At 42.8% G+C, this 72,089-nt stretch overlaps 1 protein-coding gene across 1 annotated transcript; it reads left to right on the top strand.

Moving 5' to 3' along the window:
- Window positions 1-44,665: 44,665 nt before the first annotated feature.
- On the top strand, window positions 44,666-56,228 carry TRIB1 (tribbles pseudokinase 1). Its single transcript, XM_001381288.4, has 3 exons — window positions 44,666-46,198; window positions 48,991-49,283; window positions 53,811-56,228. The coding sequence occupies exons 1-3, from the start codon at window positions 45,854-45,856 to the stop codon at window positions 54,274-54,276; spliced, it is 1,104 nt and encodes a 367-aa protein (XP_001381325.1). The 5' UTR covers window positions 44,666-45,853; the 3' UTR covers window positions 54,277-56,228.
- Window positions 56,229-72,089: the final 15,861 nt, after the last annotated feature.

The following is a 72,089-nucleotide window of genomic DNA, read 5'->3' as shown; positions in this document are numbered from 1 at the left end:
CTGTGCATTAAAATGAGGTATGCTGGGATAGCAATCAGACCTGGGGGTGGGAAAGGTAGATTGTAGCCGAAAGATCTCCTTTCAGTCTGGAGATCAGAATGCTTGATTCTGAGATAGCTAGATAGGGTAGCAGATGGAGCCCTGGAGCTGGGGTCAGGAAGACCCAAGTTCACACCTGCCCTTAGACACTTACCAGCCCTAGGGTCCTGGACAAGCACAAGTAATTTCTGCCTGCCTCAGTTTCTTCAACTGAAAAAGGAGATAAAATAACAGCACTGACCTCCCAGGGTTTTTGTGAGGATCAAAAGAGATACTTGAAGGGTGCTTAGCAGCACATAGTAGGTGCCTAATAAATAAATGCCCATTCCTTTCTCTTCCCTTTCCCCACCTTTGTACTCCAGGCTCCGGCCAGACTTAGAATAACTCAAATCCAATACACTTTTATCTGGTACTTCCTTTCAATGGGTACTCTGGGATACAAAAGATGAAATGAGACTTGGTTCCTGCCCTCAAGGAGTTTGTAATCTACAGGACACAGGTGAGGATGTGAGATGGTGTGGAAGGAAGTGAATGAATATGGTCCTACAGGTAACCTTAGTGCATTTTAGAATATGATAAGAATAAGGAGACTCTGAAGAGCATCAGTTTCACTATCAGGGGCTGGTGATCTTTGGCACAGACAAGAGAAAAAGAAAATACCCTGGAGAGATTGGCAAGGCTGTAATTTTTGCTGAAATTGGGACTCACTAGGACCTCCAGCCTACTTTTTGGGTTTCTACTCAGAGAAACAAAGGGACAGCATCCTGGAAACTAGACTCCCCAGAATTGTGCTTCTCTGACAGTCAGAGGTCTTGGTTGGGCCTCCTTAAGTTCAGTCAGTTCTGCTCTTTGAGGGCCAATTGAGGGGAGGGTATATACTTCTATGAGTAAGGCCAACAAGTTCAATGCTCCATCTCCTGTCACGGTACTTTGGCACAGATTCCACCTGTCTACCTGTTCTCCCCCAATTCATTCCCTCCTCAACTCTCCCTCTTAGAACTCTGTCCTTCATGCTGGAAGAGAACCAAAATGACAGGTGATAACTTCAGACTCATGCATAAACTGGATTTAAGTGAGGCAGAGTTGCACAAATCTGTTGGCCTCCATCTCTTTCCAGATTCATCAAAGTCTTGTGGCAAGACAAAAGTCAAGGTGACAAAAGTGATGGTTCTGGACATGATGGATGACCTTGGTTTCTTCTATATCTAACCAAGCTCTGAGCATGCCACAGCAGTTGCTTCAACCACCTTCATGACCACTGGAACAAACTCTTTTCATCTGATCCTTTTGCTGGAAGAAATCTTCACAACCTCCAGCACATCAGTGGGTTTGACACCTGTTGGTTACCTTCAACCTAGTTTGTCCCATCTGCTGAGTCAGGTTACAGGGGTGTGATTACTGTGTATGAGCCACAGGTGAGAGCTGAAGAAAGCAGCCCTGAAAAGGATCTATGGGGTATTCAGGAAAGACTAGTATCTTAGAGCTGTTTCCTTCAAAGCCCAGCTCAAGTACTGCCTCCTACAGAAGGACTTTCCTGATCCTACAACTCTTTTTTTTTTAACCCTTACCTTCTGTCTTGGAACCAATACTAGTCTAGTGACTTGTCCAAAGTCACACAGCTAGAAAGTGTCTGAGGTCAAATTTGAACCCAGGACCTCCCATCCCTAAGTCTGACTCAAGCCACAGAGCCACCTAGCTGCCCCTGATCCTACAACTTAAAAAAAATTTTTTTTAAATATTTTCCCACATTTACATGATTCATTTTCTCCCCCCCCCCTCCAGGAGCGAACAAGCAATTCCACTGGTTATACAGATGTTATCACTTGATACCTATTTCCATAAATTTCGTTTTTGAAATAAAGCAATCTTTTAAAACCAAAACCCCAAATCATACACCCATATAAACAAATGATAAATCTGTGTTTCTACTCCCACAGTTAATCCCACAACTCTTACTGCCTTCCCGTTTCCCCAAAAATCCTGTGTGGTTTTTTTACTTACTTTGGGCTAGAGATCCCATTGTTTGTACCCCACCAAAGTTTCTAATCTCCCTGAGGAGAGGTACTGCTTCATTTTTCCCCTTTGTAAACCTAGCGGCCAATCACCTATCACCCAAGCAGGAGAAAAATGCTTGCTGATGGATTGACTGATTGCTAGGCTAGCAGTAGATGGCCTCAGAGAGAAGCTGATGCCGCCATCAAGGCTATTGGCCACAGCTGCTGCCTTCCTTTTTCTTTGCTCAATTGCCAAACTTCCTCTCCACGGAAGGAGACTCGCACCAGGGACGAGGACGCCGATGGAGCTGCCCTGGGTCCTCAGACCAGCTTTTCTCTCGTGGAGCATCTGATTAGTCCTGCCATGCCTCTGGCCGGCCCTTGGCTCATGGAGGATCACACCTGACCTCGGAATCACCTGCTGTAGGGCGGTGCCGTGCTGACCGTCTATTCTGACTTATTCCAATCGGGTAATGCTGTGAGTGACCGGAAGCCGGCTCACAGTGTGGAGCAGACTGTCTATTTGGCTCTGGGCTGGCCCGTCATCTTATCCCAGACTGGGAGGCATATTTTAGGTGTGATGCTTTAGGTTTCTCTTCGGTTCCCACGGTGATAGGTCTTTTTTTAGGCTGGGGAGATATTTTAATGCTATCAGTCTCATAACTGACCAATAGCTTCTTGTGTTCAGCCTCTGAGGCACCAAGATGCCTCATCGTCAAAGTATCCGACTGATTGAGTTACTCAAGAAAAGTCAGAACTGTTAATTGTTCCACTAATCCTCATGGGGCCAAACACTGGGATTTTTTTTTTTTTAGCATGAGGCATGGTATGAAGTAAGTGCTTTTTTGGGGGGTACCAACTCTTCTCTGCTGGGACTGGTACCTTTGGAGAGGCATGAATCTTTTTTTAACTCTTACTTTCTATCTTAGAATCAATACTGTATTGGTTCCAAGGCAGTGGTTCTTAGTCTAAGGGAATTTCAGAAGAAGAATGTGAACTGTTTGCTCCTGGAGACTAAGCAGGAATTTTCTGGTAAATATTTTAACAATCAGCTCTCTGTTTTACACACACACACACACACACACACACACACATGCATACATACACATACATACACATATATGTTAGCCAGATGGCTCTGTGAATTCTCTTACTAGATGGTTAACAAAGTGTTAAATAGGGGTTAAGTAGATTAATTAAAAATAGACAAAGAGAATAAAGAATTCCCTTTCACACTTGGAATGGGATAGATTCTCAGGTCCTTTCAATGTGGACAATCAGTATGAATGGCCATATTAGTCTGAATAGAAACTGCCTCAGGATATAGGCCACATTCCTAAAGTGGTAGGAAAGACATTGGTCTTGGGAATCAGAAAGTCTGGATTCAAATCCCCCCATTGACAAGTTGCTTCACCTGAACTATAGTTTACCCATCTGTAAAATGGGCACCAAATCTAGCTTCAGAAACTCCCTAGGTGTGTGACTCTTGGCAAGTCACTTGACCCCCACTGCCTCGACCTTACTACTCTTCTGCCTTGGAGCCAATACACAGTATTGATTCTAAGATGGAAGGTAAGGGTTTAAAACAAAATTCTTTAAATAAAATGCATAGATTAATACTTATGATACTTATTATTAATTACTATTAATACTTATTAATGCTTATCATATCTGATTCAGATCTGATACACAGAAAGAACTCTGTGAATCTTAAAATGCTATGGGAACTTAAGCAACCATTATCTACTTGAAAGGGGGAAAAGATTGACTTGCCGTGAAAAAAACCACAGCAGATGCATTAAATTGTTATACAAATTAGATTTGGGGGTAGCTAGGTGACACAGTGGATAGGGTACCAGGTATGGAGTTGGGAAGACTTGGGTTCAAATTTGGCTTCAGATACTTTCTAGCTGTGTGATCCTATGCAAGTCACTTAACCCTGTTTGTCTAGCAAAAAAAAAAAAAAGTTAGATTTAAGAGGAGAAGAAACATGGTGGAGTGGATATCAGGACAGCTTTGGAGTCAAAAGACTTGAGTGCAGATTCTGCCTTGGACACAGCTGTGTGACCATTGGCAAGTCACTTAATTGCTCAATGTCCCCAGGCATTTTTGTAAGCGAAATTGTAGGTCAGTGAACCTCTACAAAATGATGTTTGAGGGAAGAAAATGGAGTTGTTTTTAGGCCAAGATGGTATGTATAGCCTGAGGTTAAGAGCCAAAAGGAGATACCTAGAAATCAGGTGGATGTTTCCACCCCAGTTTCTTTAATGGCTAAAATAAAAACCTGTTATGCAAATGTCAGGTTGAATCCTACTGAAATGAAGTGATTATAACCAGGAAATCTCAAAAGAAGTAACATAAGGTAAGAAATAGCAAATCAACCGAGGTGATAAATATCTAACTACCATTCCAAAAATATTTGAATGCCTGCCTTTGGGAAGGCACTCTATTTGGGGTCATGGGAATACAAAGGATGAATGAGATATAGTCCCTGCTCTCAGGGAGCTTATGGTCCAGCTTATGGAATGTGCTAGAATTGACAGAACTGTAATAAGGAAGACAGGTTCAAATGTCATCTCAAACATTTACTAGCTGTGGGAGCATCTAGATGGCACATTTTCTCACACAGTGAGAAAAGTCCAAATTCAAATCCAGTTCTTACACTCCCACTTATTAGCTATGGGATTTTTAAAAAACCCTTACCTCCTATCTTGGAGTCAATACTGTGTATTGGTTCCAAGGTAGAAGAGTGGTAAGGGCTAGGCAATGTAGGCAATGGGGGTTAAGTAGTGACTTGCCCAGGGCCACACAGCTGGGAAGTGTCTGAGGCCAGATTTGAACCTAGGACCTCCCATCTCTAGGCCTGGCTCTCAATCCACTGAGCCACCTGGCTGCCCCCTAGCTATAGGATCTTGAATAAATCACTTAACCTCCATTCATCTCAGTTTCTTCATTTGTCAACTGGGGCAAATGGAACCATATCTGTGCACCTTGTAAACCTTAAAGTGATATATAAATGCTTGCTGTCATTATCCCAAATCACACGGGTAATAAATATTTTAACACAGAGCCTCTGATTTTAGATCTAGTATTCTCTCCCCTGAACCTTACTGTCTCTTAAGACAATCATCTAAGGACTATCTGTCCCATCTTTGTCATTTGCTAATTTAAAATCTATGAATTTATATCTTTACTTGGGGTCCCAAAGAAAAGTAAATGAATATTATCAGTCAGACCAAGGACAATAGAGATAATATGTCAGTTAAGACTTTTGGTATCAATCCATAATTAACATTCCTTGGATATTTAACTGACTTAAAGTCCACTTATCTGTAGTAGTAGTAGTCTCTCGGTAACTGAGGATGACCATTGTCTTTGTGCGTTTTTGTGCACAAAGACACTTGTGCATGAAGATTGTCCTTTTAACTATTAGGGTTTACCCTGAAATAGTACTACTGATACAGGATCATTTATATTCATTTGTCTAGTGTCCTTGGGCAGTAAATGTCAGAACAGGACCAAGAGTAGTGCTGAATTATAAGGCAGAATAGGAAGAAAGGAAAAGGGGAGCCAAAACAATATAAAAAGTCAAGGTCAAGGAAAAACCGTGGGTTAGGAAGTCGGAAATACACAACTGCCAGAGAATTTGTATAGTCCTCAGTTCATGCTCTCATCACCTCTCACCTAGAATATTGCAATAATTGCCAAGCTTACACATTTCCCAGTCTCCAAATCTCTTCTTTTTCCAAACCATATTTCACATAGCTGCCAAAAGAACCTTCCTGATGCTCAGTTCTGAACATGTCACCTCTCTGCTCAAAAGTCATTGATGGCTCCTCTTTACCAGTTCTGGATAAAAGATAAACTCCTTAACTTGGTATTCAAGGACTACTACAGTCTGCTTTAGCCCAATTTCCCAGCCTTATTTCAACATATTAATCTGAATATTGTATATTTGAGCCTACTTGAACAACTCACAGAATCTTGATCTTCCCTATCTCATCTTCATTCATTCGGGCACATCATTATCCAAGACTAGGAAAAACTTTACCTGGCTAAATCTTCACCTTCTTTAAGACCCATCGAAAATGTAATTCTCTGGTGCTACATGGTTTGTACCTTTATTAAACACTGAATTTTGAAATGTCTCTGTGTACTGCAATATGAAACCATGGAAAACTGATGCAATGGGCAAATTGTGTGGAATATGCCAAGCCTCTCTCCCAAGGCCCTAATTAACCCATAGCAAGTAAGGATGGGGAACAAAGTGGGCTGGCTCTGTCCCTTGTCTTCTGCATGATTAATCAGGGGAATTTCTGTTTGGTCAATAGGCAATTCTCTCTGTCTCTCTCTCTCTGTCTCTCTCTGTCTCTGTCTCTCCCCAATCTATAAGCTGATTCTTTGAGTTAGAAAGGCAAGTTGGGGAAATCAAAGAATTATAGATTTTGAGCAGAAAGGGACCTTACTGGCTCTCCAGTCCAACTGCTTCATTTTTTCAGATAAGGAACTAAGATTCAAAGACAACTTGGTCAAGGACACATAGCTAGGAAGTGGCAGAACTGTGATTAGCAAGTAATAATAATAATAATAATAATCTGGAGATTCCAAATCCATTTTTCTCTCTACTGAACCCTACTGGGTATGGAATAATTTGTTCCAATGGCTATGAAGGAAGCTGAAGCAGGCGCCATGGAAAGCTTACAGTTTGCTAAGATATAGAAGATGACAAAATCATTAATTTCATCCTGTGCCATCACCAGTTATTCAGACTTTTTTGCCACTGTACTTTGATGATTTTGGAAGAGAGAATAAGGCTGGCAACTTTGTGTAATTCTGCCTCACTTGAATCCAATTCACTTGAGAGTCAAGATGTCATCTGTGATGTTATTGGTCCTCTTCAAATTGTATATCAGGGTCCCTAGAAATTCTCTAATATTCTTAGAGTGCCAAGTGGTTAATGAGAGATAGAGGCAGTTTCCTCACTGGGGATTACTTCAGTGGGTTAAATTGCAAGTCTAAACAAAAACAAAAACACCCCAATTAAAACTACTGACAATGATAGGAAGTCCTGGTTCAAGTCTGGCTTTAGATACTTCCTAGCTGAATGACTCTGGGCAAGTCATTTAACCCCAATTGCTTAGCTCTTGCCACTCTTCTGCCTTGGAACCAATACATAGTATCAATTCTAAGACAAAAGGTAAGGGTTTAAAAAATATCCCCCACCAATATACTATAATCTTCTGAATTGGCTTTTGGGCTATGATGAGAGACAGTTCTACTCAGAGCTACATAATCTCACATCCCAAAATCTGTTAACCTAGTAAATAAGAATGCTAGAGTTAGCAAAAGTAGAAGTCCAGGCTCTGACACTCAGTCTGTGTGACTGTGGGCAAATTCTTTAATTTTCTAGAGCCTAGGTTCCATTATCTGTAAATGGGCATTAACTGCATTGGAAGTAATTGTCTTGAAAAACAGTTGAGAGAAAAGCATTTTGTAAACTGCAGAGAACAATAGATATGTGAATTGTTTTTTTTTTCTGTTTCATAGGTCTTTGAGCCTCAGTTTCCTTATCTGTAAAATGGGCATAACAATTCTGGCAGAATTTATTTTGAAAGATAGTTGTGAGAAAAGCCCTTTGTAAACTGCAAAGTGGCATAAATATATGAGGCATTTTTGTTCTTTGGCATTTTTTTTTCTATCTGTTTCATGTGTTGCTTATTCCCCTGTTGACACTCTGGATTATGAATCATGGAACACCATGATCTCAGAAGAATCCAAACTGCAGGTGACCTAAAGGGCAATGGTGAGACACATAGTTTGTGTAAGTAAGCTGCTGCCCATTACTAACAATGACTTGCATGAGAAAAGTGGTATCAAAGGCATCATCAAGGATGAGTATGACTAGGGAAGGAGGTGTTATTAGTCATTTAGCAAGAGTAAGGAAGAGCATATGGACAACCCAGTGCTGCACTGATAGCTCTGAAACTATTAAAAGAACCAGGGGGAGCCCTCTGGCACATGTGGATCATTGATGGGAAATCTATGGAAAGACAAGGAAGAGGAGAAGTGGGACGTTTGTGATCTGTCTTGATGGAGGGAGGGTGCCCACTGATGAAATCAGAAGACTGAGAGGTAGAGTGAAATAATGGCTATTTAGTTGATCTGAGAATCAGGAAGGCTTGAGTTCGAATATCACCTTAGACATTGATTAGCCTGGGTAATCATGTCTTCAAGAATTCCATCATCCTACAAGATCAAAATCAGCCTTGGTACCCAGACTTTTGCAGTGCCTTCTGATGAAGGGCAGAACAAGGAGTTCATTTCCCACCAGAAACTCACCTGGACCTTGTTGTCAAACCAACTCTGAAATTCACATTTCTTCTGTATCCCCTCCCCTGGGGGCCCCATCCTCCCTAGAATTATAGAGGGTGGAGGGTGGACATAGAAGAATTCCTTCTAGGTCCTTGATTAAAGAAGTTGCCCAGGCAGGCCTGGAGTCAGAGGATATAGGGTTCAAATCTGGCCTCAAACACTTCCTAACTCTGTTACCCCAGGCAAATCACAGCCCCACTTGCCTAGCTCTTGACACTCTTCTGCCTCAGAACCAATACTTTTAGTATTAATTCTAAGATGGAAAGTAAGGGTTTAAAGAAAAAAACCAACGACAAAAAAATTGGAAAATGAGGGGATGTTCCTCAATTGGGAAATGGTTGAACAAATTGTGGTATATGATAGTGATGGAATATTATTGTGCTATAAGAATGGTGAACTGCTTGATTTCAATAAGAGAGGAAAAGGCCTCCAGTAACTGATGCAGAGTAACATAAGCAGAACCAGGAGAACATTATATACAGTAACTGAAACATTATGGGATGATCAAACATAATAGGCTTTGCTCCTGATAGCAATGCAATGACCCAGGACAATCCCAAGGAACTTATGAGAAAGAACACTATCCACATCTAGAAAAAGAAATGTGAGAGTAGAAATCCAGAAGAAAACATGATTTATCACTTGTTTATATGGGTATGTGATTTGGGGGCTTGGTTTTAATAGATTACTCTATTAAAAATGAATAACATGGAAACAGGTTTTGAGTGATAATTCACGTATAACCTATTTGAATTGCTTGTCAACTCTGGGATGGAGGAGGGGGACAAAATGAATCATGTAACTGTCGAAAGAAAAGAAAAAAATAAAGAAAAACCCAAGAGATGAGTTTTTTTTTTAAAGGGACTGAGGCAGATGCCTCATTATTTCCCATCTGGCATATTCAACTCCAGCCCCCTGCCCCTCTCCCAAATCTCAAGCACTCCCCCCTTCTCAGCTTCTGTTGTATGTTGTATCCTCCATTAGACTGTAAGCTCCTTGAGGGTAAGGACTGAATTTTGCTTTTCTTTTCATCTTCTGTTTTTTTAGCACAGTGGCCTGTGGAGGCACTTAGTAAATGTTTATCACTTGACTGACTGACCTGATAAGTTGAATTAAAATAAGAAAACTCTTACCAATTGCATAGCATGTTCACATCTATTATTTCATAGGGACTTGATTAGAACTCAAAGAGTTTGGCAGGCTAGGAGTCGCTTCCTCCATTTTACAGATTTGGAAACTGAGGCCCAGGAAGATTAAGTGATTTGCCTTAGTTCACACAATGCATCGAATGGGAGGGGAACCTAAGGGTCCTGGTTGCTTTACACAGTGATGATTTATAATTTTTGAAAACCATTTGACACTTCCCATCAGCTGCCTTGTGCTAGTAGCAAGCTTTTCACTTATGTGTATCTTAGCTTCCCAGTGATCTTTTCTTTACCTTTTCTAGTGTCCCCAACTAGATTATAAACTCCTTGAGGGCAAGGATTCTGTTTTAGACCTTTTTCTATCACCAGTGGCCAGAGCCATGGTAGAACCATGCTTTACATCTTGCAAATGGCATATAATAAGATTATAAAATAATAATGTAAGATTAGAAACTTCTTGAGGGCAGGAACTTTCCTATCATTGTGCCTCCCACAGTCCATAGCATAGTACTTATTTCTTAGTAAGTTCTGATCCAGGCTCTGCCATTACCTGGGACTGTGGAATCTTGGACCTTCACTATGGTCCAACTCGATATGCTTCATCTCAAGATTGAGATGACCCTGGGGTCTTTCCAGCTATTCTAGCACAAGCCTAGTTCTGACAAATCTTGCCAAGATGGAAAGACTTTTGGTGAGGGTCTTCATCCCCTGAGGATTAGCCTCACTGAGTCAGGTATGCCTAATGCCTGTCTGGCCCCTGAGTAAGGAGTCTTTTGGTCATTGCAATCCCTGGTTGCTTGGCTACGGAACTGTTGACAGTTTCTGATCTGTGTGGATGGAGGGAGTAGAATATGTCAACAAGAAGACAAGCCCTTGAAGCCACAAGGAGGGCTCTCCGACGTTGTCTCTTCCCTTGATAATAATGGGGTTGAACAAATCATCTTAAAGCTTTCTTCCAACTCTAAACCTGATGGTTTTGTGATCCCAAGTTACTTCCCTTCACTGGATCTCAGGATGGAGCACAGAACAGTAGAAAGAGCTCTGGAGTCAGAGACCCTGATTCAAATCTTATTTCTGATTCTCCCTGCCTTTATGAATTTTTTTTAAACCTTTACCTTCTGTCTTAGAATTGATACAAGTATCAGTTCCAAGACAGAAGACTGGATAAGTGCTGAGTAATTGGGGTTAAGTGACTTGCCCAGAGACACAGAGCCAGGAAGTGTCTGAGGTCAAATTTGAACTCAGCTCTTCCCAACTCCAGGTCTGACACTCTATCCACTGAGCTACCCAGCTGCCCCTTAACTACACAAGTTTGAGTAAATCATTTCATTCCCTTAGGCCTCAGGTTCCTCATCTACAAAATGAGGGAGAGAAGAGGTTGAACTATTGAAGATTAAAATTAAATTCCAATAACTCTAAGTATTATATGTTATAAGATTTATTAATAATCACTTGAAGTAGAAGAAATAAAAGGACAAAAGCCTGAGTAAAACCTGCTTTCCCAGTCACAATCAAGGGAAAAGAGAGAGAGGGCAGAGCTACACACAATGTATATCTTCCCTATGTTAGTACATAATGTGAGAAGGAACATGGGAAGCTGGGATTTTGAGTCCTGGGGAACAGATTCTAATTACACAATGATCACTAAATCCTCTTCAATTTCTGACATTCTGTGATTTAATAATAAAAACTCAGTAAGTCAATAAATATTTATTAACTGCCTACTTTTAATAACTATAATTCAGTAAGTCAATAAACATTTATTATCTACTTTTAATAACAATAACTCAGTAAGTCACAAATGTTTCTTAATTGCCTACTTTTAATAGTAATAACTCAGTAAATAAATGACATTTATTAATCACCTAGTTCTAATAATAACTCAGCAAATCAATAAACATTTATTAATCGCCTACTGTATATTCTAAACTCTGGAGATTTAAAAAATGGCAAAAAACATTCCCAGCTCTCAGGAAGTCCTCACAGTCTAATGAGAAAGAAAACACACAATCAGCTATGTATAAATAAGGCATATATAGGATAAATTGAAAGGAATAGACAGGGAAGACTAGATTAAGGGAGATCAGGAAAGGCTTCCTGTAGAAGATGGGATTTTAGTTGGGCCTTGAAGAAGCTAGGAGGCAGAGATGAGGAAGAAGAGCATTCTAAGGCTATGGGACAGACCTAGATGCATTAAGGCATGTCATGCTCTGAGATTTGCAAAGAACTGTATTTTTGTTGTCTAACTTGCTCAGTGGGCATCGAGGTGGTGTAGTGGGGCCTGGAGTCAGGGAGACTTATCTTCCTGAGTTCAAATCTGATTTCAGACTCTTACTAGTTGTGTAACCCATAACTCATTTATCTCAGATCCTGTATAAAATGAGTGGGAGTAGGAAATGGCAAACCACCCCAGTATCTTTGCCAAACAAGGGCATGAAGCTACTAAAAACAACTGAACACCAACAGAATGGTCAACTCTGTGAAGGAGGTGCTATTATTATGTCCACTTGGAAGATGAGGTCATATAATCAGTGTCAAAAGTACGTTTTAAACTCATCACTTATCACAGGTCTTTAGAGCTGGAAGGAACCTCTGAGGCCATCCAGTCCAACCCCTCTCATTTTGCAGATGAGCAAAATGAGATCCAAGGCTTGTTTAGGATCACACAGGTAGTTAGTAGCAGAGATGAAATTTGAACCCCTGATCCTTCAGGTCTAGAGTCTTCCACTTGACCACACTCCCTCCAATCCTAAATAGGTCTTCTATTCTTCCCTCTCGATTGCTTTGTTTCTCATTTTTATCTAAAGTATGAGAGATAGTTGGATTGGTTTATTTCTGTAGTCCCTTTCAACTTGGAGGTTTTATGACTAATTCTAGAGCCATCCCTGTTCCATCAGGCATCCACTGGAAAAGAAAGCAATTCTGCTTTTGGAGTCAATGGGAATGTGGAACTCAGAAATTTAGATGGGGAGGAAAACACACACAGCTTCATCTCATGGTTAACTGGATCCTCATCTTTCCCACCCCTTTCTTTGGAATTTTAAGCTGAATTGCCCTCCTCGAATAATCTTTTATATTTCAGCAGTTACTCACACTTATTCATATGCCGACAGGGAAACAATGGTCTACAATTAACTTACTGTTTCCTGACAGGATCCAAACTAAGGGAACTGTACTGTGAGTCACTGTAGAAGGGAAGTCACCCTCACCCTCCTCTGGAATTCAGATTTAGAGGCTCAGGTTAGAATTCCAGGCTCAGGCAGGAGATAGCCCTCCTTCCTAGGGCAGCCCTGAGGAGGCAGAATGTTGAGACGCCCTTCTTCCTCCTAGAGAATTCAGATGCCATTTTTAAATGTTCTTGTTGGCCCCCAGGAGCTCTGGTGGCCGCCACTGCCATTAAAGATGATGAAACTGAGCCTGCCCCAAATAACCCCCGGACTTATTTCATAGAATGGGTCAGGCTCTGTGTTGTAACTGGAAGGAAGCAGTTAGATGGGGGATGCTCCTTTGTTTCTCAGAATTGGCCTCCTCACCAACTCCAGAACTGGAGTTCCCTTAGAGGATTTGAAACTGACCTCCCCAAAGATAAAGAGCTGGGCCAGGTGGAGCACTGGCTCAGTGGGAGAAGGGTGAGGGGAGGGTTGAGTGCAGCTGCAGGTGTCCTATGGGCCACTATTGGAGCTGGAAAGGCTTGGATAGTCCCAGGAGGGGTCCAGGAGAAGGAGAAGAGGGAAAGGAGGAGCTCTCGAGCAGAAGCAGCCAGGCAAACCTGGCCCCACAGGCCTGAAGGATGACAGACTTAGCCACTAACCACATGGATGTCCCCACAACTTCTCCATTTCCCTTGAAGCTCCCACCATGTGGCTTGCCCTTCTGATCTCTCCCAGTGTCAGTTCTCTTTTAGAGACCCCCTTTCTGGGATGATGATGATTACACTATCATCCTGACCAGGCCCCTTTCAACCTCACAGCTTCTCTACCTTTTGGGCTTTCCTCAAGCGGAACAAGTCAGGAATAGAGCAGCCCCCAATGTGAGTGGTAAGAGAGGAAATAAGTCTCTTTGGCTTTGCTGCTTTTTGACAGCTGTGATAGGTGTGGTAAGAAAGAAAGAAAGAAAGAAAGAAAGAAAGAAAGAAAGAAAGAAAGAAAGAAAGAAAGAAAGAAAGAAAGAAAGAAAGAAAGAAAGAGAGAAAGAAAGAGAGAGAGAGAGAGAGAGAGAGAGAAAGAGAGAAAGAAAGAAAGAAAGAAAGAGAGAGAGAGAGAGAGAAAGAAAGAAAGAAAGAAAGAAAGAAAGAAAGAAAGAAAGAAAGAAAGAAAGAAAGAAAGAAAGAAAGAAAGAAAGAAAGAAAGAAAGAAAGAAAGAAAGAAAGAAAGAAAGAAAGAAAGAAAGAAAGAAAGAAAGAAAGAAAGAAAGAAAGAAAGAAAGTTAGGAGGAAGGAAGATTGGAAGGAAGGAAGGAAGGAAGGAAGGAAGGGAGGGAGGGAGGGAGGGAGGAAGGAAGGAAGGAAAGAAAGAAAAACCTGACCAGAAGAGGAGTTTGGAAATTACGGGCCAAAACTAGGGAATATTAAGGGAGACCTGAATTGTAGTCCCAGTTTGCTTTGTGATTTGGGCAGGACACTAATCTGAATCTCAGTTTCCCCTCTCCTCTCCTCTCTTCAATCTGATGGCTTTCTCCTCTTCTTTCCTTTTTGGGACATGTCCTTCCATTTTCCTCTTCCTTTCTTCTTCCTCTAGCTGCAGCCAAACCATGAATAAACTCCTGGATATCTAGAGTGGGAGTATCTCCCTTTATAAGAAGAGGGGATATAGTCAAAGGAATTTTGAATCCTGACTCTACCTTATGAGTCCTTGGATAAAACAGTTAACTTTGGAGCTTTTCTTCTTATATTCACCCTAAGAACCTTAGCACTATCTGTTCTCCTTTAGGGGGAATATTGGCAAGGATCTATAAGGAAGCTGAATAGGAATAAGCATTTATATAACACATTATATACTAGGTATTGTGCTAAGCACTTTACAAACATTATTTCAGATCCTTACAATAACCCTGGGACCTAGGTACTATTATTAATTCCATTTAATAATCAAGGAAACTTGAATACTATGGAAATAGATTTTGAGTGATATACATGTATAACGCAGTGGAATTGTTTGCCAACTCTGGGAGGGGAGAGGGAAGGGGGGAAGGAAACAAAGGAGGCAATTAACCTGCTTATCACTTTTTGTAGCTCAGTAGTATTCCACCACAAAAATGTACCACAGTTTGCTCAGTCATTCCCCAACTGGTGGGCATTCCCTTGGTTTCCAGTTCTTTGCCACCTCAGTGAGAGCTGCTATGAATATCTTGGAACATGTAGGTCCATTTCCTTTTTCCCCTGATCTCCTTACTTTTAAAAATAATTATTACTTTATTTATATTTAAAATTCTTAAGAACCTCCAAGGAGCTTTGGTTTATGTGGGTTACATCTATATTAATTCTCTTAGAAATTGTCTTAATATTATTCTGAAACCGATTTTCACCTCCCATATGCTCTGAAGAGGTCTTAGGGAACCCTAAGAGTTGCTGGACCACAATGTCAGAATCAATGGAGTCAGCAAACTATGACCAAAGGATCAAGTCCAGCCTGTCAACTGTTTTTTGTATAGCCTGTGGCAAAAGTTTATCAACCCCTGGCTAGAATGTAGTGTATAAAAGGGAGTAGTATGAAATGAAGTTAAATAATTAGATGAGGAATTGTGGAAGGTCTTCAGTCATTGTCCCTTTTTGATGTTGACGCTGTATCTTGCTTTGGCTGATTCAACCAATATGAACTCCAAAGGCTCTACCACAGGTCAGGCACAAATAGTCTGTAGAAACATTTGTCTGTAAAATAACTCATCTCACATTTGTTTCTCTTGCACTACTGCAATTCTGCTTTGCTCAGAGAACACAGTGCCTCCCTTGATGCAAGCATGCCAGTATCTGTCCTGTCTCACAATTAATATCAGAGTTAAGAGTGTCTTACATTCTCTTGCTGTTGGTGCGCATTGCATCCCAACTACATCTATTCATCCTAAGTAACTCTTCTTGCCATTTCCTCTTAACTTCCTTTTCTGGCCATGCATATCTCTGATCCCATCCATTATGTCCCTTTTCTTGCTTAATTCTTCATTGGTAACATATTAGAGACTACTCAAACTAACTATATACTTCTCTTGCCCTTTGGGTGACCCAAGTCTTAATTCTTCAAAGGTTCCATCCAACATCATGTAATAATATTGCACTAAGATGGCCTTTGTTTCAGGAAGAAGTTGGGAACCATTAAAAGCACTGAGAAATTTTCCAAAGACAATTCAGGTTTGGGACAATTCAGACACCTGCTCGCTGTCTGCCTGAAGTGTCCATTCATATATCTGTCTGTCTATATAAATAGAAATGTATGCTATATTAACATACAATACTTATATGTATATATTTCTATACAAATATGCTGATGAATATGGTTCTATAAGCATACATCTATTGTATTGCACATAGGAATGTGTGTATATGTACACATGTGTCTATATACATATACACAACATAATCCAAGATACACATATGTATACAAATATACCTATCTGCATAGATCTATACATATATTAATATATACATGTGTATCTATACACACATGCATACATAAGTGTGTATGTCTGGATGTATTCAGATATGTATACACACATACTTTATATTTGTGATACATAAATGCATGTATGTTTATTTTACCTATACCTCTACACACTGTCCAGCTAATCACACAAAAGCGTTCTTTATCCACTTGATTTTTCTTGTGTGGATAGTTAGGCCAAAGTCTTTCAAGTGGTTATGGATCTCATTTAAGGGTCTCTGCAATGTTTTGGGACTTTATGTGATGAGCACAATAGATCTTATAATTTCTTTTTGATTTCGTTTTTTTTTGTTGAAGTCTCAATGACAAGGGCAACTACCCTTATTTTCTTCTTAATATTAATCAGAGAATATTAAGCAGAGAAAGTTATCCCTATTGGCCGTTTTCAAGGAATGTTATATAATTTTAGCATATAAATAAGAGACATTGTTGGAGGAGAGCTTTTAATACAGTGTTTTGATTTATCAAGTAAAAATATTTTCCATGGTCAATAAACAAGGACAGTGGATTTTTTTTCCCTATCTCTCAGTCAATTGTGACTATAAAAATGTGGTTTGCTATAGAATATTTTTTTTGCAAAAACCCAACTATTTCTTTCATGCATACTTAAGATTATTTTCATAAAGATATGTAGACATGGGAAAATAATCACATCAGTTGGAAGCTAGTGGTGTTTTCTAGAGTAGTCTTTTTTATTTTGGTTTTGGTTATACTTAACTTTTATTTCATCCAAGTGCTTGGTATTCTTATTGCTTTCAGGTATCTTGAGAATTAAGGACTGTGAGATCAATGTTTAGCAACTGGATCTCCAAAAGAAAAAATGTATTCATGAATTTAAAATTTAATGTTTAATTTAATAATTTATTTAAATTAATATTTAAATTTAATCTATATTACTAATATTTTATTTGTCATTTTCTTAAGTCTGGACAGCCAACAATACAATAAGTTGTAGAAAGGAGTTTGCAAAATGCAAGAAGAAGATGCAAGACCAAAATTCCATTTTGGAACTCTAAGGACTTGGGACTGGACAGGAAAAGACAGTAACTGAAAAAGCAGTGAACAGTTGGTGCTGGACCCCATTGGAGACAGAAATTGTGTCCTGCTTTCTGCTCTCAAGATACTGAGAGGGTAGCTGGTTTTGGTATTTCTTGAGTGGACCAAGGAAGAGCCCTTCAGTTCCTTTTCTGTAGCTGTCTTGAGGTACTTGCCTGCTTCCTGCTATTCACACTACAAAAAGAGAAACTGGATTTATTCTGGAGGTGCTGACATCTTTCTCTGGATCAAAGGAGGACTCTTGTCTGTGCAAATCCCTTACCAAATGCCTCTTCATTTTAACTACCCCTGTAGTAGTCAGATTAAGTTAGATTGGAAATCTTAGTAAATTAATATCTGGGTGGGTAATAGTAAATTGGTTACTCATTCCCTGTCATTCCCTTGCCCTTTTTGTTAATAAAACTGTTTTATACAGTTGTGTGATCCCTTCCATAAAACCTCTCCTTTCCCAAAATCCCCCTATTTCAAAGTCAAGCCCTGATGGGAGGTAATGATTATAGGTAGCAATATTTTTTAGAAATTTGTATTAGGGAGGCAGCTAGGTGGCTCAGTGGATTGAGAGTCAGGTCCAGAGATGGGAGGTCCTGGGTTCAAATATGACCTCAGTCACTTCCTAGCTGTTTGATCCTGGGCAAGTCATATAACCGCTATTGTCTAGCCCTTTTCTGTCTTAGAATCATTGGTTCTAAGACACAAGGTAAGAGTTAAAAAAAAAAAAGAAATTTCATAAGGAAGAGATTATAGGACAATAACTGGATGGGATGGTAGGGTTAAGTAGAGGGATGAGTTTTTGAAGGCAACAGGGAAGGAACCAAAAAAAAAAAACAGAGAAAGATCAAACATTAAGGGGAGAAATAGTATCATTGCAGAGTAGAGGGGTTAGTCTTGATGAGAAGGGTCACCTCCTGGTCAGAGACTGGAGTTAAAAAGAGAATAGGGATAACATCAAGGGTTTTTGAGGTGCAGAAAAGGAGAACAGAGGGAACTCCCTGTTGAATGGCCTCTAAGTTCCCTGGTAAAATATGAGGCCAGGTTTGTTGTTGAAGGGGAAGAAGGCATATTGGGGTTGCTGTGAGGACAGAAAAGAAGGCTTTGAGAAGCTACTGGTTGGAGTGTGATAGAAAGTTTGTCAAGAAGGGAGAAAAAGATTCCTTCCTGAATCAAGGGCCCTATTGAGAAATGCATGCCATAAATTGGCAAAGAACAGAGAATTTGACAGCAAGGAGCAGGGGCAGGGAAGGGGAAGGTGGGGTTAATCCAGGGCTGGGGTTTAGAAAGGCACAAATGGCAACAGAACAAGGGTTTCCAAAGTTGAAGTCTGTGTATGAAGACAGTTGAACTGGTTAATTATAGCCTCAAGATGGGAAGGGAAGAACGTGAGGCCAGAACTGGAAAGACAGCCAGGGACACACTGAGAAGTAGAGTGCCTAGAGATGACCTTGGGGAGGAAGCCTACTGACAGTCATGGAAAGAGAAGAGGCTAAATTCTGGAAGAGTAATCCTAGAACTGTAGAGGAAAGTGGCTATGAGAGCAAAGATGGGTGGACCTTTTGGGGTATGGAAGTGAAGGTGCAGGTCAGGAGGGCCGAAGAGTTAGAAGAGCTAGAAGAGAAGGTCAGATGTGTGAGGAGACAGCACCGTGGACCCACGAGCGCCAACTACGAGGCTCTTCTATTCTTGCACTGATTTCCAAATGCTTTAGGTTGGAGCATCTCATCAGCTCCGTGATGGTTAGGGATGGTGTCTTCTTTGTAACGTGCTTCCTACCTCAACGAGCCTATTACCAACTGTTAAATGGGAAGGCAATGAGCACTTATTAAGTGCTTTATTAATTTATTATTTATATGGCATACATTTATTAAGCACTGTACTAAGTAGTGCCAGGCTCTGTGCTAAGCATTTTCCAGATATAATCTTGTCTGGTCCTCACAACAGCCCTGAGAGACACGTGCTATTACGATCCCCATTTAAATGTTGAGGAAACTGAGGCAGCAGAGTTTAAGTCACTTGCTCAGGTTCCCATAGCTAGTAAGTGTCTGAGGCTGTTATGTGAACTCAGATCATCCTGAAGCCTCTCTCTCTATCCATGGCACCACCTAGCTGGCTCTACATACTTATTTATTGGTAATTGGGTTTGGTTGGCTGACTGATTTTGATAAATTTATGGATGATAAAATCTGTAACAATTTAAGGGGAAGTTGGGGAAGTGCCGGTACATCCCTTATGAGGCTGACCTGGAAAGCACCTACCATACTTTCCCACAACAGGTGCCTGCGTCAGAGACAAAACAATGAACTGAGATAATAACAGCTCATATTTCTAGAGCTCTGTCTCACACACACACACACACACACACACACACACACACACACACACACACACACACACACACACTCATTTGACCTTCACAAAACCCCCGAAAGGTAACAAGTCAGTCATTATAAGGTAAATAGTATCATCAGTGGCTTCAGTCCGAGGCTAGCTGTGGCACCTGTTAGAGGAAAGGGTTAATTTCCAGGGTGGAGGGGATGAGGTGGTCTGACTTAGTTTCCCTCCACAACTCTCAAATTCTGACTCATTACCAGCCATCCCTTCCCCAATAGATGAGGAAACTGAGGCTCCAAGAGGTTATTTTCCCATAGTTCTTATAACCAGAACCGAAACACGATAAGTTCTCAATTTAGACTTAGAACTTCCAAGCAAAGAAACTCCCTATACGGGTGCAGGTGGGTGCCTGGAGCTTGTGTCTTACCAGGGTCACACAGCTAATGTGTGTCAGAACTCGAACCTAGCACTCTTTCTCTTACCATTCCAGCCCAGGTAAATAAGACCACGTCCTGTCTAAAGATTTTGTCATCTTAAGCAGAGTGCTGTGTCCCTAATAGATACTTCATAAATGCATTAAGTCTAATTAAAATTAAATCCAGCAGACCTTCTCACCCAGCAGCTGAGCCTGAAGTCAGGAAGACTCGAATTCAAATGCAGCCTCAGGCATTACTTACTATTATATGATCTTGGGCAAGTCTCTTAATTGCTATCTGCCTCAGTTTCCTCAATAGTAAAATAGAGATAAGGGGTTTGTTGTGAGAATTAAATGAAATTATATGTGCACATATGTATTTATATAATTAAAACTCTTTCCTTCTGATTTAGAATCAATACTAAGTATCAGTTCCAAGGCAGCATAGAAGTAAGGACTAGGCAATGGGGGTTAAATGACTTGTCCAGGGGCACACAGCTAGGAAGTATCTGAACCCACATTTGAACACAGGACCTCCAGTCTCCAGGCCTGACTCTCAATCCACTGAGCCACCTAGCTGCTGAAAGATAATGTTTATAAAATGCATAGCACAATACCTGTTGTATAGTAGCTGCTTCATAAATGCTTGTTTTCTTCCTTCTAGCCTCCTGAGAACTCAGGAAGACCTGAGTTCAAATCTTGCCTCTGATAGGTTCTAGCTATAACATCCTGGACAAGTCACAAAGTCTCTGTATATGTTGCAGAGAAGATGTCAACCTGCAGTAATAGAGGTAGTTCCCTTAAAGGAGAGTTCCTCATACCAAAGTAACCACAGTTTCGGTCCTGATTCTCTTCCTATGGAGGTGACAGAGTATAGTGGCAAAGGCATCTATTCGAGATTCAAAGGCCTTGAGGGCAAGTTCTGTCTCTGAGAGATGCTTGCTGGATTTGTGCCAGTCCTGGGTTCTTTCGCACGTGGGTTGGGCTAGATGATCAGTCAGCCAATATCTATTTATTAATTAATAAGTTCATATTCATTACACATTTATTGTGAACCATGTACTACCCTAAGCACTAGGAAATTTTTTTAATGAAAAAGAAAGACAAGGAGCTTATAATCTAATGGGGGGGGGGGGTAGAATGTGCAAAAGGAAACTGAAAAGAAGTAGGGCCCACTTGGGGGCATTCTGGCAAAGCCCAGGCTCATCACCAAATGGGAAATGAAGAGATGGATGGCTCCCTTTCACTTCTCAAATCCTGTAATACCTTGTGGGCAGGTGACTTACCTTCCCAGAAGCTCAGGTCCCTTATCTGTAAAATGAAAGACCTGGGCTAGATGGCTTCTAATGCCTCTGTTGGCTCTAGATCTGGGGTCTCATGACCAGATGGACAAGACTTTTCCTCTTCCTAACTTTCCCATTACTGTAAGGGGCAACACCATCTTCCCACTCATCCAGGCTTATAAATAGCAGTGATCCCCAACTCCTCACTCTCTCTCACCTCCTATGACTAATCTGTTGCCAAAGCCAATCCATTTTACCTTCACTTCACCTCTTAAATAAGCCCCCGTCTCTCCTCTGACTCTGTCACCCCCTCCTCCTCACCATCTCAGGCCTTGATTAATTGTTATTAATTTAAACCCTCACCATCTGTCTTAGTATTGATTCTAAGAATGGATGAGTGGCAAGGGCTAGGCAATGGGGGTTAAGTGACTTGCCCAGGGTCACACAGCTAGGAAGTATCAGGCTACATTTGAACCCAGGACCTCTGGTTTCCATCCCTGGCTCTCTATCCACTGAGCCACCTCACTGCCCTTGCTTTCCAACCTTCTTACTCTTTACTCTCCTTCACATACTTTACAGTTCTCCTTGCCCTTCCTTGAACAAGCCACTCCATCTCCATGAATTTTCACAGCTTGTCCTTCATACCTGGAATTCTCTTTCTCCTCATCTCCATCTCTTGATTTGTTTGGCTACCTTCAAGGTCTAGCTAAAAATTCTACCTTCTACAAGGAAACTGTTTCAGATCCCTCTTAATGTTAGTGCCTTTCCTCAATTGACTATTTCTGATGTATCCTTTATAATATATAGCTTGTTTGCATGTAGTTGTTCGTTTATTGTCTTTCTATTAGACTGAGCACGGATCCATTTTTTCTTTTTCTTTTTCTTTAAAAAAAATCCTTACCTTCTGTATTAGAATCACTACTAGGTATTGGATTCAAGGCAGAAAAGTGGTAAGGATTAGGCGATTGGGGTTAAGTGACTTAGTCAGGGTCACAGAGTTAGGAAGAATATGAATTCACATTTGAACACAAGACCTCTCTTCTCAGTCCACTGAGCTACCTTGATGCTACTGGTGTATTTTCATTGCCAGACTCTTTGTTGACTGCATTTGGGGTTTCCTTGGCAAAAATACTGGAGTAGTTTGTCATTTCCTTCTCTAACTCATTTTACACAAGAGGAAACTGAGGCAAATAGGTTTATTAAGTGAGTTGCCTGCAGGATCACACAGGTAGGAAGTGTCTGAGGCCAGATTTGAACTCAGAAAGGTGAGTCTTTCTATGTTCAGGCTCATCACTGCACTAGGCACTGGATAAACGTTTACTGATTGGCCGATCCAACTCAAACCCCACCTCGTTATTTTTGCAGGTGGAGAAACTGAATCTCATAGGTAAAGTGATTTGCCCAAGGTCACCCAGCTTGAAGATAGCAAAGGCAGAAAAAATACCAAGGTTTAATGGTCAGTTGTGTGTCCCCTCCTCCCCTTTCCCCAACTTTTTTGGCAGAGATTCAACTGTTCTTTTAGAGAGTTCTTTTGTGCAAAGAAATGACTCACTTTATCTGGTTATGAGATCTGAAGGGCAGCAAGTTTTTACATTTTTGCCTTGAATCATGACCCATTGCCAGGAAGGCTTCCAACTCCAGGAAATCTTATAAGAGAAACACTGACAACCCCTGACGTGCTGAGGAGTGGCTGGTATGAGGTGATGCTTGAGTCAGAAAGAATGGGCAACAACCACCCAGGTGAAAGACCAAGTGTCTGTCTCATCATGAAACAGGCCAAATAATCCAGAAGGTGGCCTTCCGTGCTGTGACCCGAGGGCCAGGGAGGGCTATCCTACTCATTTCCCTCCCTGCTCCCTCTGCATTTTGAACCCACCTCAAAGGGAAGGCAGTATGGAACAGTGGTCAGAAGGTATAAGTTTGAATCCCAGCTTTGTCACTCATTTACTATGACTTTGGACCTCCCTGATCTGGACCTCAGTTTTTTCATTGGTTAGAGCACTGAGCTTGGAATTGGGAAGAATTGCCTTCCTGAGTTCAAATCCAGTCTCAGACATTTATTAGTCATGTGACACTGGACAAGACACTTAACCCTGTTTGTCTCAGTTTCCTCATGAGAAAAATATGCCAGAGAAGGAAATGGCAAAGTATTTCAGTCTCTCTCAAGAAAACTTCAAATGGATCATGAAGAGTTAGGCACGACTGAAACTACTGGGCAACAACAAGAAAAAGGAGATGGCTTTTGAGATCCCTTCTAGTCCTGAATGGATGGTCCCACTTTTCCTCTACGGAAAGGAGCAAAGTGACATGGAAAAAGCACTAGAAAACTCAGGTTTCACTTCGGTTTTGTGACTGACATCCCTCTCGGAGACTCAATTTCCTCACTCTGTAAAATAGAGGAGATGTCTCCTATTAATAGCTAGCATTTATATAGCACTTTAAGACTTTCAAAGTGCTTTATAATTATGATCTCATTTATCCTCACAAACAACCCTGGCAGGTAGGTGCTGTTGTTATTCCCATTTTACAGATGAGAAAACTGAGTCTGAGAAATTAGAAGATTTGCCCAAGACCATCAAGCAGTAGATGTCTGAGGCAGGATTTGAACTATGTCTCCTTGAGTCCAAGCCTAGTGCTCTGTCCACTGGGACACCTAGCCACTTGCTCAGATCATATCATTTCAAATCAACTCTTTGTGACCTCATCTGAGGTTTTCTTGGGGAAAACATTTCCCATTTCTTTCTCCAAATAATTTTACAGGTGAGGAAACTGAGGCCAACAGGGTCAAGTGACTTGCTCAGGGTCACCCAGATAGGAAATGTTTGAGACCAGTTTTGAACTCAGGGAGATGAGTCTTTCTTGATTCCAAGCCCAGTACTCTATCCCCTGCGCCCTCTAGTGCCCTTGTTATGAGCATCTCATGAGATAATAAAAAATAGCTAACACAACGCTTCTTTAAAAATTTTAAAGGCTTTTCCATATGGGAGCTGGACATCTTTGGACATGCCCAGTTCAAACATGGATGCTCTTGAGGGTCTCCACATTAGGGCATGCCCAGGGAAGTCCTGGGTTTCACAGATATGAGCTCATTTGGGTCTCGAAACCACCCTATGAAGTCGTTCACATAGGTATCACCATCATTCTCATTTAATGGATGAGGAGTCAATGGCTCAGAGACATACAGTTTGCTGCAGAAATGTGAAAGCTATAAAATCCGAGGCCTCTGTATAAGGGTGTGCAATCATGTGTCCCGTTTTTCAGAAGCACCCTTGGGCTAACTCTTAATCTTTACTCACTTCAGCACCTTTGGTTTTCTCTGTGTTGTGTTTTTTTCTGTCTGAGCTTCCTGCTGCTGCACCCTCAGATGACTCTATTCTACAGAATAGTCAATGATGCCTCTGAGTTTTGCAATAGATGATTGCATCAATTAAATATTGTGATATAGCTGCCCTCTGCCCTCCCTCTCCCTGCTCTGGGCTGGTAGCAGAGTAACTGGCAAAGCCTGGATGAGGTTTTTCAACAGTGCAGGGAGAAAGGAGTTGTCCTCCAAGGCATTGCAAGGGGGCATGCATTGGATGGCAACTCTTCTCTCTTGCATCTTTGTCCTCTTCTCCCTCAAGTACACATAGCCATGGACAGGGCGCGGGCCTAGGCGGTACCCAAGGCCATGTCAATCCAGGATTCTTTGGGGCATGTTTTCCTGCAATCTGTCCTGGCCCATATATATACCTGGGGGCAGGGCTGAGTTTTATGAGTAAGCAGGAGCTGGCATCTGCCTTCTAGTGTTACCTGAGGGCTCCCAGATCATTGCCTTCCCTATATACACAACATAAAATGTCTCCCACATTGGTCTGTCCCTGGTGCCTCAATTCCACTATGAATGAACTCCTTTGGGTCTTTTCCCATGGTCTTGTAAGAAATGCACTCCACCCAGGATATAATCATTAAGCCTTATAAGGTGGCACCTCTAGGAGAATCCACTGATAACTGTTCAGAGCAAGATACATTTGTCAGGGTAGAGGGTGATGAAAGTGCCAGGGAATCTGACATGATTTCTTTTAAAAAATCCCACACCTCTGAAAATCTGGGATTTGGGGATGGAGGGATGTGATGGATTACTGGGAGATATTCATTAAAGGAGAGAAAGCACCAAAAGCAAGTCTTTCTGCATAAAAGCATAGCTAAAAAGGTGTGATTGTTATCCTCATTTTCCAGATAACATTTTCCAGATTTTACAGCTACCCAGTCTGCTCTGTGCCCCCCATTGACCCCTGCCTAGACTCAAAATCATAGATCTCACAAGTTGGCTTTATGGAATTCCCAGCAGGAAAGAAAGATCCAAACTCATGTGTGCTTCTTATAGTTTATTTATGCCCTGTGATATTCCTAGTACTGATTGGAGTAATGAAAAGGTAGGACTGAGACCTAAGAAAAAGTTATGGATAGTATTCTCTTTTTTTTAAACTTTACCTTCTGTCTTAGTATCAGTTCTAAGGCAGAAAGCAGCTAGAACTAAGGGAGACTTGCATCATCACTTAACTTGCCTAGGGTCACACAACTAGGAAGTATCTGAGGCCATATTTGAACCCAGGGCCTCCCGATTCCAGACCTGGAGCTTTATCCATTGAGCCACCTAGTGGCCCCCTATCTACCTCTTCCACCCTTATGGATAGTATTCTTAAGTGTGCCCTTCTCTACCCCTTCTTCTTGGCTTAATAAAATGTTATTTTTTCCTTTAGCACACAGTTTGAGTCCCATCCCTTCCATGAGGCCTTCCTTGACTACAGAGATGCTTCAAGAGGTTATGGGCAGGGTATCAGACTTAGAGGAAAAATTAGGTTCAAATCCTGCCTCTGATACTTCGTAGCTAGAAAAGTCACTAGATCTCTAAATCTCAACTTCCTCATCTGTAGGTTTAATAATACCTGCAGTTTCTATATCCCAGTTTTCTTGGGAGTTTAAAGTGAGAGAATGTAAACTTTAAAAAGCTAAATAATGCTCTTCTCTCTAACATGTAGGCTCTGACTTCTTATTGTGTTATATTATCACTTACATGTTTTGTAGTTATTTAACATTTGATGTGGAACTGTGGGAAAATCTCTTCCCTGCTTTAGGTTTCAGCCACCCCATTTGTAAACTAAAGGGGATGAATGATTTCTCTAGATGATTTCTCAGATCTTCTTTGGCTCTAAATGTGTTTATGATTCTATGCAGACCCATCTTATTTCCATAGCTAGATTGTCAATTGAAAAAAGGACCATGCCTTTTACGTTCCTGTATTCCCCATACTACCTAGAATGATGTCTGTAAAAGCTTAGACCCTCATCAAAGGTTAGTGGACTGAAAAAAAAATCAACTGAGTTTGCAGCTAACAAGAATGGACACTAAGTAAGCAGGTCTTTGCCCCCTTGAAAAAACTCTCAACCAAACCTTCTTACAGCTCTCTGAATTGAAGTCTTTCCTAAGGAAATTTTCTCTCCTTTCTAAGGAGATTTTCTGATTCTGATCAAGGAAGGAGTTATCATCAGTCTATAGGGAAGAAGGACTATGAATGGAAAATGAAAGTGGTGAACTTGGTGAAGAAAGCAGGGAGGGAGGCAGATGAAGTGTGTGTGTGTGTGTTTGCCTCTGTCTCTCTGTGTCTGTGTCTGTGCCTGTGTCTGTCTCTGTCTGTCTGTTCAGGCTGATTCAAGGATGCCGGTGAGATGACTGCTTAGACAGGAACTAGCTATATAGCATCATTGGTCTGGAGTTTGAAGGGCCTTTAGAATTCCAACCCCCTCATTTTAGAGCTATGGAAATTATTGACCCAGGGAGACGATATTGCTTGCCCAAGTTCACATAAGTAGTAAGCATCAGAGGTGGGATTTGAACATAGATCCTTTGATTCCCAATGTCCTTTCTGCTGTACCATTCTGTCTCCTTAATTAATATGAATCTTTATTTTGTTTAAATCCCTTACTTTTTGTGTAATAACAACTCTAAGACAGAAGGGCAAAAGCTAGGTACATGGAGTTAAGTGACTTTCCCAGGGTTCACATGCTAGGAAGCATATAAGGCTAGATTTGAACCTGGCTCCCCTGGACTCCAGGTCTGATGCTCTATTCACTGAGCAAACTTGCTGCCTTGCTACAAACACTTATTGCCTTTCTCTATAAAGATACTGCATTTGGATCTGTATCCCAAAGAGCTAAAAAGACAGGGAGAAAACACCTATTTGTACAAAAGTATTTATAGCCATGCTCTTTGTGGTGGCAAAGAATTGGAAACTAGAGTGATGCCCCTCAATTGGGGAAAGGCTGAACAAACTGAAGTGTTTGACAGTGATGGAATACGATTGTGCTTTAAGAAACAATGAGCAAAAAAGAAGAAGAAAGAAAGAAACAATGAGCAAGATGATTTTAGAAAGAGCTGGAAAGACCTATGTGAACTGATGCAGAGTGAAATAAGCAGAACCAGGAGAACATAGTACACAGCAATAGCAATATTGTAGGATGATCAACTGTGACGGACTTGGCTACTCTCAGCAATACAGTGATCCAGGACAATTCTGAAGGACTTAGAACAAAGAATGCTCTCCACTGCCAGAGAAAGAACTGCTGGAGTCGGAGAGCAGATAAAAGCATATGATTCTTCACTTGTTTATTTGTGTTTTTGTTTGGGGGTTTGGTTTTATATAATTATTCACTTACAAAAACGAACAATATGGAAATATTTTGCATGACAATACGCGTATAACTCAGATTGAATTATTTTTCAGCTCTAGGAGGGGGGCAATTTGGATGATATAACTTCAGAAAATTTATGTGGAAATTTGTGATTATATGTAATTGTTAAAAAAGATACAATACTTGGTACCTGCAGGATACAAAGTTGAGTAAGACACAGTCTCTGCCTTCAAGGGGTTACAATATAGTAAGAGAGAGAAGAAAATATAACTCATTTAAATAACCCCTACAAAATTTTTTTCTACCTAAAAACTCTGTGAGCTAGAAAGTAAACCTATTGTTGTCTCTGTTTTACAGGTTAGGAAACTGAGGCTGAGAGGTCAAGTTAGCTTATGGTCACCTAGCTAAGAAGCATTCCAATTCTGAATCCCATACTCTTTCCAGTAATACTAAATATATCCAGATACCTAGGATAGGGTTAAATGAAGAGTGCAATGTGCCATTAAAGTTAAAATGACATAGAAAATAGATTGCCATTGGAATTCAGAGGCAGGAGAGATCAATTTTTATTGAGGAAATTAGTTAATTTAATGAACACTTATTCATTTATTCTTTCAGATGTCAACAACCTGGGATTTCCTTGATGTGGGAACACTCTCCACCAGCTCCGGTTGTATCTCTTCCATTTCTTGCCATGATGACTTTCTGGCCCGCAATGAATAAAGCAAAGATTTTATTTGTATAATTTGTTATAAACCATTCCAGGGGTGACCCTTTCCAAATCTCTATAGATGGGTGGTCCTCCATAGATTCACATACTATCTGGTGTAGCTTCCACAGTCTGTAGAATTTACAACCCTCTGATATGGCCTTTAAGAATCCAGGGTTTCTGGGGCAGTGAGGTAGCTCAGTGGATTGAGAACCACATCCAGAGATGGGAGGTCCTGGGTTCAAATGTGACCTAAAATACTTTCCAGCTGTGTGGCCCTGGGCAAGTCACTATTTAACTCCCATTGCCCAGCCTTACTACTCTTCTGCTTTAGAACCAATACACAGTATGGATTCTAAGATGGAAGGTAAGGATTTAAAAAAAATACAGGGTTGCTTTCATGCCACAATGAGGTGTTGGAATAGGTAATAGGGGACAGTGGTAAGAGCTCAGGATATAGAATCAAGGACTATGAGTTAAAGCCAGGTTCTACTCAACCCCCTGTGTGCTCTTAGAGAAAAGAAGTGATGGGGAAGGGAATCAAGCATTAATTTAATTTATTTTTTAAATAATCCTTGCCTTAGAATCCATTCTGGGGGTAGGTGGGTGGCTCAGTCATGGGAGGTCCTAGATTCAAATCTAGCCTTAGATACTTCCCAGATGTGTGACCCTGGGAAAGTCACTTAACTCCAATTGCCTAGTCCTTATTTCTGCCTTGGAATCAATAATTAATATTGATACTAAGACAGAAGGTAAGGGCTTAAGGGGGAAAAAAAGAAGAATGTATACTAAGTATCAGTTCTAAAGCAGAAGAATGTTAAAGACTAGGCAACTGTAGTTAAGTAACTTGCCCAGGGTCACACAGCTAGGAAGTATTTGAAGTCATATTTGAACCCAGGACCTCTGGTCTCCAGGCCTGACCTTCTATCACTGAGCCACCCAGCTGCTCTATGTGCCAAGCACTTTTTATGAAAATTACTTCATCTGATCCTTACTCAACCTTTTGAGGCAAGTGGTATTATTTCCCCAATTTTCAGTGGAGGAAACTGAGGCAAACAGAGGCTGAGTCACTTATACAGAGTAGTGTCTGAGACTGGATTTGAACCCAGGTCTTTCTGACTGGGGACCAGTTGCCTCAGGGCCCCAGAAAAGTGAAGGATTTGTGTTGGCTGGTCCCTAAGGTTTCTTGGGTTTCATTGGAGTTCTGGAGGCTCTGGGGCACCCTCCTCCTGGGTGGATGATTTTGTTCAATGCTATTTAGGCTGAGTTGATGATAGGCTGGTTTATTGAGCAAATGCACTCATCTGTTTCCCAACTACCACCCCTTGGCAAGGTGAGGCAGGAGATGCTTCAAAGGGAAACAAGACACGGCCCCAACCATCATCGAGCTTGGGAAAGAGGTGGCAGTCTTTTAGCTGGTCCTTGCAGGATGGCTGAAATGCCAGTGGGAGGACCCAGGTGGAGGATGTTTTAGGCCATGGACAAAGGTGTCAGTGTAGGCTGCAGGAAGCTGAGACCTGCTTCTCCTCTTCCTCCTCCACTTGGCTGCCATTATCCTCCAGGGGCTGGCCAGGAGCCTTGGCCTCAGTGAAACTGGTAGCCGCATGAGCCTGCTGCCAAACATATTGGACCCTTCAGGAAACATGATGTGGTAACGGCAGGGAAGATAATTAGGGTGACAGGGTGGAAACAGCACTAATCCCAAAACTTGTCTTACTTGTGTGACCTTAGACAAGTCATTTAATCGCTGTGGCCTAAAGTTCAACAGCATAAAGTCAGAGAATTTGACTAGGTCAGGGTTTCTTAATTTAGGATCGAACAGACTTTAAAATATATATTTTGGGGGGGCAGCTGGGTGGCTCAGTAGATTGAGAGTCAGGCCTAGAGAAGGGAAGTCCTGGGTTCAAATCTAGCCTTAGATGCTTCCTAGCTGGATGGCCCTGGGCAAATTACTACTTAATCCCCAAAGCCTAGCCCTTACTGCTCTTTTGCCTTGGAACCAATACCCAGTTTGGATTCCAAGATGAAAGGTAAAGGTTTTTAAAAATAAAAATAAAAAATAAAATATATATTTTATTACTATTTAAACATAATTGGTTTTCTTTGCAACACTATTTCACCTTCTGTCTTAATTTTTTTTAAATTAACTCTTATCTTTCATCTTAGAATCAATACTGTATGTTGGTTCTAAACGGTAAGTGCTAGGCAATAGGGGATAAGTGACTTGCCCAGGATCACTCCAGTAAGGAAATATCTGAGGCCAGATTTGAACCCAGAACCTCCTATCTCAAGGCCTCCACTGAACCACTTAGCTGCCCCTACCTTCTGTCTTAGAATAGGTTCAAAAGAGAACTGAAATTATTAGAGCAGTGATGGCAAACTTTTTAGAGACCTTAGAAACCAAGTACTCAAATTGTAATCCTCACGATGCCCCCTTAACCCAGACAGGGAAAGGAAGAAGTGCTCCCACTGATCTGCTAGGCAAAGGGGCAGATCATGTGAGAAATGTCCTCATGGAGAGAAGGAGAAGAGCAACCCCCTCCAGCATGTGTGCCATAGGTTCGCCAACACAGTGCCAGTCAATTGGGGCTAAGTGACTTTCCCAGGGTCTCATAGCTAAGAAGTTTCTGAGACCAGATTTGAACCCAAGTGCTCCCAAATCCAGGTCTGGCACGCTAATCCTCTATCCATTGTGCCATGTAGTTGACCTTATATTTTTGCTTAAGTCACTTAAAAGCATTATTCAGAGAAGAGGTCCTTAGGCTTTACCAAATTGCTCAAGGGAATCCATGATATGAGCAAAAATGAAGAACGCCTGGGCTAGATAATCTCTAAAAGTCCCCTCTACTTCTAACATTCTGTGTTCTATGTTTAAGCACCTGATGTTCCAAGGTCCCTTTGCGCTTTAACAGGCTTATGTCCTAAAGCTTTTTCAAGGTGCCTACTAGGTAGGACATTTTATAATCCCATGACTGGACATTCAGGCCAGTGGTGGACTAGGGAGGTGGGAGGAGAAGGGATCACTTTTAGAGGCTTGGAGAGAACCTCCATTTGAGGATCAACCTACTCTAGACCCTTTGGGGGCAAAATTTCCAGGCTGAGAGTCAGGAGATGGGAGAAGCTGTGCTGTCAAGAGCCTGAGTGAGGAATGACCTCACTGGAGCCACAGTAAAGAGAACATGATTTAGGCCTGAATGAGATAATGGATTTTATTATCTATGTTACTTCCCCTTTATTATCCATGATGTGAGGAACTAGAGGATTACCGTGGAACTTTCCTAGAACATGACTCTCCCTTACTCAGTGACAGTTTTTACAAGTTCCTTCCAAAGGGCCATAAAAAATCCTCCTCCACAATTTTACACACACGGGTTATTAAAAACATGGAAAGGCAAGGCCTAGAAAATATGAGAAGGAAATTTCCTTGTTCTTCTGCCCAGCACTTTATAAATATTACCTCACTTTTTTTTTTTAAGTCTTCCCTTAGTATATAATTTCTAAAGCAGAAGCAAGGGCTAGGCAGCTAGGTTTAAGTGACTTGTCCAAGGTCACACAGCTAGGAAGTGTCTGAAGTCATATTTGAACCCAGGTCCTCCCAACTTCAATCTTGGCTCTCTATCCACCATGCTACCTAACTGCCTCCTCATTTCTTTTTCACAACATAGTGGGAGATAGGTGCTATTATTACAGTTGAGGAACCCGAGGCAGGCTAAATTACTTGCCCAGGGTCACACTGCTGAATGTATGAGGCCAAATTTGGATTTGGGTCTGTCCTGACTCCAGGACCAATTCTCTAACCATTGTGCTACCTAGCCATCCTTCACGCACCTGTCAAATTGATATTCTTAAAGCCCAAGTCTGTCCTTATTACCCCTCTGCTACAAAGCTTTGGTAGCTCACTAGTGATGAGACACTCCTGACTCCAGACCCAGTGTGGTGTCCACTGAGTCACCTAGCTGCCTTCTCCTTCTCTTTATGTAAACTATATTCCATTTACATGATTATTCACAATACTCATCTCAGAATCCCACTGGTCCCCTCCCAGCTGTAATTAGCAATGGAGAATGGTGCTTTGCCCCAGGGCCCTGATGATGGGGAGGAGGAGAGGGGTGGTGCAGGACACGCTTCCTCCCTTACCCAATACCTGTCAGTCCTCTTCAAGCCTTCTTTCAGTTGAGAATTATCACTAAGGTCAGCCTCTCATGAGCTTGACTTTCCTCTCCTGACTGAACTACTTCCCCTTATGCTGCCTCGGTGTCATTGGCACTCCCATCTCCCACATCCCAACTGTTTTTGCCCCAAGTTATGGTTTGATATACTTCATTAAGTCCTCCCCAGCTTTCATGCATTTTAACATGGTAACATATTTCTCCCTGTTGACATTCTTGCTATTCATCCTTTAAGGCTCAGATCAGAGGCCACTGTGATACTTTCCCTAAAACTCCTTACACTCCCCCCAAAGGGATCCCTTTGTTCCAGAGCCTCCCATTGGCTTTTTTTTTATACTTACCTTTTGTCTTGGAACCAATACTGTGTATTGGTTCCAAGACAGAAGAGTGGTAAGGGCTAGGCAGTGGGGGTTAAGTGACTTACCCAGGGTCACACGGCTGACAAATGTCTGAGGTCAGATTTGAACCTAGGACCTCCCATCAAAAGACCTGGCTCTCAATCTACTGAGCTACCCAGCTACCTCCTCCCATTGACTTTTAATATGTGGCTCTTGTTCCCTTAATTATATTCTTATTTGTATTATATAATTTAGTATCATAGAGAGGCAGAGTGAATAAAGGACAAGCCATAGAGTCAGGAAGATCTGAGTTCAAGTTCTGTTTATGAAACATTGTCTATATGACCATAGAAGGCATTTATCCTCTCACTTATCCTACTCTCTAAGATGCGGATCCTACTCTCTAAGAAGCTAAATTGCAGAGCTGTTGACTTGCATTGATAGTGTTTCCTCACTGGAAGTTCTCTATACCAGTAAAACCACAGGTCTAGTCCCTATCCTTATCTTAGTATTATAGGATTTAGAAGTTGATGTTGGCTTTTCATTTTAGAGATAGGAAACTGAGGCCCAGAGAAAGTGAAGTGCCTGCTCCAGATTATACAGGTTGAGCCAGGATTTGAGTCCTCAGACTCCAAATCCAATGCTCTTTCTAGCATATCAAACAACATCAATTAAACAATCAATATTTATTAAGCACTTCCTCTGTGCCAGGCATATGTGCTAAGGGCTGGGGATACAAAGAGAGACAATAGACAGTCTCTGCCCTCAAGGAGCTTACAGTCTAATGAGGGAGACAAGTGTAAACAAATACATTCAAAGCGAGTTATATACAGAATAAAGAAAAAATAATTAATAGAGGGGGAGCTTAGAAGAGTTAAGGAAGGCTTCTTGTAGAAGATGGCATTTTAGTTGGATCTTAAAGGAAGCCAGGGAGGTCAGTCAGTAATTGGAACAGAAAAGGGAGAATATTCAAGGCTTGGAGGACAGCCAGAGGGAGTGCCCAGAGCCAAAAGATGGAGTATCTTGTTCATGGAAGAGCCAGGAAGTCAATGTTAGCTCCTTTGTATACCAGTTACCCCCACTAGATTATAAGCTTCATGAAAGCAAAAACTGTGTGATTTTTCATTTTTGAATCCCTGGAACCTTGTTTGGTGTCTTAAACATTTAGCACCTTTTCCTCCACATGCAATCTGTTGCAAAGTCTTCTTGTTGACTCTATTTTCATAACATCTTTCTTCAGACACTGTCACCATTCTGGTGTAGGTCTTCATTATTGCATGAAATGTCTGGACTATTGCTGTAACCTTCTGATGGGTCTTCCTGTCTCTTATCTCTCCTCACTCCACTCTAGCCTTCACTAAGCTCTCAAATAAATGTCATTGCAACTATTCAATAAGCTGTAGTGACTCCCTTTCCTTTCCAGAATCAAATATAAAAATCGTGTGACTTTTAATAGCCCTTCATATGGTGGCCCCTTCCTACCTTTCCAGTCTTCTGATACCATCTCCTCCTCCTATTATTCATGCTACTCCCTCTGCTCCCCACTTCCCAAACCACATACTCTGGGATTTAGTGACATTGGCCTTCTTGCTCTATCCAGGGTATTTTCATTGGCTCTACTTCATGCTTGTGTGAAGACTTCCCCCAATGGAATGGGCAGATCATAACAGTTTGTTTGGTCGATGAGAAATTTGGATGCCTCAGTTTACCTCTCTGCCCTTTGAGAAACCTCAATGCCAAGCACCCCTGTTTTGGGGTTGAACTATAGACTTTAGAGCTGTTTAGGAACCCTTGACACAGGTGGGATTTGTGGACATAGCTAATGATGAGTTCCTTTTATTTGTTTTGGAGGCTTTCCTTATTGAGTTAAGTCTCCTCTCAAGAGCCCAGCTCCTTGCCTTTGATGTGACATAGCTGACCCCTAGTTGATACCCCTGAGGCTGACTGCAAAGAGGTTTGCAACCTGTTTGTGGTTTGTCTCTACAGGCTTGCCATTGCAGATTCTCCAGAGGGTATAAGAGACCCCTCCAAGTCCAGACTCTCTTCAGAGTTGGCAATTAGCATGGTGTTTTCTCCCAGGGTGGAGTTGACATTGGAGCTGGCATTTAGAGTGGTGCCTTCTCCCAGGGATACAGTTCCCGGAGTCCCCAGGAATGCAGGCCCTGTTGGTATTGGTGCTGGACTCTGATTGGTGGCCAGTGTTGGACCCTATCCCTATTCCTGATTAAAGACTTAGGTAGTTCTTTATTATTTCCAAGTTAACAGTTCCAATGACCAAGAAGTTGGCTCTGTGGAGGGCTTAGAGTTTGGTCAGACGTTGAAGCCCCAAGGTCATCCATTACATCCCTAGCCATCCTGACTTCTGTCTTGCCACTGGACTTCGATGACTCTGGCATACAGAGGCTGAACACTTTGGGCAGCTCTGTCTCACAATGAATTTACCTGAGTCAAGGCAATGTCATTGGGCCTCAATGCAAACCAAAGACAAACAACAACTCCATGCTACATATGAATTCTGTCCCTCCTCATCTCAGTCTTTTTGCTTCCCTGGTTTCTTTCAACTTCCAGCTCAAATCGTCCCTTCTGCAAGAAACTTTTCCAAATCCCATTGGATGCTAACACTTTTCCTCTGTTTGTTCTCTTCATTTTATCCTATCTATAGTTCATTTTTATGTTTTCTCCCTCATCAGACTGGGAGCCCCTTGAAGGGGGTTTTTGGCTTTTCTTTATGCTCCATCCCTTAGTATAGTATCTGGTACATAATGGGTACTTAATAAATACATGTTGCCTGACATAGTTGATACTAATGTTTATTGAAGTTAAAGCCTATTTTTAGCTAATAATTTATCTGAGAGGTCTCAGAAAATAACCCAAGATTCTGAAATGGAGAAGGTTGGAAAGTCTGTCCCAGTTTTACAAAAGGCCAAACACTTATCCCCACACTTCTCCCATAAATGGGCATGGAGACTGGGATTGTCAAGGATGAGAGGACAATTTTAGAGTCTTGGAGTCAATGGAGAAATGGAGCAGACTGTCTGAGGATGGCTCTGCAATGAGGAACCCCTTGACCTGGGTCAACCTCAGCATTGTCCATATCTCTAGGGATATTAACAATACTTTTTTTAAACCCATTCTTTCTGTCTTAGAATCAATACTGTGTCTTGGTTCCAGGGCAGAAGAGTGGTAAAGGCTAGGCAATGGGGGTTAAGTGACTTGCCCAGGGTCATACAGCTACATCCAAACCCCAGGACTTCCCAGCTCTAAGCCTGGCTCTCAATCCACTGAGCCACCTAGCCGCTCTTGGCTCCCAGTAGCTTCTGTTGCCTCATATTAATCATGCAGTTCCCTAGAATCTTCCAGTCATTTCAAAGGAAAATTGCCTTCTCTGTTCTGTTTGTGCAATTTTTTTTTCTTGGATATAAGAGGGAAGGATCCTTTTTCTTTGACTCTTTTTCAGTAGATGAAAACTTCTGGAGCATCCCTCTTGTCCTGTATTCTCCTTGTTTTCTCCTTGTTTCTTATTTTCTTTTTCTCAGCTATTCCCTCTCCTTCAACTTCACCTCTACTTTCTGCCTTCCCCTCCCCTCCCCCTCCCTTTCTTTCTTCCTTCCTTTACTTGAACAGCATAATTAATTGAGGTCAGTGAAGGGGAACCAGCAGGAATGTGTGTGTGTGTGTGTGTGTGTGTGAGAGAGAGAGAGAGAGATTGAGAGAGAGAGAGAGAGAGAGAGAGAGAGAGAGAGAGAGAGAGAGAGAGAGAGAGAGAGAGTCTGGTGCACTCATGTTTTTACTTTGGCACTCTGAAGGTGTCCAAAGGCTCCCCTGCCCTTGGAAGTCCTTTGCTGCCTAACCTGAACTGCTCTGGCCATATACCCCATTCCTAGATATTCAATGCTCACCGTTCCAGGGCTAGAAGTAAAAGCCATAGAATAAGCAGGGAAAATTCTCAGAATGCCTAACTACTGGAGCAGTTTCTAGAAGCAACTGGTCACTGCACTAACCTCGACATCTACTCCACTTAGAAGTCTAAGGTCACGCAACAAGAGTGTCCTCACTGCTTCCTGTGACCTATGGGAGCTTGGGCAAGACACTTGACCTCAATGGCACAGAAATAATTATAATAATGACAGCTGGCCTTTATAGAGTGCTTTAAGGTATGTAAAGCCTTTGACAAACATCTCATTTGCTTCTTACAAAAACCCTGAGTGATAGCTGTTATTATTCATCAAATTTTATAGATGAGAAAACTGAGCTAGATGGATATGAAGTGACCTGTCCAGGGTTACGCAGCTAGTATGTGTCTGAGGCTGGGTTTAAACTTATGCCTTTCTAACTTAAAGCCCAACACTCTCTCCAGAGAGCCATCTAGAAGCTATAATCAGCAGCATTCCATGTTCTGGACAAATGGTCAGTTAGCTTTCACTTGATGCTCTCCCATGAAGGGAAACTTACTACCTACCATCTTCCAAAGCAGTCTATTTCATGTGTGGAATGTTCTAATTGTCTAGAAGATTTTTCTTACACCTTCCTTTCATCCCTCCCCAAATTACCTTATCTATTTCATACATAATGCCTTCCATCTTAGAATCCATACAATATACCGGTTCCAAGACAGAAGATTGGTAAGGGCTGTGCAATGGGGATTAAGTGACTTGCCCAAGGTCACACAGTTAGGAAGTATCTGAGGCTAGATGTGAATCCAAGACCTCTCATCTCTAAGCCTGGTTCTCCATCTATTGAGCCACCTAGCTGTCCTCATACCTGCTTAGACACACTGACCCAATAGAATGTAAGTTCCCTGAGGGCAAGGACTGTTTTATGTTAGTCTCTGTATCCCCAGGACCTAGCAAGATGCTTAGAACATAGGAAGAATTAATGCCAGCTGAAGCTGAATCTCTAGGCCAGCCATCCTCAGGTCCTTCAACTGATCTTTGTAGGGCCAGATCTCCAATTCTCTTACATTAACACCAAGGACTGATAAGGTTAGGGCAGCCTTTGGGAGTTGGTTGGTGAATGAACATGGAGCCCTTATTTGGAGACTCTCAAAATACCTAGTTTTATTACTGAAGAGCTTCAAGTGACAGGACTGCAATTGAAAACCAAGGCAGCAGCTGCCCCCAAATTAAACCCAGTCCTCCAGGGCTCCTTGGGGCCTTTTGTTTAAGCTCCCCAACTATCCAAAGTCATAAATACTTCAGGCAAGCAGAGTGATGGAGTAGAGTTTATTTAATGAAAACCCTTCCAACCAGGCTAGTGCATGGGGCCCAGATTAGAAAATGAAGGAAGATGGGGTTGGCTGGCTGCCACCAAGGCATATTTCAGTCTGAGAGAGGGAAAATGGTATGTTTGGAGAGGCAAGATAAATTACTTAAAAATAGTTTGCAGACCTCTGATCAAATCATGGTGGGTCTGTGTGTGTGTGTGTGTGTGTGTGTGTGTGTGTGTGTGATGAAAAGAGAAAATGCAGCCCCCAGGATAAATCCTTTTTTAAAAGGAAAAAAACCCTATACTTTATATGTTCAAATGACTCATAGCATAGCAGATCCATAAAAGCATCAAACACAGGAATTTCATGAGCTTCTTAAAATACATTTAAAGGAGTCGGAGAGAAGGGAGACAGTACAATCATTTGGATAATCTTATAGCCATTTCCTGCACTGCAGTCCACCTACTAGCAGTGTGACCCTAAACAAATCACTCCCTTTACATTTCCATGTCTGTAAAATAGAGACAGCATCATCTCCAATACTTAACTTGGAGACCGTATGGGAAAACATTTTCTTAAGGTTTGAGGTTCTATAAGGTTTAAATTTAGGAGAACGTCTTAATTTTTAAGCTTTAAAGGTTCATGCTCTTGTTCTCAGGGGCTATGGCGGCCTCACCAAGATTTGGGGAAAGGTATCTACTATAGACTTGCAGATCTTGCCCTTTGCAGCCTTTCTTTTGTGGGAGAAGGACAAGCAGTAAATACAGATGTATATAGGTGATAATTTGAGGAGGAAAGAAATTCTAAGGGCACCCAGAAAGGTTCCCGCAAGAGACTCCTGAGAGGAACTTTGAAAGAAGCTAGAGGTTGTAAGAGTAAAGGTGAGAAGTGAAGGCATTCCAGACATGGAGGAGAGCCATTACAAAGTCAAGGTGACTGGAAAAGAAATGCCAAGTCCAGAGAATATCAAGTAGACCAGTTTGGCCACAAGGCAAAATAAGTGAAAGTTAAGAATGTGACATAAACCCAGAGAGGTAGGCAGAAGTGGGATACTGAGAGTTTAAACGCCAAACTAGGGGTTTATATTTTAGCCTAGTGGCAAAGGAAGCTATTGGAGTTTCTTAGCAGGCCAGTGAGCGTCTGATGTTCCTTAAGAAGGTTATTTTGGCAGAAGTATGTTGGATGGATTGAAGAGGAGGCCTGGAAGCTGGAAGTCCAAATTGGAGGCTGTTGCAGTTGTCTTCAGTGAGAGGTGATGAGGTCTGGGACCTTGTGGTTAAGTGAAGGAAAGGCATGCTAGGGAGGTTGTGGCAGGAGACTCCACAAGACTTTTCTTTAGAGTAATCACCATAGTAGGACTTGTTAAACATGGGAGTGGGGTTCTTATGCAGTCTTCTGGTCCAGGGTACTTCCCAACCTAGGAGCTTGCTCTTCTCCAGTGGTGGCTTGTCCTTCAATTAAGAAGCAGACCAATGACATCATGGGCTGATAGCCTGAACTGGATTTAAGTGAGGCAGAGTTGCATCAAACTCAATTAGAAAAGAATAATTTTGGGCTGCATTGATTTAGAAAATCACAAATTAACATTATCTTTGTTATATTGTATTCTTATTTATTTTGTTAAACACTTGAGAGTTACATTTTAATCTGGTTGTGGCTAAAAGCTTTTATACACCCCCCCCATCCCACCCTTCACCCTAATGCAGAGAGAATGACACCTCAGGTTTTCTCTTGCAGTTCTTTAGTATCCCAAGTTGAGGTGCTTAGTGGTAAGGGGTTGGAGAAGGTAAGCTGATCTATTAAACCTGATCTGCTATGAATTTCCCTACAACAGAAGAATTCACAGAATAAATTTACAGAATTGTTGTTGAGTAAATGAATCACAGAAAGGATGAGCAATGATTATCCTGTACCAGGAGGGGCCCTCCAGTCTTAATATGGCAGGGAGTAGGAATCTAGGCAATATCCTTAAAATATTCTGCATCTAGGTGACTCAGAGAGTAAAAAGCCAGGCCTGGAGTCAGGAAATCCTGGGTTCTAATATGACCTCAGATACTTCCTTGGTGTGTGACCCTGGCCAAGTCACTTAACCCCCATTCACTGTTCTTCTACCCTTGATACTTAGTTTCAATTCTAAGAAGGAAAGTAAGGGTTTAAAAAAAAATCTGCATCCTCAGAAGAAGAGTGGGAGTAAAGGAAGTCATTAAAGAATTGTATAACAGAAAAATGGGTTGGTCCAGTAGCACAATCAAGAAATTGAAGTTGAACAGTATATAGCTCCTTCTACTCTTTATTCAAAATATCCCATTTGATTTCCATTTCCTACAACAGATTGACCCCTTTAATTCCCACTCTATCCCTTATCTTCAGTTCTTCTTGGTCTTTGGACTAATTTCCTACTGCCTATAAATATGCCCTTGCCTCCCCATATTAAAAAAAACCAAAACAAAACAAAACAACCTCACCTTATCATTCCATTTGAGCTATCATCCTATTCTCTCTGCTGTTCTGCTTAACTAAACCCTTCAAAAAGGCTATCTACAATGGATGCCTCCATTTTTTCTCCAACTCTTTTTAACCATTAATGATCTGACTTCTGACATCATTCCATTGAAACTACTTTCTCCAAAGTTTATCAGTGATCTCCTAGCTGCCAAAATTAAGACCATTTCTCAGTTCTATTCTCCTTAATCTTTTAGTAGCCTTTGACATTGCTGATTACCCCCTCTTTCCTGATATTCTTTTCTCTCTAGGTTTTTGGGACTCTACTCTTTCCTGGTGGTGCTCCCACCTATTGGACCACTCCTCAATTTCCTTGGATGGATTCTTCCCCAGATCATGCCCTTGAACTGTAGGTATCCCTTAGGGTTCAGTCTTGGGCCCCTTCCTCTTCTCCCTCTATATTGCCTCACTTGGTGATCTCATCTGCTTCCATGGATTTAATAACTACCCCCATTATGATGACTTTTAAACCTACCTATCCTGTCCTAATCCCAGTCTTTCATCTCCAAATGTGCTTCAGGAATCTCCAATTGGATGTCCAGTAAGAATCTTAAATTCAACATGTCTAAAACAGAACTCATTCCTTCCCCTTAAACTCTTCCAGCAGCCTTCTACTCTCCCTATTACTATTGAGGGCAACACAATCCTCCCAGTTCCTCAGTCTCACGACCTAGGAGTCATCCTGGTCTTCTCACTATCTCTCATCCCTCCCCCCCACCCCCATATCGGAGTAGTTGCCAAGACCTTTGCAATATTTCTTGAACATGCCCCCTTCTCTTCTCTGATGCTGCCATCCCTCTAATTGCAGGCTCTCATCACCTCAAGCCTCAATTATTGCTGTAACCTGTCTTAAGTCTCTTCCCTCTCCTCCATTCAGCCATTAAAGTGATTTTTCTAAGGTACAGGTTCAACTATATCACCTCCTTTCTCAATAAACTCCATTGGCTTCCTATTGCTTCCAGGATCAAATACAAAATATTCTGTTTGGCATTCAAAGCTCTTCATAACCTAGCCCTCTTCTACCTTTCCATTCTTCTTATACCTTACTACTCAACACATTACTCTTCCACCTAGTGACATTGATCTTCTGGCTATTCCACCAACAAATCATTCTATCTGTCTATTTTAGGCATTTTCTCTGGCTGCTAGGACACTCTCCTTCCTCCATTCTGACTACTGACTTCTTGGCTTCCTTTAAGTCCCAACTAAAATTCCACCTTCTACAGGAAATGTTGCCCAACCCCTCTAAATTCTAGTGCCTTCCATCTCTTATTTATTTCCTATTTATTCTATATGTAATTTATTTCTCTATATTTGCTACCTTCTCCATTCAATTATAAGCTTCTTGAAGGTAGAGGCTGTTTTTTCCTCCTTTTTATTTTATTCCCAGAACTTAACAGAGTCTGGTATTCAGTGAGTGCTTAATACTTATTAATTGAAATGCTTATTAAGAACTAAATGAGGAAACTGAGGGTTAGAGAGGCTAAGTAATATGTCAACATTCAACATTATTATCTTTCTTTTGCTACTAGCTTCAACTGAAGTAAATTCTTTTTAAACATTAAAAAAATTTTTTTGAGTTCCAAATTCTCCCCCACACCCCAAGGCAAACAATCTGACATTGTACATGTGCAATCATGTAAAATATTTTCATGAAGTACATTTTTAATTAATTTAAATTAATAGTTCAAATAGCGACAATACTTTCCACCTCTATATTGCTTTACACTTTACAAAGTCCTTTCATATATCTTATCTGGGTTCTAGTCTCTCCCCCACAGCTACCCAGCCTTTAACTTGACGGGGTTTAGATTTCACCTTTGCAGTCCCAAATGGTTTAAAGATATGGAGTCCATGGCTCATTTGACTAAGGAAGGTTTGTCATGACTTTGCCAGAAAAGAAAAAAAATTGCGATGAAATGACATTTTTTAATATCTGGGCTTTCACTGGCTAGTTTATTATTCCCCTAAGCTATCATTCTGTCTCTTGCCTTACTGCTTTTACTCGGGCTCTCCCCCAAGTGGGAACGTTCTCTCACTTCAACACAAAGGCTTATCAGATTATTTGTCAGTGCTGCCTGCCCCCATAGCCTACAGGGTATTTCTTTGTGAGCATGTTCCCTCCCCAAGTAGGTTCTCTGCTTCAGGAGGGGCAGGAATTCCTAAGATTTCGCATGATGGTACACCGTTGGCGATTTGCAAATGCTTTTGACCCCCCCCTCCCCTTATCTTTTCGTAGGGAGGGTGATATAAGGTGAGTAATACCTTATGAGGAAAGTCCCCATTCTCTCGGCGGACAGCTCATGCCAGTCCTTTGTCACCTAAGGTGACCTTGATAATGAGATCCGAAGCCAGGGAGGGAATGTGAATGGTACTGTGGTTTTATCCTGGACTGTGTGGTGGTTTTGGTGAGACAAGTGCAAGGAAAATATGAAATGACTTATATTTAACTTGGGTAGCTGCACAGGGTATTTTAACTAAGTCAGTGCTCTTAGATTGTTTTCTAAAGGCGAAACTGCAGTTTTGCTGGGGGAATTTTAAAGATAGTCTTGCAAGGAAGGGAGAGAAGGAAAAGGAAAATGCTGGGTAACTTGTTATCAAGCTCTGGGTTTCAGATCCAGGCTAGCTATTCATTTTCCTAGGCCTGTTTCTTCATCTATAAAATAAGGGGGCCAGACTAGATCATCTCAAAAGTTTCCTGCTTAAAACTCTGAGATTCTACTTTTGATGGCGAGGGGCAGGACCGGAAAAGGGCGCTGTGGGCACAGTCTTGGGCACAGTGCAGGGGGGGATGGGCGGAGGGAGATCCTGGTTGGCCCGGTGCCCACTGACCCTGGGGCAAGGGGTGTGAGAGCAAGGCATCGGGAGAGAGGGAAGGAAGATATGAACGAAGCGGCAGCCACGTGGGGCCCTTCCGCTTTCAGGGGCTCTAGTCTTTGTTTCCATGCTGCCCTTCTCCTGGAAGCTCCAAGAGTCCCCGTAAAGAAGCCACTCCTGGAGCTTCGTGGAGCTATTTCCGTGCCATCCTGGCTGCAAGGCGTGGGGGAGCCCGGAGGAGGAGGCGGGGAGGATTGAAGAGGTGCTCAGTCTGTTTTCACGTCCCCCAACGGAAGGTGCTATTTGTGGAGCCGAGCACACCCCGGAGGGAGCCAGCCTGGAAGGGGAGGAGGAAAAGGGGGGGGGGGGAATCACATCCACATCCACTCTCATCTGCACAGGACTTCCCCGGAACTGCCGCGTGGGGGTGGCTGTATTAAATTCAATCATTCATCACCGCTTTCGCTCTCCCACCCCCCAGCAGCTCAAGCTGCAGCTGGGAGGCCTGGGAGGCCTGGGCGCTAGAAGCGCAGCGGGAATCTCTTCATATCAGGCTCCCCTTCCCTCCAACGCACCGCAGGCACCACACCGAAGTGCGTGCACCGCTCTGTGGCCCCGCTGCCCGGGGCTCTCTCTCTCGGGTTGCGGCACTTCGCAGCACTACCAAAGGCAAGGTCTAGGGTTCCCCCACCCCCGCACCGCAGTCATCAAGACTAGGCCCGCAGAGCTCGCGCGCGCTCCCTGGCACGCGCTCCCTTTCTTCTTCTCTCCCTCTGGACCCCGGGAACGCACTCACGCGCATTCCTCCCCCCACCTCCCTTCTCCTCCGCAGCCCCATTGTACTCCGAGAGCCCGGACGGTGAATCGCCACGGAGTGAATGGAAGGAGCGCCCACCAATGAGCGGCGGCCTTGTCCAAGCTCCACCCCGTGGGTCCCGCCCCTTCCCCATCTCTCTTCTCTCCCCCACCCCCCGCCCATCTCCGGTTCTCCTGGACTCTTGCGTCACGGCAACTTTTAATCCTCCTCTTTCCCGGCCCGCGGGTTTGGCTTTGAGTGAGAGAGAAAGAGAGAGAGAGAGATAGAGAGAAAGAGCTAGCGAGCTCCTCTCCGCCTCCTTCCTCCCCTCCTTTCCACTTTCTTTCTTTCTTTCTACCCAAGCGCGCGCTCTCTCCTTCCCTTCCTCTGTGTGCCGGAGGAGTATGTGTGTGTGGGGGGGGCGCGCGCACTCTTGCCCCGGACTCGTCACCTGCGTCCGTGCGCGCGCCGCCTGGGTGACTTAAAGCTGCCCCTTCCCCTCCAGACCCCTCCTCCCCCCGCGGGGTCCTGCTGCTGCACCTCCCCTCTTTTGCCCTCCCTTCCTCGCGCGGCTCGCCAGCTAACCGGGTGGTGGGCCGAGGAGCTGGAATCGTAGCACCTCATTGCACAACCCGGCTTCCCAACTGTTTACATATAATCGGACTGTGTGTATACTGCGTGAGTCACCCGCTGGAGGAGGAGGAGGAGGAGGAGGTGGAGGAAGAGAAGAAGGAGGGCACAGCCTGGGATCGGCGCACCGCACACACACTCACTCACACTCAGTCACTCTCCCTCACCCAGCACGGAGGCTGAAGAGCGCATAGGGAGAGAAGCGCCGCCAAAAGTTGCCAAGGTGCCTTTGCCCGGAGACTTGGGCTTCACGGTTCTGGGTTACTCGATTGGCATTCACTCTGCCGCTTCGGAAGCTTCGCTCCAAGTCCCAGGCCAGCAGCTCCCCGGATCCAGAGTGCGAGGCGCGCTTTGCGCAGACTTTTCTCCGTCTGGATTGTCTCTGCAGCGGCGGCGGAAGGAAGCCACCCAAACCTGCCCGTAGCGGCTGCAGCGAACCGGGATTCTCGGGGGACCCCCAGTCCTGAGCCGCCCCCTTGGGCGGGGTGGAGGAGAAGGCGGAGCTGGCCCCCAGGCCGCCCGGTGGCTCTTCAGGCTGCTCCGGCCCGGGCTGCAACGTGGGCGCCCTAGAGCGGCTCTGGCTAGCTTTGCCCCCCGTGGGGGGTGAAAGCCAGAAGACCTCGAGAGACACCCCAGGCTCGGCTGCCGCCGTCGAATCTCCGAATCGCCGTCCCCCACTCCCAACCCCTTCCCGGATATCGGGGTTTAAAAGCCCAGTTCCCTGGGCTAAGGGATCTGGATGTGTTCCTTGCGCCCTGCCATGAGCCGCAAAGTCCAGCCCCGCAGCCCGGGCCTGCTGCTTCCTGCCGCCCGGGGCTCCCCATCCAAGCGCCTCCTGGACGGCGACGAGGCAGCCGCGGTAGCGGCCAAATGCCTACGACTGTCTGAATGCCCGAACCCTCCGGACTACCTCAGCCCTCCCAGCTCCCCCTGCACTCCCCCGCCGGCTCCTTCTCCTTCGGCGCCCGGCGGCAGCGCTCCAGGACCCAGCCGAATCGCCGGCTACCTTCTGTTGCCCCTGGCAGAACGGGAGAATGTGTCCCGGGCGCTGAGTATCCACACTGGGCAGGAGTTGCGCTGTAAGGTACGGCTGCCCCCCGGCGCCCACCCTCATTCCCGACCCCGAGAGATGCCGCGTGGGAGAGGGAGGGTTGGACAAAGGTCTTGCAGGATCGTCTGTCCGAAGGAACCTTAGGAATCTATTCATTCAATCTTCATCTACAGTCACCCGCTTGGGCTGGGGGGGGGGGGGGGGCGGCACTGTTATAGTAAACCTATAAGGAAAAAGGGAGCGGACTGGGGAAAGCAGGCAGGGGGTCTCTTACGGAGAGGTGGGAAAGCTTTCTGTTGGGATCCGAAGAGACCTTTCTCAGTGATTCTGGAGTGGACTTGAGGTGTAGGGCGGAGGAGTCATAATTTTTAACTGCATTTCTTTTATTTAAAGTCCCCTGCCCCTTGATGAGTCTTACCTTCTTTCCCAGGACAGTAATTTCATCCAGCCCCTCACCCCTCACTATCAGTTTCATTGAGTGGAGGTGTCCCCCCGGCACAAATGCAAGCCCTAAGCCTGCTGGCGTTTTACGTGCTAGAACTTTTCAGTGGGCACCCAGTCATAAGCCTCTGTGGGATCCCATGACCTCTAAGATCCTGATTCTAGAATTCCCCCCTTGCCCCCTTTTCCCCAGGTCTCCCAATCATCACTCTTAGAACTGACACTTCCTATTAGAAAAGTGGGGAGCCCAGCCTCGGCTGGAACACTCATTTCCTTTAATTCCTGCAGTGGGTTTTCATTTTAACATCGAAGAGAAGACGAATTCCCAGAAACAGGATCTGCAATTTCCTTTGGTGCACCCATGCTCTTGACATTTCCAACAGATCGCTCCTCCAGAGAAACCCACAGATGCACATTCCCTCCCTCGGAAAGCACAGCCGCTTCAGAAAGCCAGGGCTTGCTCCCTCTGGCTTCCCCCGCTTCACCTGAAGTGAGGGGTCAGCGGTTGGGTCAGCTTGGTTTTCTGCAGCTCACCTGACTCGGGTTGAATGGAGTTTTTGTCGTTGAGTTTGGCTACTGCCACCTGCTGTCTGACCTGGGGGGGATTTTAAATGCTTGCAAAAGCTGTGCATTTAGGGGAAGAAAAGGGGGGCTGGTTCTAAGTAGCCAGCCCCAAATGCCCCTTTGGCTGAAATGTTGATGGATGGTGGTAATGGGGGCTGACTGGGGCGAGGGGAGAAGGAAGTTCTTTGAGTAGTAGCAGAGGGATTTTCCTTGCTAGCCCTCTATCAGACTGGCACAAGAGATGGGGTGGGACCTGAGGATTGTGTAATCCTATCCAGTTCCTCCCAACAGATAATAGCTGGATCCAGATGGTGACGGTCCATGTGTCACCGTTTCCAGTTGAGTCTAGGATATGAGTAACCCTGGCAAAAACAAAAGGCCTTTAAAAGAACACAATTGGTTTCTTAGAGAAGTTACCCATTCTCTGGGAAAGGGAAAAAAAAATCGGTGGATCCGAAACTTCTCCTTTGAAGGCATTAACTGAGCTTTTCAGAAACAGATGAATGATGGTTATACCTGAGTCACACCTCGGGCTGCTTAAAGTGCTTGTCATAGTCTGATTTATAGTTTTCTCTCTGACTTTTGTTTCTTTCTTCCTTTGTTTCTGCCTCCTTGCATCACTTGTCTTTTGTGTCTGCCTGTCTGTCTCTCTCCAATCATCTTTCTCCTTCCCTCCAAATTACATTCTGCTGTTTTTCTCCTCTACCTTTCCCTGCAGCCTAGATCTTGCAGAGTCACCATATTCTGTGTACTTTGTATGGCCATCCTTCCTCTCTAGACTAAAATAATCGACAGTAGCAGTTTTTAAGCTATTATGGAGTAAAGCCAGAGTTTCCTGCCACTTTGATGGGCAAAGGAGACAAGGAATGGACCTAGCCTCTCTAATCAGTCATCAGTGAATGTTGATTCAAAGCATCCACTGTGTTCAGAACACTGTGGGGAGAGAGAGGGATCCAAAGACTGAACATCCTTGCCTGGCTGGATCCCATTGTCTAGGGAGATGGGGGCACCCACCGATGATAATAGACCTTTTAAGTAGGTAGGATGGATGCATAGCTGCTCCTACCACTTAACCGGGTCTCTAAGGACTTGCTAGGTGTTACTGGTTTAAGTATCGGCAGAGGCAGTGTGAAATTTAGAGGAAGGAGGTCACCTAAGGAATAGAGTAGAAAGACACAGCCTCACTTGTGTGGAAATTAAACATCCAGGTTTAGCATGGGTGCTCAGAAGCAGCCTCAAGACTTTTTAGTTGCCTATCATGTGGTTTATTTATTTATAATTAAATTTTTGAAACCCTTGCCTTATGTCTTAGTATCACCTCTAAGACAAGAGCAGCCAGGGCTAGGCAATTGGGGTTAATTGACTTGCCTAGGGTCACACAGCTAGGAAGTGTTTGAGGCCTGATTTGAACTCTGGTCCTTCCAATTTCAGGCCTGGCCCTTTTTTCCACTGGGCTACCTAGCTTCACCACCTACTACAGGGTTTAAAGATGGAAGGAATCTTTGACTTTAGAGATCATCTGACCCAACCTCTTCAATTTATAGGTGTGGTAATTGAAATTGAGAAAAGTTAAGTGACTTGCCTAAAGGTCACATTAAGTATTAAAGCTGCAGAGCTAGAAATCAAATCTAGATCACTCAATTCCAGATCCAGGGATGTTTTCCACTATACCATATTGCCTCTTGGTGTATGACTGAGGGACAGAGATTTTTGGTCAGCCAGAAAGTAGCAGAGCTGAGATTTGAACTCAGGCCCTTTGATTCCAGTTCCAGCCCTTATTTTGACTCAGAGAGAGCTCATTTCCCATTTCCTTTCTGCAGGTGTTCCCTATTAAGCACTACCAGGACAAAATACGGCCTTATATCCAGCTGCCATCTCACAGAAACATCACAGGGATTGTTGAAGTGATTCTTGGGGACACAAAGGCATATGTCTTTTTCGAAAAGGACTTTGGGGACATGCACTCCTATGTGAGAAATCGGAAAAGGCTTAGGGAAGAGGAGGCCGCCCGCCTCTTCAAGCAGATCGTCTCTGCAGTTGCGCACTGCCACCAGTCTGCCATTGTGTTGGGTGACTTGAAGCTCAGGAAATTTGTCTTCTCCACCGAGGAGAGGTGAGTGTGACAGCTAATGATGGGTAACTTTTCTGCATTTGCAGGATTCTGTTAGTACAAATTTCCAGTTTAAAAAAAAAAATCACTTATACCAGATTTATTATTTAAGAGACCCAACACACACTGTCCCCTGCACCAGTTTAAAAAACAGTGCAGCCTTTTGGTTTATCTTCAACTCTCTTAGAAGATCTAGGAAATAGTTTTAATGGATAAAATATGATTATAGAACCTTTCCCTTCCAAAATTACATATGACATCAGGCTACAAGTATGTAGCATACAAAGTACGTCTTTATGATATAACTATTTACTGCTCTTTTATAGCATCCTGTCTCATGGGAGAACTTTTCCAAGAGGCCTGGGCTTTTGGAAAGGATGGATGGGTCCCTGATGTCTCGTAGGCATAATCAGCTACTCTAAGCTTAGTTATTGTGAGGGGATGCATTGTCTTCTGGCCCTCCAGCCCACGTGCTTTGTCATACTTCTGTATAAAATGGTGTATCCATCTTTTAAAATAATTGCATAAATCTTCAGAAAACAGCCCATTTGCCTAATAAATGGGGATTTGGCATGAATTCAGTGTTAAATATGTGTCATGCTTAGGTAATAAAGGACTAGGTTAGAGGAAGAGGTAATAAAAATTCATGGTAATTTAGGTATTAATTTTGCATTTGAGGTAATTTAGGAACCTTATCAGTCAACAAGCATTTATTAAGCCCCTACTATATGCCAGGCACTGTGCTAGTTACTGGGGATACCAGAAACAAAACAATCCCTAACCTTAAGAAGTTTGCAGTATAATTTTACTTTATTTTATTGTCATGCAAAACACACTTCCACATTGTTGTAAGAAGAGCACACTGAGATATAACCAGAACCCCCAAACTAAATCAGAGATACACTGAAGGAGCTTATGTCCTACAGGAGGTGATGATGTATGTGCACAACCGAATATAAAAAGTAAATCCAAGGTGAATTTATGGGAGAGAATACTTAACAACTGGGAGGGGGAGAATCCAGAAAGGCTTCTGATGTAGAATGAAATTGTACAGGATAACTGGTTCCTTCCTGCATTCTGGAGTAGACTTTGACAAAGTTAAAAAGAATTTTTAAAGGTGGCCTAGCGAATAGAGCACTTGGGACAGTTTCTTCATGGGTAAGATGAAAGGGTTTGGTTCTGACCGTAATGTTTCTTTCAACCTGGGTTCAAATGCTTTCTAGCTGTGTGACCCTGGGTGAGTCACTTGGCTTTGTGTGCCTCAGTTTCCTCCTCTGTAAAACAGGGATCCTCATAGTACCTCCCTCTCAGAGTTATTTTGAGGATCAGATGAAGCAAACACTATATAGATTTTCGCTATTATTCAGCCCAGTGAATGACATGATGGGTGTTGCTGTTCAGTGCTGCCTACTTTTCCCTGTCCTGAGGGGTACCTTCCTTTTCCTTCCTCCAGCCCAAGGATGCTTTGATGAAACACTAAAGCAGATAAGTGACTAGAAGGTGATGCAGATCAGGGGAACTTTAGATCTCCCTGAAATATTCATCGGTTTAACTTTTTCACTTAAAGCACTTCTAAGCCTGTGCCTGGCGAAGTGCTTTTTGAGCCTTACACGGGCATGGTCCAGAGGACGAGATTGGGATTCTGCTTCGAGATGAGGCTAGTGGGCAGATTCGTGAAGGGCAGCGGCGGCCTACATGCTTAAAAGAGAGGAGCGACGCTGGGCACGTTCACCTCTACAGAGGTTATCCTTTTCTGGGAAGAGCCATCGCCCCGTCGCGCGCCCCGAAGTGTGCTTTGCACAGGCTGGTGTCGGGCGCTTCCAGCTCGGCAAACACGGGGTTAAGCAACTTCAGGCTGACGCCGCTCTTGTCGAACCAGCACAGGTGCAGGGTTTTAGTCCTAGGCAGCCAATGGGGTGGACAGTGTGGGTTGAGTCATATTTTCCGTTTACAGAACCAGTGGGTATTTTACATAACTACGGGAGGTCACCCTGAGGACAGACCCGAGTGAAGCATGTACAGTACACTCCGCTGAGCAGGAAGGGAGGGGGGACACAGAACGCCAGAGCCGCTGGGAGGAAAGGGAATCCATCCATCAGCGGGACTCACTGTTTCTGGTGAACCTCAGAAGTGACTTCACTGAAACTGGGCATTTCAAAGGGCTGTGGGAGAGACAGACTGGGACAGGAAACGGGGATGGCTCATAGGGAGCTGGGGAGAACCTGGACAGTCCGGTCTGACAGCCAAGGAGGCTCCTGCTAGGAGCTGGTCGGCTTGTGGAAAGAATGCTAGATGGGGCTCGCAGCCTAGCTCTGCCATTTACTGCCTTCGTGACCCTGGACCTCGGTTTCCTAAAACGAGACGGCTTGGCTCTGTGACCTTTAAGGTTTCTTTCAGACCTGACATCCTGTGGCTTGCTTGCCTCCTTTGGACCAAAGGTTTTCCAATCGCAGGGCTTCTCGGTGCCTGTATATTGATGCAAGTACATCAGTGCCTATAATGGCAGACAAGAGTTTTCCAATTATAGAATTTCTTAATGCTTATAAGTTGTTTTATGTACCTCAGTGCCTCTATTATTAGACTAGAGTTTTCCAATCACCAAGTATTTTAGTGCTCCTAGGTTGGTATAATTGCATCAAGGCTTCTACCACTAGCTAAGAATTTCCCTAATAACCAGGTTACTTAGTGCTGTGTAATCTGTTACCCTAAAAACTGCATTTCCCAGGAGCCCACTGACTTCCTGTCATTACGTGGTGACGTAGACAGGGAGATATATTGGGTGGGGTTCCTGGTCTTGCTCTCTTTTGCTTCCTATCGAGACTGGTGGAGTGGGCTTTCGAACAGGGAGATAAGCGATGGGCACGTGGTCTTATTTTGTTACCTTTTTATTCCTTTACTTCTAATGATCACTAATAAATCTCCAAAAATATAATCTTTGAAACTATTATACATTAATTTTAACTTTTACAGTGCCTATAAGTTGGTGTATGTGCATCAATATCTATACTACTTAGGTAGTTTCCAATAGCAGGTTTCTCAGTGCTTCCATGTTGATATGTGGGCATGAATGCCTATCCTGGCAGACATTGTGTGTCACTCATTTAGGGAGAGGTGGCACAGACCCCAAATTCACCACTTCTTGCTTGTATCACCTCTCTCTCTGGGCTATGCCTCCTCTACTCTGAAAGTGCCCAAACAAATATAATTAATATTCCTTACCACTTTCATATCATTATTATTAAATGCCACTGCCCAGGTAGACAAGATTTGTGTGTGTGTGTGACCAGAGGCAAGGCTACCCAGCAGCACACAGCAAAAATGACTTAAAGCTTTGTGTTCTCTTTAATTCATGGTGTTTACATGCTTCAGAGCAACACAGGCAGTTCATGACTGGATACCAGATTAAATCAGTGAAGCAAAAGGACAAGTGACGTGACGCTCTCTGAAAGAGAACTCATTGCTCTTTCCAGATATTCTTTACCTCAAAGGTCAGACTCCTTCCTTTTACCCGGAAAGGAATTCTGCAAAGGTTTTGCAAATTCTCCGACCATCATTTTCATTGGATTAAGCCTTGCTGTTTACAAAGCACATTCCAACATGATCTCATTTGATTCCTTGGTCAGTGTCCTGGAACATTTATTAAGTGCCTACTGCTTGCCAGGCACTGTGGGTCAAATCTCCATGAACATAATTCTAATGATTCTTGCAGTTATGAGGTAGACGAGGATAATGTGGTTTCCTCTTGTGTAAAACGAAGATGGGTTTGGACTAGGTGAGCTCCAGGTGGGTTCTAGCTCTCAATCCTTTGATTCCCTATTACAAATGAGGAAACTCAGGCCCAGAGAAGTTAAGGAGGCTGGCAAGTTGGTAATAGGACATAATGAGAATAATAGCTCACACTTAAATAGTGCTTTAAGATGTGCAAAGCCCTCTATATAAAGGGTTTCATCAGATTCTTACCACCATATTGCAAGTGTAAGTGATTTGCTAGTAAGTGGCAAAGCCAGGACCATCTGCTTCCTTTCAGTTCCTTCTCTTATTTTTGAAACCATTACCTTCTGTCTTGGTCTCGATTGTAAGACAGAAGAGTGGCAAGGGCAGGGCCACACAGCTAGGAAGCATCTGAGACCAGATTTGAAACCAGAACCTCCCATCCTCCAGACTGCCCACTGGGCCACCTCGCTGCCCTTCAGTTCCCTCCCTTTTAACAACATTAAGTATCAGTACTTCAAGCCAGCACTGACATCACTAGGGCCTGCATCATGCCCTTTAACTGGGCAACCATTTGCTGTAATTGGAATTGTTCGGTAACTGTTGAGATCTCCATTGTTCTTGTCACTCGTAAGAGCATTTGATACTTGTGCAGTATTGCTGGATTTGCCTTTACCCCCTGGGCTTCGGGTAGGGGTGAGCCGTCTCGGTCCCTTCCAAACGCTGGTTATGGACTTGAGCCGTTAACATTTGCGGTTTCCATTTTTGGCTGCTCTTCATTTTTCACAACGGCTCCTATTTATTTCTTCTGTCTTGCAGGACTCAGCTCAGACTAGAAAGTCTTGAAGACACTCACATCATCAAGGGAGAAGACGATGCCCTGTCGGACAAGCACGGCTGTCCGGCCTACGTGAGCCCTGAGATCTTAAACACCACAGGGACCTACTCGGGCAAGTCAGCGGACGTTTGGAGTTTAGGGGTGATGCTCTACACGCTTTTAGTGGGACGATACCCCTTTCATGACTCAGACCCCAGCGCCCTCTTCTCCAAAATCCGCCGCGGACAATTCTGCATCCCTGACCATATATCCCCCAAAGCCAGATGCCTCATTCGCAGTCTATTGAGACGGGAGCCCTCCGAGAGACTCACGGCTCCAGAGGTCTTACTTCATCCCTGGTTTGAGTCGGTCTTGGAACCTGGATACACAGACCACGAAACAGGAACGTCGGACCAGATCGTTCCAGAACACCAGGAAGACAGTGACATTAGTTCCTTCTTTTGCTGATCCTGAAACCTCAAAAACCTCATAATTCTCACACATGGCATTTTTTTTTCTTTCAAGGGTTTCGTCTTTCCATTTTTATAGATGGGTAGAGCTTTAAGTGTGGTGACAGCCAGATAAGTGACAGTGTAAATACGCAGAGCTGCTTTACTCAGAATTCCTGTTCCTTATGTCATCATGCGGAATGACGTTGTTGCTATGAACACTCTGATTGGCGGCCCTGCAGAGCCTTTACGGTTCTTGGGGAGGCCTCCTGTCTGATGGGTTGGGTGCTGAGACGGGCATTGGGACAGAATCACACTTTTACCATGAAGCAAACTTGAAAATTTTAGAGGGAGAATGAATGAATCCTGAAAGTGGCTTTTGGTGTATGTGTGGTCACTTAACCTGGCAGTAGCCATATTTTACCATTGAGATAAACTGTTGGTCCAATGAACCCGCCATCTTGCTGCTCTTTGGATAGGCACCCCTTTGCCTTTGCAAGGGGCTGTGCCATCCGGTTGGAAGTCTGCTAAACCTGCATCCTCTCCTTAGATTCCTATGCCACTGGCTTTGCCCTATTCCTTGATCAGACTGTTTCAGGAACACAAGCGCCTGCCCTGCTACATAAATCCAGACTCGTTCCTCAATTTCCTGTTAAGACCTCATATACACTAATGCCTTCTCCCTGAACTTGAAACTCCCCCCCCCTTTCCTCCTGACTCTCCCGTCTCTCCCCATCTCTTGCCCCAGCTATAAAAGTACTTACTAGCTAACCATGGGAAAAAACAATCATAAAAGCTTCTGAACGCCCGGCTATTTCAGAACTCTGATCTCAGACAGAGAGACTGCCTTTTTGTGAATAATTTGAGTCCTTGGAAGCAGTTAGCTTTTTTGGTTCCTCCCAAGTGTGCTAGCACTCATCTCTTTCTGAGGCTGTTTCAGGGCTGGCCATCTTGTCCCGGAGGACAAGGATCAGGAGTTCCCTGTGCAGCAAATGTCCAGTGTGTCCTTTCTTCAGCAGGAAACGTGGAAATGTTTAGAAAGCAAGCCTCGGATAGTCTTAGGAGAGCCTCAGACTGGTTTCTAGGAATGTCCCTTCCCTATTTAAGTATATCTGCCTCTAGCAGTGTGCGTGCGTGTGTGTGTGTTTGCATGATGGTTGTTAATACTTCAGAATTTATGTGGTTAATAAATCAATGTATCTGTGTCTTTGACTGCCCCGGGAGAACAAGTAGGCCTCGTCCTACGTGAGATTCCTGCTTTGTCTTTCCAGCATGGCCCTCTTTGTAGCTCTGTGGAGAAATGGCAATTTGTAGGAACATAAATCTAAATGAAATAGAAAACCAAAAGTTTTCAGTAAACTTCTGGAACAGTCCCAAAGATGAGTTGGTTACACGGGTAAATGGAACATTTTCTCTATGTATATGTAGATACAGACATATATGTACATCCATATGTACATATACACACGGCACAGTCATGACGTGGTCGTTTCACAGCAGGGCTGAGCTTCGGCGTGCTCCGATGCCTTGCGAGGGGGCCATGGATACCTCAAGCACTGTGGACTCTGTACATACGTTTGACTTTTCCTACTTGTTTCGTCGTCGTCCTTCGTTTGATCCTGAGGCTTTGTTGTCCTTTTTTCGTCTGTGTCTGAATAACCAAGGTGTCAAAACAAAGGTAAATGTGAATCTTTTGGCAATACTAACTTGACAGAATCATGGGAATTAGGGAGGAAAGCAGGGGAGAAATGGAGCGTCTGGAGCCTCTGATGCACTAACACTCTCGTGGTTGTGCGACATTTTGCGACATTTGTATCTGTGATACAGCCTACGTGTAAAGAATCTGTGTGCGCTGGCATCTGCCAGGGAAGCTAATAACACTATGTTGACCCTGTAAATATGTATATATGTGAAAATGGACATGAATGTCTGACTTGTAGAGAAGTTTTAATAAACTCGGTTTCATAAAAATGTCTTGTTAATATTTTTATAAAGCCCAAACTCATGGGCACTGAGGAATTGTTCATCCTTCTCAGGTGATAGAGGGCTGAACCTGAAGTCAGGGAGACTCCTTGTCCCAAGAGTAAATCCAGCCTCAGACACTCACTAGCTGTGTCACCCTGGGCAAGTCACGTAACTACCTCAGTTTCCTCATCTGTAAAATGAACTGGACAAGGAAATGGCAAAATCACTAGTATCTTGGCCAGGAAAACTCTAAATGGGATCACAAAGAGTCAAATAATTGAGAACAACTGAATGGCAATGGAATGAAGTCTTAGGACTCTTTAGTGAATTTGAGTGACGCAATAGAAATTCAAAGACTAAAAAAAACACCCCCCCCAACAAATTAGACTTATTTAAGGAATTCATAGGATCATCTTAGAATTCAAAAGGACTTTACAAGACAGCCTAGTCTAACCTTTACTTGACTAAGACCTTCTTGCCAATACTTTGACAAGTGATCTTTTGACCTCTACTTGAAAATCTAGTGAAGTAGGGAATTCCTTCCTTCCCAAAACAGTCCATTCCACTTTTTGATAGCCCTCGCTATCTGGAAGTTTTCCCTTCAAACTTATATTTATGTCTCTGCAACTTCCACTCATGGCCGTCTGCCGTCTGGGGCCAAGCAGCCCAAGCTTTTGCCTTGGTCGCAGATATCTATATATTAATGACCAAGTGGATGACAGTCCTTTCAGAGGGGTCAGAAAACTAGAGAAGAGATTGATCATAAAAGTTCACATTTCTATAATGCTTTAAAGTTTTTACATGATTTTCTCTACAATTGAGAGGACTGCAAGTGTTTCCCCTCTTAAAAATAAGGAAACAGGCTTAGATTGCCTAAGTGATTTGTCCATGAGCAGAAATGAGACTAGGACCTAGGGTTCCTAACCCAGCAGAGCAGAAGGGACCCTATAAATCCTCTGGAGGGGGTCTTAACCTTCTTGGGTGTGCTTTGTGCCCTTTTGACCATTTGTTGAAGCCTCTGGACTCCTCAGAAAAATGGTTTTCAAATGAATAAAACAGGATTACAAAGTGAAACCAATTATATTGAAACAGGATTTTAAGCTACATTAAAAAAAATTCTAAAGTCACTTCCTAGCTGTGTGACCCTGGGTAAGTCATTTAATCCCCACTGCCTATCTCTTATTACTCTGCCTTGGAACTGATACTTAGTATATATACTTAGATACCCAAGACAGAAGGTAAAGTTTTTTTGTTTTTGTTTTTTTAAAACTACCTTCTGTCTTAGAGGGGAGATAATGTGTATTGGTTCCAAGGCAGAAGAGCAGCAAAGTCTAGGCAATGAGAGTTAAGTGACTTGTCCAGGGTCACATAGCTAGGAAGTGTCTGAGGTCAAACTTGAACCCAGGACCTCCCATCTGTAAGTCTGGCTCTCAATCCACTTCCCCAATGTTTATTTTTTTTTTTACAAGTTTCTTTTTTTTAAGTACCCCAGATTAAGGAAGTCTGAGTCTAGTCTAGTACTTTCATTCCTCAGACGAGGAAATTTAAGCTATGAAGCTACTTGCTTCAAAATCAGACCAGGGCAGATCCACCTAGGACTCAAAAGAAGATCTCTTGTGTCTGAGCACCTTCTCCCATCTGCTGTGAATCCTCTAGATTGTTGCTGTTGGATAGAACTGGTTTCCTTTTCTGCTTAGTATAAGACCCCTCCCCCCCCTTTCTGTTTTATGGTAAATGAGGAGAATTAGAGGAAGATGAACAACGAAACCATATTGATTTGAATCAGTGGGATCTGGGGGAAAAAGCATCTGACAGATTTAAACCATCTAAACTGAGAAAAATTATAGAAGAGGACCTCTAGTCTGCTGGAAAGCAGCAATTGCTTCTAATTATACACTAATTTGAATAAACAGGCATTGGCTGAATAGCTTTTTGACTATAAACATGTACATATGTCAGGAGGAGAAAGAATATTGTTGTCATAATAACTCTCAGCTTGGCCCTTGGAAGGAGCATGCAAAAATCAGAAATGGTACAAATGACCCCTTTTAGGACTCATGCTCAGAGAATCCTAAAAAATAGACATCCGAGATAGATTAAAAGTACAGAATATACTACACAAAACAGGAAGTTATAAAAAGAAATGGAAAAGACACAGAAAGAGCAGACAATGACAGAAAAATTAAATGAGCTCATAAATCAGAAAACTCCCTGGAAGAGGGAACATCCCAGGAAAAAAGATAGATGAACCAGGTCGCAAAAACAAGAATGGGTGGGACCATTCATTCTGCGATGATCAGTCCTTAAATGAAATGCCAGCTGGCTGTTTGGTCATGTAGAGTGTTAATACTTTGGACTCCTGAGTCCCTTTTAATCTAAAGATTTCAAAACACTTTGAAGCAATGAAGGTTACACCACTTCTGTGTACTGTTGTTAAGTGCACCAGGTAGGGAGATGTGGGATGAGATTGACTGGAATGTGACACAAGTCAATAAAATTAATCAGTTCCAAGATTGGAACAATTCTGGGCCAGCAGCTGCCAATCAGATTAGATGCGTCTAAGGAGAGGCTGCTGAACAAAGGCAGCCAGGAAAGAAAAATGATCAGATACTTTTTTGGGGGTGGGGAGAACCTTAGGAGGTACATCATTAATACATCACTTAAAAATCCCGCATTATTTTCTGCCTTGTAACAACTCAAAGACATGAGGACAAGGGCTAGGCAAACAAGATTAAGTGACTTGCTCAGAATCACACAACCAGGAAATGTTTGAGATCATATTTGAACCCAGGTCTTCCTGACCCCAGGTCTGGTGCTCTATCTCTTGTGCCACCTTTATACCCCCCAATGTAATTTCTGAAAGTCAATGGAGTAACAACTTCCCTATTCATAGGATGCAGAGGTTTGGGGGCACAGAAGGAGTGAGTAGTGGAACCAAAATGAAAACTCAGGGTCTCTGACACCAATTTTGGTGCTCATTCTGATGAGGATGGGGGTCTGCATATCATGGTTTAGGAAAGACCAGAAGAAACAGAAATCCTAGTACAATGGAAAGAACTCAGTTAGAGGACCTGGGTTCGCATCCTGATGCTGGGGCTCGTTCACTAGCTGTGTAATCTTGGGAGAATCATTTAGCATTCTTGAACCTCAGTTTCCTCATTTGACAAATGAAGGGGTTGGACTAGATGGCTTTTGAGGTTCCTTCTAGCTCTAGATACTTTAAGGTCTGACTGAGTCACTCCCTTGCTTAAAAATCTGCAGTAGCTCCCAGTTACCATGAGGGTAAAATATAAACTACAATCTAGTTCTACCTAACTTTCCCAGCATTGTTTCATATTACTGAACATGCATTTACATAGATTCCCCCCCTTCATGTCTAGAGTATATTTCTTCCCTATCACCACTTTCTGGAATTCTTATCTTCCTACAAGACTCATCTTCGTTGTTTCTCTGTGGGTCTCTCTCTCTTCTTTTTCTTTCCTCTCTGTCTTTTTCTCCCTCTTCCCTCTCCTGTCTTTCCTTTTCTCTCTTTTTCTTCTAAAATCCTTGCTTTCTGTTTATTAACAACTCTGGGGAAGGCTAGGGCAAAGGCTAGGCAAATAGGGTTAAGTGACTTGTCCAGGGTCTCATATCTAGGAAGTAAATATAAATTTGAACCCAGGTTCTCTTGACTCCAGACCTAGTGCTCTATCCATCAAGCCACCTCACTGCTCCACAGCCCCCCTCCTTTTCTCTCTCACTTCCTTTCCCACTCTCCTCAAATTACCCTGCACTCACTTATTTGTAGGTATATTATATTCCCCTAATGTAGTTTTGAGGGTAGAGGCTGTTTTTTTTTTTGCTTTTATGTCACAAGCACTTAAATGTTTGTTGTATTGCGTTCTCTATTAAAACTGGCATCAGTGTTGGTCCAGACCACCCAGAGCACTGGTCACTTAGCTGGGAAAATGACTGAAAATGAGTAGAAAGGGCACTGGAGTGATGATGGTCAGAAGACCCAGTTTCTCTTTCAGGCACTGCTGCTGACTCACATGTCCCTGAGGAAGATACTTCAGCTAGCTGGGAAGTGGGTAGTCTAAGTGTTCTCCTCATTTTACACAGGCAGTTTCTCCATTGAAGCCCCATGTTGATGCCTCACTGTAGTAGGAAGGTGACCGTGGCTCCTCTTTGAAGGTTATGCCAACAGAATATCAATTCTTGCATGTTCTTCCTAGATGGAAAGGCTCTGGTGTATGCTTGTGTCCAAAGGTGACCAGCAAAAATGACCCTCAAGTACTGCTGAAGATGTTATAGGAGATCTCACATGGGGGCAGCTAGGTGGCTTAGTGCAGGCCTAGAGACAGGAAATTTTGGGTTCAAATCTGACCTCAGACTTCTTGGCTGGGTGACCCTGGGCAAGTCATTTGATCCCCATTGCTTAGCATTTACTGCTCTTCTACTTTGGAACCAATACACAGTGTTGATTCTCAGATAGAAGGTGAGAGTTTAACAGCTTCCCATGTTAACTAATTATCCTTTCTTTCCCTCCCTCCTTTCTCTCTCTCTCTCTCTCTCTCTCTCTCTCTCTCTCTCTCTCTCTCTCCTCCCTTCCGTCTTAGAATTAATACTGTGTATTGGTTCCAAGGCAGAAGAGCAGTAAGGGCTAGGCAATGGGGGTTAAGTGACTTGCCCAGGGCCACACAGCTAGGATGTGTCTGAGGCCAGATTTGAACCTAGGACCTCCCATCGATAGGCCTGGCTCTCAACCCCCTGAGCTACCCAGCTGCCCCCTGTCTTGATGTAAAATATATCAGTGCTGTTATTAAAGGCATGTGCTGAAGTAGTCACACATGGAAAGGGTATATTTTCCATTGACTCATTGAGTACATGTCAGTTTCCAAAATAACTCTGGTTGCTTGCGGTTGTTTTTTGTTTTGTTTTTGTTTTTTCTTCTTCTTATAGTGGTTTACCTAAACATACCAATGGGGCTAAGTTAGTTAATTAAATCATCCAGAACCCAAACACATTTTGGGGGAGTAAGAACCCTAAGTATTGCTTAACATTTGTGCACAATAGCACGAGAGATTTTGATAAACCAAAGAAAATTAAAAAAAAAACAAACCACAGTAGGTCTAGCCATTGGGATCTTGGAAATAGGTTAGCTACCACCATTTTGCCCAGTCCTTTCCTATTTGGTGATGTAGCAGCTTTAAGAGCATGATAGAAAGAGCCCTGGTCTTGAAGAAAGTCCTGCTTTAGACCTTCACCTGTAGTACTTTCAGATGTGTGACCAGAAATAGGTTCTAACCTCTAAGAATTGATTTCTTCACCTGTAAAATGAGGAAAATCCTTTTTAAAATTTAAGACATAGAAAGAAATGTGATCTGAATAATAGGTTAAATGTGAAAAAAAAGAAAGAAAAAAGAAAGAAATGTGAGCTCACTAGGTATAGTTATTTGTTCAATTAGAGTCCCAGATTTTCTAGAGCTGGAAAGGATCTAAGACCAAACAAAGAATGTTAGGCATGGAAAGGATCTTCAAATAGAGAATGTTAGAACTGGAAGAGATCTTGAAACAGAATGCTAGAGCTAGCAGAGACTTAAAAGTAAAAACCCAAGAGTAGTAAGGGCTAGGCAACTGGGGTTAAGACACTTGTATAGAGCCACATAGTTATGACATGTCTGAGTCCACATTTGAATCCAGGTACTTTCAACTCTAAGGACTGGTTCTCTATCCACTTTGCTGCCCATGGCAAAGACTTTAAAACAGAATGAGAGAACACAGAGTATTAGAACTGTAAGTTTGTAAAATGAGCTGAAAGTTACCTTAGAACAGTGATGGCAAACTTTTTTGAGACTGAGTGCCCAAAAGGCACCATCATGGTGCATGTGAGCCACCCCTTTACCCCAGACAGGGGAGGGAGGAAGTCCTCCCATTGGGCTGCTGGGCAGAGGGGCGGATGATGTGAAAAATGTGCTCAGGCACATGTGGAGAGGGGAAATGGAGCAGCCCCACCCCTGGCATATGTGCCATAAGTTCACCAACATAGCCTTAGACTATAGAATTCTAAAGCTGGGTGAAAAAAACCTTAAAATATAGAATGTAAGAACAGAATTAAAAAAACAAACAAACAACTCTAACTTTCTATTTTAGAACTGATACTAAGTATTGATAAAAATAAATAAGTAAATAAATAAATAACCCTAACCTTCTGTCTTTGAATCGATTCTAAGTATTGGTTCCAAGGCAGAAGAGCTGTAAGGTCTAGAAAATTGAATTTCCCGGCATCATAGAGCTAGAAAGAATATGAAATAATGTTTGAACACAGGCCCACCTGGTTCTCTATTCACTGAGCCTCCTAGCTGTCCCCAGAACATAGAATTTTAAAGCAGAAAAGAAGAACAAAAGCTATGGGGCTGGAAGGGATTTAAGAAGTGAGTTGGTCTGGCTTCTTCATTTTATAGCTGAGACCCACAGGTGAAATGACTTGCAGAAGTCACACTAAGCTAGTAAGAGCCAGGAGTTGAATATTGGGAATGCCTTTCCTGTGCCTGGCACTGCTGAAGGTGTTTTCATGGTTTGCTGTCCATTAACCACAAAAGATTTCTGGGGTTGAGCTAATAATAATAATAATATCAACAACAACATTTATATAGGCTTTGCCATTACAAAGAGCTTTGCCTTACCTGAATTTCTTGGAAGTACAATTATCTTTTTATACTGAATGAACAGTTTTGGAGGTTGTCAATAGGCAAAGTGGATAAGAGGGTAGCTCTCTTGGAATGTGTGAGAAACTTTTATTTACACAAGCCCTGACATTTAAAAAAAAATCAACTCATGGTTTTGACCTTTTGAGTAATGCCTAGATGAGTGTTTCTATTATTTTGCTCATTCCTTATCTAGCCGGCTTACTTGGAGCTGACCTAATGTTTAGAAGCAAAGATCCCAGACTCCTGGTGAGATGGCTGTAATTCTATTTCAGTCAGTCATGAATTTTAATTCTGTGCCTCATTAGGGTGAATGTGGTTTGAGTAAGTCATTTAAAAAAAAGTCAATTAAAGGAATCTGAAGGGCCCAGATCCAATTGGAGAGGCCTGACTCTTAGAATCAGTACTCAGGGGCTGCTTTCTCTCTGGTCTTTTTCTTTTTAAACACTGGGCAATGCAGATCTAGGGAAACCTAGTTAGGCCGTGGTTCCTCTTTTCACCCAGGAGGTTAGTTTTTCCTTCTAGATGGCAGGTTTTAGTGGTAATGGTTGGGAAGCCAGTGACTCTTGAATACCATAGCAGTTATTACCCATGATCAGAATTTTTTTTTCTTTTTCTTCCTTCCTTCCTTCCTTCCTTCCTTCCTTCCTTCCTTCCTTCCTTCCTTCCTTCCTTCCTTCCTTCCTTCCTTCCTTCCTTCCTTCCTTCCTTCCTTCCTTCCTTCCAATCTTACAACCAATTGTTCCTAAGGCAGAAGAGTGTTATGGGCTTGGCAATTGGGCTTAAGTGACTTGCCCAGGACATGCAGCTAGGAAATGTTTGAGGTCACACTTGAACTCAGGACCTCCTGTCTCCAGGCCTGGCTCCATTGAATACTTAGCTGCCCCAGTTTTCTTTCTTAATAGCTTTTACTTGACTGGTGGTTTAGTTCCTGCTAATCAATTTCTCTTCTACTCCCACACAGGAGGAATTTCCTTTTTTTTTTTGGATAGTATTTCAGAGTTTTTGAGCATTCAGTTAATCTTAATAACATTCCTATGAAGACCAGGGATGTTGGTTGCGTACAACTTTTAATTGGTTGATTTTAAGTTCCTGAGACTAAATCATCTTGGTGATTTGATGGCTCATTTATTCATTCACTCAACAAATATCTATTGGGTTACTATGGACAAAATTGGCTCAAGGTGCTATAGGGATGGAAGAGCTAAAGAAAAGTAAATCATGGCCTTGTCTACCTGCAAGGATCTTATAGTCATTTATCGATTTTTTAAAAATTAAAAACATTTTTAATCCCTTACCTTCCACCTTAGAACCAATACTGTGTATTGGCTCCAAGGCAGAAGAGTGGTAAGGGCTAGGCAATGGGGGTAAGTGACTTGCCTAGGGTCACACAGCTGGGAAGTGTCTGAGGCCATATTTGAACCCAGGATCTTTTGTCTCTAGACCTGGCTCTCAATCCATTGAGCCACCCAGCTATGATATTATAGTCATTTAGTAAGAGAAACTGACCCTCCTTTGGACAAAAGCACTATTTACTTCTGATGGAGGTTCTCTACACACTGTTCACCTATGACTTTGTGCTGATTTCATCATATTCTGGAATAGTCTAGGATCTCCTAAATGAGCTCCAAAGTCACTCAAATGACATTGGGTTGTCATCCACCCTGAAAAAAAAAAGAAAAACAAAGACAAGTAAGTGCAAAGTACATCTTGCTCAGATTTTAACATTCAGGCCACGAAGTTAGTCCATCAATAGAAATAAGTAGAATTTCTTGGATAAGTCCTTTAGCTAAAAAATAAAACAGACTGGGTCATATTGGGGAAATTATATAGTAGTTTCAATGATCCCCAAATATTTGCAATTGTAAAAGTTTACCATGTAAACTCCATTAGGCTCCAAGTGATGTTATGGGGCTATGAATCATGGCATGCAATGAGGCTGGAAGACTAAAAATTGCAGGTGATCCAAAAGACAAAGGAAAAAGACATATCAGGTCTAAGCAAGCTGTACCAGATTATCAATGATGACTTACATGTGAACAATAATCCAAGGACACATACGATCAGAAGAAGTAAACTGATCACATAGCAAGCATAACGAACAACAAATGGACATCAGAAGTGGTTTGTTGGTATTCGGACATTAGTAAAAGCACTAGAAGGCCTCCAAAATGCTGGGTAGATCCTACAGTGAGAGTTTACAGAAAGATATGGAGAAGAATAGCAAAGGATGAGAAGGTATGCCTGGGTGGTGAACTGTCCTGCTGGCAAGCATACCATTGAAGGATGGGAGTATTGATCTCCCCTACCTACCTATGGATGGAGAAGCAACAAAGGTATTTTTAGGGGCAAAGGATGACCGTGTGGTTTGAATGATTAATAGATCAACCTCACCCACTGACAACAAATATTTATTGAGTAACAATGATAGGGCTCATACTTGACTCAACTCTTCAGGAAAGAAAGAAGAAACATTACACATTATCCTTGTCCCAATTTTGCTGAGGAGACAAGACTTCCATATGGTTGGCACAGAGTAAGACTCAGAATAAAATAAACTTCTAACTCATCTTATTGGTGCAATATGAATTAACTAAAGGGAGAAAACCATGGGGACTGCAACCACTGTGGAGGGCTTACTTGGCAAGACTTGAGGCTTGAGCTGGGCAGAGAAGGATGGGCTAGATTGGGACATTTTAAAATTCAGTGGTCCCACCTCCCTGAGCTCTGAGTAAGTTGTGGAATCTGAGTGAGCAGTCTTGAGGTAATCTTAAGTATTTAATGCTTAAGCCCAAGAATTTAATACTTAAAAGCTTTGTACAAGTACTGTGTTCACACTGTAATCATTTCCTTTTACAAAGAGGAGCTGGTTTGAGAACCAGGCATAGAGATGGAAAGTCCTGGGTTCAAATCTGGTCACAGACACTTCCTAACTGTGTGACCCTGGGCAAGTCATTTAACCCCCATTGTCTAGTCTTTACCACTCTTCAGCCTTGGAATCAATACTTAATATTGCTTCTAAGACAGAAACTAAGGGTTAAAAAATAAAGAAGACCCTGGGTGAGATCAATGGACAATGAACCAGGGGTTAGCAAACTTTTTTAATGGCAAAATTGTACAATGTATTTTAATTTTAAACATTTCTTTGATTATAATTATTTTTAAATGTTTTATTGATCACTGTTATTTCTGGGAAAATATCTCTCCCTGTTCCCCAATGAATCCTCTCTTGTTGCAGAGGAAAATAATGAAGCAAAAAAACCCCAACAACAGTGATTTTGATGTATCTATAGTTACATCTATAAATAGATATTTATGCATATGACATACAATAAATTCTTAAAGCTATAGTTTGTGAGGACTTGGAAAGTGAAGATGTGACCATTAAAAGCCAGCATTGGTTCATTAAAAATAGGTCAGGAGGGGGTAACTAGGTGGCACAGTGGTTAGAGAAATAGGTCTGGGGACCAGGAGGTATTGTGTTAACATCTGGTTTCAGATACTTCCTAGCTGTGTGACCCTGGGCAAGTCACTTAATCCCCATTTCCTAGCCCTTACCCCTCTACTACCTTGGAACCAATACATAGTATTGATTCTAAGACAGAAGATAATGGTTTTAAAAAATCCACGTAATCAAGAGTTTTTCTTCTTCTTTTCTTCTTGGAGAGAGGGAAATGAAAGAACAAGTTGAGGTAGGGATAAAGTTTTCCCTTATTCTCCACTCCCCTCTTCCCTCAAAAGAGACCAGAAGATGATCTTAAGAAATCATATACCAGCAGGACAGCTTTGAAAGGTACATGATGAATTTATCATACCATGAAAAAGAAAAGTCCTACCTAAGAGAGATTTTTAGTTTTATGTACATTGAATGCTCTTCTGTTCTACAATGTATGTGGAGATGTTCATTTTGTTTGTTAAGTTCTGAATTAAAAACAAAACAGGTCATGTCAAAGTAACTTCATTTCCTTTTTTGACATGGTTACGACACTATTTGATTAGAGGAATGTCAGACCTAGCATATTTGCCTTTCAGGAAGGCATTTGGCATCATCTTTGATAATATCTTTGTTTTTTTTCCCCCAAAGCCCTTACCTTCTGCCTTAGAACTAATACTAAGCATTGATTCTAAGGCAGAAGAGTAGTAAGCACTAGGCAATGGGGGTTAAGTGACTCTCCCAGGGTCATAGAGTCCTATAGGAAGTGTCACAGGCCACATTTGAATCCAGAATCTTCCATCTCTAGGCCTGGCTCTCTATCTATCCACTGAGTCACCTGTTGCCCCTACTGTATCTTTGTGGAGATGCTGGAGATATGTAGGCTGGATAATAGTATAGCTGAATGGATGAGTTCAGAAGTGGTTGAATGACTAAGCCACCAAACTGTTGATTAATGGATTAACATTGATGAAGTCTATAATGGACTGTCATAGGATTTGGTCATTGGGCTGTTTCTATTGAATATTTTTTCTCATTTACTGGGGTGGAAACAGATGGCAAACTTAACACATTTACAGATGATACTGAGCTGGAGGAGATAGCTAATAGATTGGTTGACACAACTAGGATCCCCAAAGAACTTGAAAATATAGAACAGTGGGCTACAGGTAGCAAGATAAAATTTGAAAGCAGAAATGTAGTTATAGTGTCATAGACTGAGAGCTGGAAGCAACCTTGCAGGTTATCTAAACGAATCCTCTGATTTTATAGTTGAGGTAACAGAGTATAACTTATCCAATGACAGCACCAGAATTCTCTATTGGTGCTTTAAAAAAATCAGTTATACAAGTGTGTAGGATGGAGGAGAGAAAATGGAGAGAAAGAGAGAATTCATGTGATAAAGAGACCTAGAGGTTCTTGGTACTGAGCCACAAGTCTAATAGATGGGGCCAATTCTAAGTAGCCAATGGAAACTTCTACAGCATTAACAGATGTAGAGTGTCTATAATGAGGAAGGTGACTGTTATTTATACTTGTAACTTGGGGGTTGATCAGGACAGCCTAGAGCTTCCCTTCTTACGTCTGGCTGAATATCCCATTCCAACTCAGGTTAAATACCTTTTTGGTCTGGTTAGATAACGTCTAGAGCTGTGGTAGCAAACCTATGACATGTGCTGGAGGAGCTGCTCCCCTTCCCCTCTCCACCACACCTGAGGACATTTCTCCCATCCCCCTCCCCTCTGCTCAGCAGCCCAATGGGAGCAATTCCCCTGTCTGGGAAGAAGCAGAGCAGGGGGGCTCACATGCAGCATGAGGGTGCAGTTTGGGTACTCATCTCTAAAATATTCACCATCACTGCTCTAGACTGTCATGCTCAGATCTGGCCTATGTCTTTTGGACAAAGTAGAGTGAGTTCAGAGTAGGGTGATCAAAATGGCAAAAAGCCAAGCCATTCTCCAGTTGATAAATGGGCAAGGGACATGAATAGGCAATTTTCAGTCAAAGAAATCAAAACCATTAATAAACACATGAAAAAGTGCTCTAAATCTCTTATAATCAGAGAAATACAAATCAAAACAACTCTGAGGTATCACCTCACACCAAGCAGATTGGCTAACATGACAGCAAGGGAAGGTAATGAATGCTGGAGGGGATGTGGCAAAGTAGGGACATTAATTCATTGCTGGTGGAGTTGTAAATTGATCCAAACATTCTGGAGGGCAATTTGGAACTATGCCCAAAGGGCACTAAAAGACTGTCTGCCCTTTGATCTAGTCATAGCACTGCTGGGTTTGTACCCCAAAGAGATAATAAGGAAAAAGACTTCTACAAGAATATTCAGAGCTGTTCTCTTTGTGGTGGCAAAAAATTGGAAAACAAGGGGATGCCCTTCAATTGGGGAATGGCTGAACAGATTGTGGTATATGTTGGTGATGGAATACTATTGTGCTAAAAGGAATAATAAAGTGGAGGAATTCCATGGAGACTGGAACAACCTCCAGGAAGTGATGCAGAGCGAAAGGAGCAGAACCAGGAAAACATTGTACACAGAGACTGATACACTGTGGTACAATCGAATGTAATGGACTTCTCCATTAGTGGCAATGCAGTATTCCTGAACAACCTGAAGGAATCTATGAGAAAGAACACTATCCACATCCAAAGGAAGAACTGTGGGAGTAGAAACACAGAAGAAAAACAACTGCTTGATTACATGGGTTGAGGGGAAATGGCTGGAGATGTAGACTCTAAATGAACAAACACCAACAACATGGAAATGGGTTCTGATTAAGGACACATGCAATACCCAGTGGAATTGCATGCCAGCTATGGGGGGTGGGGGGAGGGGAGGGAGGAAAAGAATATGATTTTTGTAACCAAGGAATAATGTTTGAAATTGACCAAATAAAAAGAAAAAAATGAAAAGAAAAAAATGGCAAAAAGATTCAAAATCATAGCATAAGAGGTTTGATCAAAGGAATTGGTGGTATTTAACAAAGAGAACAGAAGTGGGGGAGAGGTAAATGTGATGTGTATCTTCAATTATTTGCAGATGTGATATGGAAGGTTCAGCTTTCTTATTGGCTACAGAGAACAGAATTAATCCAAACATGATGATTATGATGATGATCAAAGATTATGCATTATTATATACATGTATGTATATATACATATACATAGAAGCTGAATATTATTATAAATTATATCATAGAAGCTGGATATGATTATAAATTATCTTACATAATTTATAATCACATCCAGCTTCTATAATCCTTTATAGTTTATAAATCACTTCCAGGGATATTGCCTCATTTGATCTTCATAAAAATACTTTATGATCTATCACCATCCCCATTTTATAGAAGTTGAAGAAACTGTGACTCAAGTTTAAGTGACCTGCTTAAGATCATAAAATCAGTAAATAGCAGAGCTAGGATTTGAACCCTGATCTTTGGGTGACAAGTCTAATGTTCTTTTCCCACTACAGTGCTTTGCCTCTTTGAGACAAGACAATTAATCATGCAGAATTCCTTTTTCTGCTTTAGAACAAGGAGGCTGGATCTGATGCTATCTAAGGGCCTTTCCAGCTCCAACAGTGTCCTCTCTCCTTGGCAGATCTGTGTTTATGCCATTGAACCTGACGGACGCAGGGACTCGTACCCACTGTCTTCACTTCCTAATTTGGCTTTGAAGCTCTGCAGCAGAAGTATCCATTTCATCCCCACAAGTAGAAACATCAGCATAACTGTTGGAAGCAATCATCTTCCTAACAACAGAAGGCAGCGAGCTGGTGCCCAAAATAAGTAATGGGCACGACGGGGCGCTGGAGGTAACATTCTCCCTCACCCCGAGATCAGCATTTCAGTGTCTAAACAGGTAATCTATGACGCCTATGTCACTCCAAAGTCATGCGAGATCCAGTTTCGTCAGGATCCAAATCTGGATTCCCCCTTCTGCACCTCTCCACCCCCACCCCAGACACTCCACTGCCTTACGACTGAAAGTTGTATGATTGATTTGAATTCACACACCTAGAGGAACTCTCAGAGGCCATAATAGGGCACAGTTCCCATGGCTGCCAGTGGGAGATCTCCTTACACTGGGCTAGATGGCCCTCGCCAGCATGGGTGTGGGAGACAAGGGAGATAGTATGGAGCCATGGGACGAGCTGCAAGTGGAAAAAGGACTTGGGCTCCAAGCTTGGCTCCCCTGGCTGTTTGACCTGAGGCAACTCATTTACCTCTCTGGGCCTCAGTGTCTTCTTCTGTAAAATGGAAGGAGGGGGTCGCGCTTGGCGGCCTCTGAGGTCCTTCCCACTCCAGGTTCCAAGAACGCACTCTGCTTTGGAAGCCTTTTCACATCCATTATTTCATTCTGCCCTCACGCCCAGGTAGGTAGGGCCCAGGGATTGAATCACAGGATCTAATGAATCACAGAACAGTGAGGCTAGAAAAGACCTCAGAGACCATCCCATTCTCTCCTCCCTCTCTTCAAAAGATGAAGGAACCGAGGCCCTGAGAGCGGAATCCACTTGGAGAAGATTCTGGGGCCGAGACCAGAACCCAGATTTTTCCTCCGTGACCCTTCCGTTGCGCCATAAGAGGCAGAAGGGCTTGGGTGGGGGGATTTTTTTTTCTTGGAAGAAGGAAGACAGATATCAGGCAGAAGGTGCCCACACAGCTTCCTCTGTTTGGAATGAAAGTTTGTACTTCAGTGATTAGCTCATCGACCTGAGGGGAAAAAAAGGAAAAAGGAAAAGGAAAAAAAGAGTGGGGGAGCTCAGTGAGTGATTGGTGGAGAATTTCTCAGTGGCTTCACAGAGATTTTTTACCCTTCTTGCGCAAACTGCAGATCAGGAAAGGATTAGGTAACAACAGGGTGGCTGAAGTATATTACACACGGGGTTGGCCATTAGCCAAGGAATGTAGCATGCAAAACCTGCCATTGCCTAACAAGTCAAATATAGCTCTGGATCCAGACTGGTTCTCCAGGGGAGGGGTAGGAATTGGGTTTCTGCTGCCCCGGCAGCTTGTTCTAGGAAAAAAGAATCACTTGACATTCTTTTGTTACTTTAAAGGTGTGACAATTACCTAAGCGGTTTTAAGGGGGTGCAGAAACCAGGGTGTAATGAGGCGGAAAACTGAGCTTGGAGCCTGCAGTCATTGTTTCATACAATCTCCCAGTGGGCCCTGGTGTTAGAATGGCCAGTGCTCCGGGCCTGCTTGATTTTGCCAAAGGCCCCATAGAAGGAAAAGTCAAGAAGCGAACAAACCCCAAATCAAGCCAACCCTAAACCAATGGAGAATTCTCAGGAAGACCCAGGAAACAGCCACCTAATGGAGAGGGTGAGATGTGTAAGGGCCTCACAGACTCAGAGGCACATTATGCCCAGCTGTGCCGGAGCAGGGAGGGACAGAGAGCTCATCTCTTCTAACCTCTTTATTTTACAGAGGAGGGATCTAAAGCTGGGATCAGGGACAAGTGATTTGCTCAAGATGTGCGCACATCCACAGTTAGTAAGAGGCAGAGCTGAGGACTCCAACATAACCTCTCTGATTGACTCTGTCCTAGCGTGGACACAGATTCTGGGGAAGTCACTTGACTTCTGGGGGATTTAGTTTTCTTAACTATAAAATGAGGATAATGGTTCTTGCGTAACTTGCCTCACAGAGGAAAGGGTGCTGTAAACTTTAAAGCATTATATAAATAGGAGCTATTATTTCTGGCCTTTTCCCAAACACTGGT

This window comes from Monodelphis domestica, chromosome 3 (genome assembly GCF_027887165.1).
Source record: "Monodelphis domestica isolate mMonDom1 chromosome 3, mMonDom1.pri, whole genome shotgun sequence".
NCBI lineage: Eukaryota > Metazoa > Chordata > Mammalia > Didelphimorphia > Didelphidae > Monodelphis > Monodelphis domestica.
The sequence above is the reverse complement of the archived record's forward strand: the minus strand, read 5'-3'. Positions and strand labels throughout refer to the sequence as shown.

What these genes read in the sequence shown, in the direction of transcription:
- TRIB1 (XM_001381288.4), top strand. Translation starts at nt 45,854, where the DNA reads ATGTGTTCCTTGCGCCCTGCCATGAGCCGCAAAGTCCAGCCCCGCAGC. An exon ending in GGCAGGAGTTGCGCTGTAAG is followed by an intron (nt 46,199 to 48,990) that starts GTACGGCTGCCC and finishes TCCTTTCTGCAG; the next exon opens with GTGTTCCCTATTAAGCACTA. An exon ending in GTCTTCTCCACCGAGGAGAG is followed by an intron (nt 49,284 to 53,810) that starts GTGAGTGTGACA and finishes TCTGTCTTGCAG; the next exon opens with GACTCAGCTCAGACTAGAAA.